Below are 69,812 nucleotides of genomic sequence, written 5' to 3'. Positions count from 1 at the left end.
GGATTTTTTTTCTCATTCTCTCTCTTCCTTGCTGACTTTTAAAGTGTTCCTCTGCTTTTTTCCTATTCTCCCTGAGGAAACATGACCAACAAAGCCTGGCATTATAGAGAGCAAGGCCAATGATCTTGGTGTGCATTTAGTGAGCCATCATGGTCGTAGACTTTTGGTCCATTTACATGGGATCTAGGTTGTAACTGTGCAGAAGTACAATGTTAGATCACTTAATGCTCTGAATGCCACTGTTTACAGGGGCGCTGTTTACGACCTCCACACTATGAATAAACAATAAAACATTCAATAAGGAATCAGAACATACAAATTAAAAAGCACAGATTCTCTACCAAGGACAAGTCGGGTAATCCATTCTCCTCTGGAATAAATTGAATTGAACAGCATTGGCTATTACTGTAACCTCAGTGATTTTTATTTCAATAGTAAACATTTTTAATCTAATCAGCTTGGTCTTTTTCCCCCATTTCAAAATAAAACCTAGATTATTTCTTTCAATGAAAAAGCTAAATTTACACATTTCCCTTGGAAAGTGACCTACTTTTGTAACTAAACAGCTGATCTTTGCTGACAGTTTTACAAAAATACCATCTGGCACTAACGTGTATGTTCAAACAAATAGCAATATAACTACATGCACTGATCAGGCATAACAGTGTGGCCTCTTACACACCCACCTATCCATTAACTTATGCTTTTCTGGGGTCGGTTTGGGGAGGCAACAGTCTAAGTAGAGGTGCCCAGACTTCCCTTGACCCAACCACTTGGGCCTACTCTAGGGCGGTCCCAGGCCTGCCAAGAAATATAGTCCCTAAAGCTTCCTTTGGATTTTCTCCCGGTGATGACGAGATACCCGAGCCACCTAAACTGACTCTTCTCAAAGGAAGAGCAGCAGCGGCTCTAGTCTGAGCCCCTCATGAATGACCAATCTTCTCACCCTATCTCTTAGAGAGAACCCAGAAATCCCCCGGACAAAACTCATTTCGGTCGCTTGTATCCACAATCTTTATTATTCACTACCCAGAGTTCATGATCATTGATGGGGATAGGAACATAGCTCCTCTTCATAAATCCCTCTTCACCAAAGCAGAACCTCATCCCTGACCCCAAAAAGGCACTCTACCCTTTCCTGGCTCATGACTACCGTCTCATATTTGATCCTCATCCACTTCACACTCAACTGTGATCTGCTCCCCCCAGAGATCATGATCTCATGAAGCTAGTAGGACCTCATCATCTGCAAAAACGTAAAGACCTGATCCGAAGACACTAAAATGGATTCCCTCAACACTGAGGCTGCTTCTAGAAATTCTGTTCTTAAAGGGTATGTACGGAGTTTATGACAAAGGGTAACCTTTGAAATCCAAGTCTTACCAGAAAAGAGCTTAAGTCATATGAGAGTAACTTGTAACTTATTGCCAGCAATATGGATCAAGCTCTGGTCTGGCACTGGACCTACAGTGACCTTACTGTATGGGGTATAGTAAGGACCTGTACTCCATACTCCTGAAGTACCCTCAACAACACTACTTGAGAGGCACGGTCAAATGCCTTTTTCAAGTCCACATGACACATATAGACTGCTTGGGCACACCCCACTGCACCCTCCAGGACCCCGCTGAGGGTGCAGAGCTTGTCCAGTGTTCCACCAGGATGTGGTCATGGTTGGACAAATAAGTCCAATCCGTGGAGGTCCCACTCAAGTTTTGCTGTCATCTTAGTGCAAGATACAACAGCACACTTTCATTCATCTTGCAGAGTCCATGCCTCGATGGGCCAGAGTTATTATGGCAGCAAAATTGGAACCAGAACACCGTTAGGAAGTTCATAATGTTATGTATGATTGGTTGAATCCAAATAAGGATTAATTCTGGATAAGAGAACATGTAAACATCAATTTGACAAGGACAATGTTCAAATAGTTACACTTTTGTACAAAAAAGAAGTTTGGTAAAAACTTATCCTTTGTTGTCAAATGCTAGGTTCCAGTTCTTTTCTAGGCAGAGCACAAATGGACTTACATTTGTGTACCTAATAGCAATATTGCATGCACTATTTCTCAGCATTGCATAAGGAATAGAAGTAAAATGGTCTTGAGCTACAACAGAATGAAGCACAACATCTAATGCCTCAGGGACACAACCACTTAAATGCATTTTATTTCACCTCCACCTACAAAAGCTAAAAGAATGAAGGTTGAAGGGAGGGAAAGATGAAACAGTTATGACTGAACACTGTAAAGATAAGCTAAGAGCACTCCCTCAAAGAACAGATAAGAGAGACAATGCCAAGTGGAGTGCTGAGAATAGCCTAAAATGTTTATTGCATGTACTGACATTTATATTGAATGACATCTCAACTCGAGCATTTGACTTTGTCACCCCAATTTAACATCAGTGAATCAGACATATTTAAAACTATCTTGAGTGAAGCTTTTGACTGTCCAACCATGAGTAAATCAGAGATGCCTGTAAGGATTCAAAATAAATAATCCCATTTGCTTGGTAAATGACTAAATAAATTTATCTTGACTTTTTTTTTCCCCACAAATGCATCATTTGACAATTATTTGTTTTCTTCCGCTATTAGTTTTGCTCATTTCTATTTTTAACTGCAATGAGAAGTACCAGAATAATGCTTTTTATTGGGTTGTATTTACAGTATGTAGTGAAATTGCTAAGGCATTTTTTTCATAATGCAGATTTAATTGGACCCAAATGCAGACAATATGAGGCATCAGTGAATCAGATTTTTTCTATGAAAAAATTTGATTTAATTAAGAAAACCAAGACAAACTTAAAAAGATTCAAATGTGTGACTTGCAGGGAGGCAATCATGGGTGGAGTGTAACAGAATGAACCAGTGGAGAGCAAAGGAACCACAGAGGACACAACACCTGCATATGCCTGACAATCAGTCGCTTTAAACTGCTTGGCAAGAAACAACAAGCTATTTTGTATGTGACACCAAACTGATAAGACAGAGCCAGCGCAATCACTCACAAGGACATGTACCGTGACTGCCACTCTCAGTTCCACACTGACAGGTGTGTGGGGGCTGGCCTGGTGGAGAAGAAGCATGGCTAGATGCCCAACTAGCTCATCAAACTTGCTAGTATCCATGTGGATTGTGGGAAATTAGTGAGTTTCTCACCAAAAACGTAGGCAATCAATGCGCTTGACAATGAAATCTCAACTGACCGTGGACAGTGTGAGCGGAGTCTGCGTGATTCACAGAATACACATAGTAAGCATGAGTACGTGGGAGCAGTTTTAAGTTTCGTCACTGTGCCACATGACATAAAATAAAAAAGAACGGGGTGGAATGTAATGAAAGGAGAAAATTACGACGGAAATGTGGATAAAAGAGGAAAGGTCACAACACCAGTTTGACAGTGTTTGATATTGAAAACAAAAAGATAATCAAAAATTATTGATATAAACTGATATCAAAACCTTATACTGTTGCAGGTTTTAGAGCCATATTGCCCAGCCCTAGTTCTCAGTAATACCTCAGCCATTCATTCCTGAGTCGTTTCAGACCAAAGATAAATTAGATTACATAATTCCACGACTGGACCCAATGTTTGTCTTCTTTTACTTATGCACGTGGTTAGCCTATTGCAAAACCTAAAAAGCAGAGACAATCTGACTAATAAAACTATCATGAACTTTTAGTTTAAGGCCTATTTAAAAGTATCAGGTTCTAAACTGGCACACCAGTTTTTCCTGTAAACGAATATCTCTACAAGGTGTAGCTATCTGTCTGTGAGAAGCTGCCGACATAAGTTGCCCTAGGAAATCAGCATAATCGCACACAAATGGTGCAGAGCTGTGTCAAATTTCACACGTATTGATGGTGCTTACGGCTACTCCGTCCCAGCCTCTGACCCCTCGGAAACCAGACACTGCCTGTTGTGGTACAACTATATGGCAACAATGGCACTCTTACCAAATCAAAAGCAGATTCTGCCTTTAGAAATCATGAGCAATATTAAAAAGAGATTATCACAAATACATGAGTACAGCATGGGAAGCTCAAATCCTAATTAGCTAGCTAAAAAGCCATTTTTCTTTCTTTTAAATTGGTCCTACATGTCTTGTAGAATTATTAGATCAAAATTATGTGAAAGAAAAAAAAAGTATGCCATCTACAGTATTTGTTGGCAAAAGACTAGCCAGGAATAGTATCAGGCAAAGGGAAGAGCTCAGGAACTTTTTCAAAACATCCTAATCTCTTTTTACAAGAGATTAGAATGATGTTCTTCATTCTGCGCTTCAGAATGAAGAACATTGCAGCAAATAAAGGGAAGGAGAGGAGATAAACAAACTCAGCACTGATGAAACTGGCACTTGTTAAAAGAGCGAAGCTGGCAAATTAGTTTTGGGGTCAGACCATGGCTCTGTTCCATTGTCTACCTCGACACCAGTTCGTCATGCTCCTGTGGGAAAAATCAAATAAAACAATAGCAGCGTAACAGGAAAGATCAGTCGGTGTTTCAGTTAATCCTTGTGATGGCCATTGTAGGAGTCATGGATGGGTAGCCATGAGGATGTTTAGTAAAGGAAGTGACTCAGAGACTTTAGGAAGAAATTGGCCACATTAGTTTCAAAGCTTTGTTGGTATTTGAATTAGTGCTGATGAAACATATTCCTTTATTTTTGCTTGTCTGGATTTAATCCGCCAATTTAATTCTGACATTTCACGACTCTGTTGTCAACAAGCTGGAAAATCCAAAAGGCAAATGCTGCAGCTGTTTGAAGGATAAACTACTAAAGGTCTCACTGTTGACATCTTACAGCAAAATACGAATGTATGTAAAAAAAAGTTTAATTTCCCTTGAAAGCACGTCTGTATTTGCTCTTTCTAGTGTACTTAAACACGTCTTTCAGTTTCTCATGCACCCTGTAACCTGTCTCCCCCTCATGCACATACACAAAGTCTACTGTTTCTCTGCCTTTACGCACATCCAGGGTAGAGCCTGAGTCTGTAATTGCTGCCACTGTGGTGTGGACAGACAGGTCGACTAGGGATTGGAGATGACGTGCACCCATTATTACTGGACCAAGTGCTGTTTTTGCAATTACGGCGGGGTTTGGCTGAGCGTGCTGAAGCAGACTTTGGGATTCTCTATTCAGGAGCCATTTCAACTCCAACTGGCTGAGCAGCTTCTGATGGCCCTGGACAAAACAACACTGGGCTGGGCCTCTAAATGTACCAGAAGATTTGTACTGCTGGATTTGAAAAAAAAAACAAACAAAAAAAAAACAATGGCGATAGGATATAAACACTGGCACGTTCTAGGTTTTTGAAAGGGCTTTGAAGTCTTCACCATCTGTCACACCAAGTCTAGAAATTTCCTCAAGCTAGAGGCAAAAACTGCTATTTTCTGTTTGACTTTTAAGAGAACTGACTAGTCTAATCTTTGTAATGCCCCACTCAGACTTGACAGTACTGTCTGCCCTGACCAAAAGACCACAGGTGTGAATGCACTTAAGGACAGATTGAGCAGAACTTCACTCAAGTCATTTTCATTGATCATTTGTGGCGCCACTGTCTTCACTATGAAAGCAAATCATGCCAGTTCACACTGAAAGAATACTACTGATCTGAATTGTTTTTGCACCCTTGTTAAAATTAGGTGCTGTTCCTTTACATACAAAAGAAGATAACTATCCTTTTGTTCTATTGCGAACCATTTCTTTCAAGAATACCTGCGTTTCCACTGACCATATAATTGTGCAAACTGGAATTCCAAAAATAAATTTGTTTAATAGAAACGCATACATTTTTTAAAAAAGTCACATTTTTTTGTTAAATAATTTTGCCGCGGTGTTTTTTCGGCTGTATAAAAATTAATGTATTTAGCAAAACTGCAATGTAAACACTTTTTTTGAATCACAGACATGTGATCAACAACCAGATGTTACTACAGGCAGAAAAGAAGAAATAGACAGCAAGTGGTAGGAGGATGATGGCCTGGCATATTCTATAATTACTTACTGCGTATACAAACTTATTCACGCGATTTTTAAGTGCATTTTTCATTGAATGGAAACACCCCAACTGCAAAATTGTGTTTTTTCAACATTAGCAGAATGTCAAAAGAGTTTTGTCATTATTTGTATTGAAAACACAGCTACTGTTTTTTTTCCACTTGCCCCCTGCTTCACAGCAGAACCCATTTTGATGTAGTTCTATTGTGAAGTACAATTGCTGCTGAAGAAACAGCCCATGGATGAAGTCTGCTGATCTGATCTGTCTTTGTGCGGTTTACCATGGGTGCTATGTCACACTCTTGGGCAACAACACCAGCTTGCCTTTTTATAAATCAACTTACAGGGATGTCCCTTACTGTTTGGCAGCTCAGACACATCAGAGCAGGTAGACTTCAAGATCATGTTCTCCCTCAGGCTTTCCAGAAAACAAGTCCCCGCTTAAAGTGTTATGTGAAAAGGGACTTAGGTTTTGTGATACTTTGCTTGTCTCATTTTGGCTTTTGTTAAATAATTAGGCTGATAACTTTTCTGATTACGTAAATGTGTATCATGTTATTAATGTAGACAAGATTTATTCGTGATCTCACCGAAGCGTCTCTAGATGTCCTGATGGACCATTTGTTACTTGTTTGACGTCCCCTGTGGGACATGGCAATGTGTCCATTTGCATCCTGAGCAGGTAGCTGAGGTCTAATTGCTCTTGATGGTTTTTAATGTCAGGTGTAAACCCTCAGGTTTAAATCTGTCCATTTATATCTGGACCAGCTAGGATTTGTGTTAATAAATAGGCCTGAACAGGCCTAATGTCAAAACAAATAGGGGTGATGAAGAGCTGATGATTCTTAGTGTAATATGCTGAAATTTGTTGATAACCTTTTTTTTTAACAGACTGTTAACATACTTGTCCCTTGTTGAAGACATCAACTTTCTTCAGTCACTGCCCAATTAACAGTAATTACAGACGTCACTGCTTCAGGTCAATAAATAGTCTAAAATCTATTTTACATGCTATCAAACATAACCCCCAATGTTTTTGGTACCTATGCAAAGTACTTGCAATCCAGTTGATCATAGTACTCCATGATCAACGTTATACTCCTTGATTCCCATTATTCCCATTCTTTACAGTGCCTTTTGTATGTATTGGAAAACTATAAAAACATACAAAGACCTAAATCCACTCTTATCTACACTATCATGACAGGCTGAGTGAAATATGTACATACTGTCCTTGTGCATATGATCACAAAGCCGAGTTTTCCAAAGTCTAGGCATGTATTAGTTCTGCCCAGCAGGTCAGTAAGAGAAGGAGGCAGACTAGGAGCCAGCCGACCACTCAGGCATGAGAAGAGTTTGAATCTAGCTGAGCCTATACAATCTTTTGCTCAGGCTAAGGTTGTGGCTGTTGTGCCGGGAGCCAGTGGCTGCAGCGTACCTGCAATGTCACTGATGATAATGCAACATGGCAGCCCCGAGGGCAGAGCCCATACAACTTTCTCAGCCCTCTTAGAGTAATTGGTGACCCCTGAACCTGCCCTTCGTATAAAAGGAGGGAGGGAGGGCAAAGGAGAGGCAAAAAGAGGAGGGGTGAGACGGGACAAGGAGTTGTCAAACCAGACACTCCAAATGCGGAGACAAGGCTAAACAGCAGAAAGAAGACCAGAGGTAGGAGAAAGGGAAAAATCAAGAAGACATGAGTCAGGAGGAAAAGGTTAATCTCTTTAACTGAGGATAGTTTGAAAGTTCATAGACAAAGGTCTGCAGTGTAGTTGTGTATTTCTGTTCTATAAAACAAACAGAAAGAACTAATCACATCAAGTCTGTTTATGAAGCTTCCTTTAAAAATGCAAAAGGTTAGAAACATTGGAGAAAACATTTTCTCAGTAATTTTTGAGTACAATTATAAGCATATAGATGGCCATGTACTGTTTGAGGACACAATGTGTACCCAAATCTAGATAAATAAATTCTGTTGTGGATATCTACAAAAGCCATAATAACATCACTGTACACAACTGCTTTGTTTGGCAGAAGTTTCTGTGGTTTAGCTACTTAGCAGAGCAAAATATATGGCAGAATGTAGCCGATAAAGAAAATCTATAGAAGAATATCAGAATGACTTTACGAACTGGGTTGTAGAATACTGTCTCAAAGATTTGACCGTGGCAAAATTTGGAAGCAAGATGAAATTTGTACAAAAAAGTTCTAATTTCACAGTTTACTTTGCAACAAAACTCAAACCCAAACAGAGCAGTTGTGAAAATGTATAGAATAGGTAACATTTTGTGTATGTTTTTGTTCATGCAGTTGCTGGAATCAGATGCTATTTATTTTATTCCTTTCTCTAAAGCTTGTAATTAGACTTCCTGATTGAAAGAAGTTAGTGCTCAGATTGTTGATAATAGCGATTGATATTGATGAAACTATGACTAACTTTGTAATAAATAATATATTTTTGTAGTTTTAACAAAGTATTGTAACTGGTCAACATTTTATGAGTTTTTTTTTTTTACCATACCTGTATTGTTTTACTTTTAGGAAGTGGTAACATTAATTTCTGCCAAAACAAAACAACAATAAAACAATGACCTACAGTTTGAACAGTATTGTTAATCTGCAAAGGAATGACACCACTAATAGATAACAACAACCTAGATACAATTAGTCACACATCTACATATGAAGTTTGTCTTGTTTGCAAACTACGTATATCACTGTGATTATCCTGTACCTATATTCATAAAGCAATTCATGAATTGCTTTATGAATTCTTTTGATGCATTATTGCATCAAAAGGCTCTACTTTGTCTTATGGGGAGTGGACATCAGTTGGTTTCAAGTGCATTCATCACTCTGGCCTTGTCTATGTGGGTTTTCTATGCAGTATGAATCCATTTGTCTCCACTGATGGAAAATAATTGCAAAGCAAACAAATCATCTCTGCCACATTGAGCAGCCGTCTACTGCTGGGGCATAGCAGCTAGATAGCTGCAGGAAAGAAAGACAGACTGACACAGAGATGAACGTGAAAAAAGAAACCAAAGTAAAGGAGGGGAATAGAAGAGGTTCAGAGCAAAGTGGTGTGGTATTTGCATTATATATGCAGAGTGTTAAAAAGTGTTGTGTTAGAGAAACCAATGCAGTTAGATTGAAAGTGACTACAGAGTGTACTGGGGAGACCAGAGAGAAAGGGAAAGTCTGTGGCCTTGGTGGAAGTGTGCCAGATGGAAACTCACTTCAGAAACATAAGGAGGAGACATCTGGGAGCATGTTGCTTTGGAACAGAGATAATTATAGCATGATGCAAAAAAATAAAAATCACTTTTCAAAGAAAACCTACAAATGCAATATGCATCTATATGTTTTCCCGGCTCTAATATTGAAAGCAGATTTTGTTGATAATGCAAAAAACTAAAAAGGAACAGTAAATGAAATGCTGCTTACATACCAATAAACACTAAAGACATGTATTTTTTTAAAGCAACCTGAAAGAAAGAAGAAAGAAGTCCTCTCCATTCATACCAACTACCTACCCTATGGAGCACAGTTTATCTATAGTGAATAGGGTAGCATGTCAGGCACATATTAAAATATTAATGCTACCGCAATATGAATGAAGTAAACAAAGCCTTGACATAATTAAAAAGTTAGCTAATGGGAGTGCCAAGAAAGTCACTGAATGCATAGATCATGTGTTCGCCAAAAATTGCTAAAACAAAGAAAATGTATTATTTCCAAGACATGCAGTACAGTTATATCCTCAAGAAGGCAGCTAGAAGCTAGCATTCAGCACTAACAGAAACAGAAGGCTCAATGCTAACAAACCAGTGGTTAAGATGTCATTATCAAAACACAAAATCCATGTCTAAAATAGGTTTTGCTGTCATTTTAGCATTTTTAGCAGGTTCCAGCTTTGCTGTGTTCCTCATTTCCATAAACAGAAGAAACTGACACCTTAATCAGACGAAGTATTTCAGAAAATGCCTCTGGATACTGGCTGTGGTTGCTGAAGCAGTGGTCGATAAGTGCTCCAAAAACAAACTTCCCCCACTGACTTTTCCCAAGAAATATTAAATTTAACCAAACACTTCGAAGAGACTCTTATACCAGGGGATAATGTAAGTAATCACGTCTGTTAATACACGCTATTGCGGAATATTTTGACTTGTTACAACTTCGGCATGACTGAACTCGGACTACAAAACCGTAGCAAGGAAAAAAAAGTGGCAGATTCACAAAACTGATTAGCCAGAAGTCATGACCTTGTTTAGCAGTTACACAGCAAATGTGGTGATGTCATAATAAAGAAAACATTAAAGGCAATAGAGAAAATTTAACAGAATGAAAAATATAACCAGAAAAGAATATAAAAGATATCTACTCAGAAAAGGGAGAAAATAGATTCAAATTTTTTTGGTTACTAAAATTTTTACTGTTGTGAGATGTGTTCTTCCTTGATGGTTTTCCTTCGTGGCACAAACAAAAAAACTGTTTTATAGGCAGTTTCTGGATGTTTTATTTATAGGAGAATATGAGTTTAGGTGGAATATAAATTTACTGTGCTGCATAAAATGTGGCTTACGTAGTTCTCATGTGATGTCATGTCACATTTCCGAACTTTGTAACTGACAGCCATCTTGGCAGGTGTTATAGATCAACTGGTGGCTAAATTAACTAGTTGAAACCTATGGGCACCGCAGATGTTTCTAAATTGTAGGTGGCTGTGTCGATGCCTGTTGAAAAATGCTACTTGTGTGACAAAACCATCATCAAAACTTTACTATAAATCCCATTTGAAGCAAATATGTTTAATGTTGCACGTGAAAATTATGTTTCAAAACAAGTTTCTACAGAGCAGCGTTCAGTGCGCTTCCAAAACACCGCATTTGAGCATAACCAGATCAATGAGTAACACGACAATCCCATTCACATTCAGGTTCACCAGAATAAATTAATTTCATCTCATGAAATTAACATGAGACAGCCACAATGTAAACCTAAGTGGAAGGTTTCTGCTTTCTGTAACCAGCACTGATTAGAAAAACATTGGAATTGACTCAAGTACCTGTAATGTGAGTTGCTTAACACTTCTAGCTTAGTGTGTGTTTTTGGCTAAGATCCTGCAACATGTTAGAAAATGTCTCTTTCTCTATGATCTCCTCAAAACAATAATAATTCTTTGTATGTGAAGAAATATTCAAGAATATATTTAAATATCACCAAAATATACCACACTACAAGAGGAGACTGTGCTTAACTGTAAGAATTTCTACCATCAGCCAGCATTGTTAGAGTACTGACGTTTATTTTACATCTTCTCGGTCTTATATTGACTGACATGTTCTGCAAACATGTCAATAAATGTAAACAGTTCTGATATCATGCAAACTAATTCCTTGCTCATTTAATAGAAGCCACATTATTTTGTTTGCACCTTAACTGGGCCGCAGACGCAAAGCTGTGCAATTTAGTAATTTCACAATATCCTTACAGTTAAAAGTTTGCCTGGCAAACCTGTTAAACGATTTTACCTCCAAAACGTTGGCAGCAAGTGAATTTTATTTTTTTAGACAATGAAATAAACTGGTCCAAAAAGTGAATCAGACGTACCAGCGGTCGCTGAGCTCCGAGAGCGCTGTTTTATCCAGTAAACTATATCCGCCGACGGAAGTCCAATAATCCTAGCTGTTATTGATTCTGATTTAACGGACACCTCGCGCTTTAAGAAGCAAACCTGGATTACCTGGTGACATTTTCAGAATCTCAGTTTGAGTGAAGATTTTAATCTGTTTCTGATGTAAAAGTATATAAGACAATTGTTTTTTTCAGCGTTGTCTCTTATAGTTGAGTATTAGGATCACTTGATGAAAAGAATAAAGATGTTTAGTTAAATTACAAGAAAATATATCAACAATAAAGAAGAAAACACTGCCACATAGATCTGCGGTAGCCATGTCTTTTGTAAGTGAACTATAACATGTTACAAAAACAGTGTTTAAAAAGATTTCGCTATTGTTTTTGTGGATATCTAATTGAAATATTATACAATATGAGGGAGATGTAAAAAGCAATATAGACAATCTTTTTAAACATTTTATTTTTAATCCCATGGCTCGTCAACACTTGTATCAGCTTTCAGGCATTAATCTTTGCTTTGAGATCTGTTTATGGCATCTTTCGATCTTCTTTGATGAGTTTCAACCTCTGAAGCAACACATAAATCAGGACAAGTTCTGCGTAATTGACCTGTTTTGGTGATTTTGCAGATAATGTAAAAAAAAAAAAAAAGGCAACATACCATGTTAGACCAAAAAAAGTGTTTCTAATTAGTTATTCCCGAGATGTTAATTGGCGTCTTACTGAATCGGATAGAATTTTTGCAATTTTTTTTTTGTTTTTTAAGCTTATCGCATTATTTACTTCCTGGTTCGGTAAAGGGGTCCTAAAAAGCCACGCCCACAGAAACACCTGTCTCTCCCAGATGCCGCCACCAAGTTAATTTAGCCAACAGTTAATCTATAACACCGGCAGTTGTCATGGATTAGCTGCGACAACAATAAACAAGCCACAAGTTTAGAACTAGCTCTGGCCTTCTTTCATATCTTAACAATTTAAGTACATTACTCGATTATATTTTTTGAACATTATGCTCACCTCTGTGTAATACTACGACAAATATCTGTGATATTTACTGTACTTACTTCCGAAGACGTCGAACTACCAAAATTAGCATAGCTAATATAGCTTCCATCTGCTAGCTACGACGGACATGTAGCCTACGTGTATGTCACGACTACAGGTACTTACTCTGCCAGTCACCAGAATCTTGTAGGAAAAGTTGTTCCTACGTCCTTTACAAAGCCGTTTGCATGCGTCCACGGATTTCAGGCCGCGTAGTTCGTGCAGGAGGTCGGAGACAGCTTGCTCACATCTTCTGACATGTCACTGTCTCGTAGGCGTCGTTTCCCACAGCAGAGGTTTTGTTGTTATATATTTTTCTTGCACATTGGTCAATTGTGTTAATATACTTTCTTTTTGTTGGCGTCGAAGTCATGGTTCATCTATGCTTTGCGCAGCGCTTGTCTACGGCAATGGCGTGGATCACTTCCGGTTCAGACTTGTTACACAAGATGACCTTTGGGTAGATATTTTTATAATGCAAGTGTGATATGTGTGTTAGTTTAGCATGGCCATTTATACAGACTCTAACATTTGATAGGTAAAGTTAGTGGGTAGTGAGTCAATGTGCACTTTTATTAAGACTGATCCACCTTTTGCGTATTTTAATTACAGGTAATATTTTCTAAACACTTAAAGTTCCCTCATACAGTTAAAATGCAAGTGAAGCTTTTCAAATTATTTCTATGATCATGAAAGCTTCGAAATGAAACAACCTCTTATATCTGAATATATCTGGTCAAATGATTTATAAGTTTGATTACCTCACCTAGTGTGAGGATGGGTAGATTTGTTTTTACTGCTTTATTGGAATATCTTACATTGTATTTTACTTTCCAGGACAGGACAAATATAGAGTCACATGTTATTATTACAAATCACTTCTGTTCAAAATTGAATTGACTGAAGTCAGTATGTGTAAAGTAGTGAGAATTCAGTGGTTGATTTGTTCCACGTCATTATCACAGGATCTTTGAAACATGAACAAAAATCTAAAATTTTAAGAAAAAGCGTTTCTGAGGCCTCACTCAACAATAACTGGATTCTGGAGCCAATAGGCCAATCTCAATGTGAAATGGTCCTAAGGAAAACTTACAGGATAGAAATTCACATCATGGACAAAACCATATTCTTGGTCCTCACTTTAGCTCAGGAAATACGCTATTTCGCCTGTGTTTTTTACCCAGAGGATCAGTGTGGGTAAGTCACAGCAAAGGATAAAGCTTTTTTTACGCTCTTCTGCATCTTCAGTTTGCCAGACACTCAATAATAAGGACAATGAACAGTGAGATTTTAAATTCACATTGACGCGCTAAACTTTAAACCTTTTGATTCTCCAATAACTGCGCTTATACCTGGGGTCATCACTTATTCTTTCTCGCCCTCTGCTGACCAAAGTGAGGTAATTCAAGAATCTTTAGACTTTTTAATAAAATAACTCGGAATAAAATATGTGACAGAATTTTATATGTATAGACTTTTATTTACTTTTTTATGACCTGGAACAAGACTCAAAGCATACCATTTTACTGTTCACACAGTGATGGCGCAGAACTGCTTTTATCAAAAGCAGAAGTAGTGCAGAAGCTTTATAGTGGTTTAAATGGTTTTAAATGTGCCACTGTTGCCTTTTAGCTACAGAACAACAGACAAAAGCGGAAGAAAATTTAGCATTTCTGATATGATATTAGAAATATTGCCCAACCTGAATTTAAAATCTGGAATATTTCAATCTGCTGCTCAATGGAAATGAAAATACTATCTTAGCAGGTGCCTGTTTTTACTCGTGTCTCTACTATGCATATCCTTTCTATTTTATATAACTTTTTCAACCCAAGTTAAATGCAGCTACAGAAAAATATTTGCTAAAAAGCTTAAGTATGTCATTTCAAATCTTCTGAAAATGCACTCATGAAGTTTTTGGTGACTGATGTCATCAGTGTTACAGCTCCTGGTGCGTAGATGCCCCTGGAAGTACAGATGAGACTGGACATAGGTCCATTCACTCTTATGTGTCAGCACATCTGGATGTTCATATTTCCAACATCTGTCTATACATTTTTCAGCAGCCAGTTTGGAGATGACATGCCAGACTGGGAGAAGTAGTTCCACCACCACGGCTTCTCCTGCCGCTCTATTCCTTCCTCGGTGACAACTGGCTCGCCATGGCGCTCAAACTGGTTATAGGGGTCAAATCGGTCCCAGCTGTCTGCCATGGGGAACAGGTGGTCATCTATGTCTGGCTCCACGGGAAGCTGTTTGTGTGAAAAATGGAGAGGTCAAGTGATCAAATAGGCATCAAACAACTTCACTCAGCAAATGACATGCATAGAAGATGGAAATGCCCTCTATGCATTGAATAGCTAAATCAAAATATAACTATTTTGATAGTTATATTTTGTTATATATAGTTATATCAAAATATAACTATTTTGATTTTGCAGCGAATATTTACATAGAAAAAAAGCACATCTCTAAGCTACTGAAATGAATGAATTAAAACTAAAGAAAATGCTAAATTATTCTTAATCTTGTAGAATGAAGACAAAAGAGTATTTATTATTATTATTATTATTATTATTATTAGTAGTAGTAGTAGTAGTAGTAGTAGTAGTAGTAGTACTTTTAGTTCACCCCAAACAATTAGAGTTTGGAAACCTTTGAATGAAACTGTAAACTTTAAAATACAAAGTAAGAAGTCAGGAATACAAACCTTCTCTAAGACAAAGTTGACCTGTCCAGCCTTGTTCAAGTTGTGAGGCAGATAAACCCTCTTGCTGACCTTTGAATAACCTTTGGCAGTAGCTGTCAGGATGTGAGTTCCTGGATTCACCAGCCTCCAGTAATCTCCATCCTCAGCTGCAAGTGAGTTAAGGTGAAATGAACAGAAATGGTGAAATTGTAAATTTCAACAAAATGTTGTTTTTTTTCTGCACAAACAGAAACGCGGGCATGTTATTGTAACTTTGGATTTGTGTTTTTACCTGTAGTGACATCTTTTCTAATCCCCCTGACAGAGACAGTTGCACCTTTTATACCGTTTCCATTTGTATCCCTCACAACACCCTTGACTCCTCTGTGGACCTGTCCAGAGAGTAAGAGCACAATCACAACAAAAATTCCCTCACAACCGAGTATATTTGTTCTGGACTGAGCAAATGTAGCACCTCCTAACAGGCTAATTTTATTCTTTGGACACTTACAGACTCAAGAAAACTGAGCAGAGCTTCTTTATTCCTTTTCCATTCTGGGTAGAGCTCAGCCTCTGAGGGGAATTTGTCACAGCCAAGCTCCACTGTGATCTCCATACAGTTAGTGTGTAAGTAATTGAAATCAGACATACCTGCAGATAGACAAGAGGTGTTCAGGTAATGTTGGGAACGTGTGTTGGGGTTAGGGTTAGTAAATGTGCCGCACTTTGAAGGTATCTCACCCCCAGCAAAACTGTACCACAGAGCGCCGTTGATGATGCCTCTGTTGCGATAAAAAGAGGCCCCACACCGGTCCGTGTCATTGTTTGACATGGTGGCGTGAGCATCCGCGTAAGTGCGAGCGAGCTGCTTGAAGATCTGAGCGTTGGAAGATTATTGGTAGTGGAAAAGACAAACAGCATTGTGACAATCTGCCCGCCCTGCTGTGTTAGTAAAGTGTTTTTTTTTTTTCGTTAATCCCCACCTGTTCATCTGGAGTGGGTGAAAACATCTTCTCCTCATGCGAGTCTCTAGAGAAGTCGAAGGGGTAGGAGACCACCAGCTCACCTCCATGGAGGCTGGCAGACTGAACAAATGGCAGTGACCTGATCCACTTCATTACTGCATAGGTCTCTGGTGCCACCTGCAGTTCAAAAGTTGGAACTACATGATTTAGGTCGGGTGTTCAGGCAGTTGCGCAACACAAAAGCTGTTTCATTTTCTTCTACCTTCCCAAACCAGTAGGAGTCAGGGATTGGGACGTGATCTATGCGGTAGTGCCTGCTGCGACGGTTCCGGTAGAAGATGGAGGTGAGATCGGGAAAATTGCGGTTCAGGTCGAGGTTCTGGGCATTAGCCCGTCCGCTCGTCCATCCATTTAGCAAATGACCCTAAAAGATTTGCGGCATTAAAATGTGTTAAGTCTTGCATGGGGAGGAAGATAACTGTGGGGCTAAGGCAAGATAAGTAGCAACGGTGGTTATGTGAAGAAAAGTAAACTGTATTAGTCAGAATTTCAACAAGATGAATTTTAGACCTCTATGTTAGTTCTATTGTTAACATGAAGACAAGACCATGTATCCATAATGACGAAAAGGAAACATGAAGCTATTACTTAAGGCCTTTTCCTCAAGAAGAAAAAATAATTTATGTGCATGATTACATATTTGTAGAGTTCAGCCACTGCTAATTTCTTTATATTTTAATTTTTTTTACATTTATATTTTCCTTTTAAAGAACCAGATTTCTCTGCAGTCATTTAAAGTTGCCTTGATCTACTGTATGTGTCCCCAGGTTTTCTGAATGTATTTTAAAGCTTGTGCTTCCCCCCATTTCTGGAGCATTATCTGATAGCTTTATTTAATAAGGAATCTTACCTCAAAAAGCAAGTTTCTACATACAGAGCACTTAGCAAATACTTTATTAGAAATTATTATAAGGTGTATTGTTAGTAGCAGTCTGATGCAGAAACACATGATTAGTTTAAGTTGTTCTTAGCTAAATCAATGAAATATGCCAAAATTACCATCAGTTTGATTACCTGTAAAATAATATTTTGCTGAAATGAGATGATTATCAGGAAGCTGCCAGAAAAGCATAATTATGTTGGTTCCAATCAAGGACACGCCGAAGATGCTACTGAGTACAAGATGTTGACTTTAACCAATACAACAACATGAAAGCAGAGACATGTTTGTTTTGTTCAGGTTGGCAGAGTACAATCTTCTGGATAACTTATTATTGACTTAGATGTTTTGCTTACAAACATTTAATGATTCAGATTGTGTATAAAGGGCTAAGCTTCTATTTTATTATTTATGTTATGGAGCCAACCTAATAACTAGACTTTATGTGGTGAGGTGAAAAAAAAGTTTAAAAATCTATAGATAAATGTTGTAATACTGGAGGACTATTGATCAAGGCCACTTTAAAAGATGATAAAAACTCTGGCTCGTTGAAAACAAAAATATAAACGAATGAGGGGTCATGTTGGACAGCCCTGCATGTTGCCATATACATGCAAAAATATAGAAACAGTTTCCTCTTCTATATTTCAGATGTTGACTAGAAAGCAAAACTTTGCCATTTAAGACACTCTTTGGGAATTACTAGCACACATGCAATGCATGTCAAAAGACAAATTTCAAGTAGCTGCTCTTAATGAATTAAAAATTTGATCACAGCCCGTCAACCAGGAAAGATAAATCAAATTAATATTTTAACCATGCAATATGAGACTCAGTTCTGACCCAAACTGGCTGAAACACCTTATTTCCAAACAGTAGCTTCCATCTGACCTGATTGGAGGTGTAAATACACACACTGTGGCATGCACATGACCAGTTAATATAATAATGTCCATGCAGATATTGGAGGCAAATGATTAGGTCTGATGTATGAGTGAATGTGCAGAACATCAGAAAAACACAAAAGGCGTTGGTGCCCATTTTGGAAACATGCAATTTCCAGAGTCAGCTGAAGTGTTCAACCTGTTGGAAGACATTTCTGAAAATGAAAACAGAAGTCATCTGTGAATTTTATTTGTCCTTATCCTGACCACATTGGTTTATCATTTGAGGCTTGGATCATTCCCAGACTAGTGGGATGATCAGATTGTCAGAAAAAATAGTTGATAGAAGTTTGCATTCTCCAACGTTAAAAGCACGAGCAAAAGAAGCACAGCAGCCAAAGAGGATTGAGAGCGGATAATGGTGGTTTGTCCTTCGTTTTGTTAACAATATTTACTTCCTGGTTGGAGAGCTCCGGGTCATTGCTTTCCTCTACCTCTGAGGCCGCCACCTCGTAACCGTCAGGGTTCATGGAGGCCAGAATGTGAATGCGAGTGTTGTTAATGATGGACTGAATTCGTTGGTTTCCCAGGGTGTACTCCGAGCACAGGTACTGCGCTAAGTAGATGAGCAGCTGACGTCCTAGCACCTCATTTCCATGCATGTTGCCAATCAACTTAATCTCTGGCTCCACTGCAGAAAACGAAAATGGAAATGAGCACAATAAAAAACACTTAAATCTTGGCCATATGGGTTGGGATTTTTTCTCTCTCTTAGCAATAAACACCTTCATTTAAAACTTGCATTTTGTATTTACTTGCATTGTCTTTGACTAATATTTAAATCTGTTTGATGTTCTGAAATACATTCCCTTCTTGAAGACATGAACAACTTGCTGCTAGTGATGGGACCTTGAACTCTGCTCTCAACCAAAAAGTCCTGAAGGAAAATATCCAACAATCTGTAACCTTGAGCTCAGTCAAAATTGGGTTATAAAGCAGTAATACGGCTCAGAACTCGGTAGAAAATCTAACTCTAACTTAGCAAAAAACAAAAAAATAAAGGTTTTGGACTGGCCTCATCAAAGTTGGAATATTAAATCCAAATGTGTCATTTTGGCATGACATTAAACAGATCATTTGGGCTCAAAAACTACAAAGTGTTGCTGAATTAAAACAATTCTGCAAAGAAGAGTGGGTCAAAATTCATTTACAGCATGTAGAAGACTCATTGCCAAATATCGCAGATCCTCTATGATAATTATTACTACAAAATATAGCTTAATTAAGTTTAGGAAGTAGTTACATCAAACCCGGCTGGTCTGAATGGCTTTTTTTCCCCTCCAATAAAAAAATTATTATTTGAAAACTGCATTTCGTATTTACTTTGGTTATCTATGATACTAAAAAGAAATTTAGTCGATGATTTGACTGATAATCGGAAACATTTGCATGTGACTAAAATGCGGAAACAGAAGAATATCTTTTTTGCGGAATTGTTGTAAAAGTCAGACCAGTGTGATGCTGTTCACTCACGCAGCTCATGATGTCCTGGGTTGTCAGTGAATTCGATAACCAACAAATCTCTGCCTTCGGTGCTTCGTCCGATGCTGTAGACATGAGAGATGTGGGAGCACTTGGCTGCCGTCCTCTTCAGTAAGCTGTACATCTGGGCGTTAGAGGCATAGATGAACTGGATGATGGTGCTCGGTTCTTCGGGAGAGAGACTGGACAATGTCACCTCCTGTCTGGCTGGAGGGGTGAATGACGGGAATATGTGGGAGAGGACAGATGGCTGGTTGTGTTGGTTTCAAACATTACCTCAGCATAAAGGGTCCAAGTGGCACAAGACTCTGATCTTTACCTTTCAGTACAGATAGCGGGTCAAAACACCCCTCCTCATTTGCAGCAAAGAAGCGATCACAATCCAGGAAGTAGGGCCAGGCCATCTCTATGGCCTCAAAGGCGTGCATGCAGTCTTTTCTCAATGCTTCGCATGTGCTGCGACACGGTTTGATCATCTTGTTGTCCCGACACGGCGAGGCCAGCACAGAACATCCTACCAGACGGATCTCGGGGGAGCACTCACCATTGAGGAGACCATGGATGACACTCAGGAGGAGGTACTCTGCTCCTGACTCAGCTTCAAAACGACTCCGGTGACCAAGAATGTTGGGGAATATGGTTCTGTAGAAATGGGGGGATAAGAATGCTCTTATGGAAATATTTACAAAGACCCTATGCATCAATAGTTTGTGGAGCCATGGTTAGAAGCAATAACTTGATAAAGTCTCTAAATCTTTATCAAGAGCCATAAATTTCTCATGTTATTGTTGGTGAAATCTTGGCCAGCTGTTTCAGTTCTTTGAATTTTCCAGACATTTATCTCTGCACAGCTCTCTTGAGACTCAGCAAAGTGCTTCAGTCAGAATAAAATCTGAAATTCGACTAAGTCATTGCAACTCTTGTTCATATATTATTATTTTCTTCTTGTTGAAGAATGTGATGGTGGGTTTGAGATAATTGTCTAACTCTGAGCTAAGCCATTGCATCATCACAGATGAGATGTTTTTGATAAGATGCTGTTTAGTTTTTGCCTTACATAGTAACATAGTGCTGCAAATTATAGCCAAACATCTCTACTCTGTTATTATGTGCAAAAGACACTGGAAGTAGTTTATTTAGATACAACTTAGGAAACCTTAGTTGTGTCCTGGCTGCAAAACATATTTAAAACAATACATATTTTGTATTATTATAACTGTGCTGGGAAACTTTAGCCTTTTAGACGTGGCTCTTGGGCTTTTTGCAGTTTCTCTGAGTATTGTAAAGTCTAACCTTGGAGTGGACCTCCAGTCCTAGGAAGATTTCCAATTCATTCCATCTTCTGAATATTTATTCCTGAGGTAAATAATTGACTACAATCAGTTTGAAAAAGACATTATAAACCCTAATTGACAAATAAAGTATTTTACAGATAGGGTCAATGTTGCCCCATATTGAGTCTTAAAGAACTTGAGTTCATTTTGTTGGCAGCACCCATCTGCTACTTAATGTATTAAACATAGAGGCAGAAAAATTGTACCTAAAGTAATTCTTCCCCATGTCTGTACTGACAGGTATAAAAGTGTTCATTTTGCATAATCCCCGAGAAGAGCTGATGTGAATTTAAACATTAATGTGGTTCAAAAAACAAATTGGGGGTAATGTCTTTGTTCTGTTGTGATTTGCTTGGCTTTCTAAGCAGTGTGACTCACGCTGAGTACCCCAGATCATTGCAGTAGCCCAGGTTCAGCTCTGTGCAGGTAACTGCTGGAACACAGTAAAGGTAAAGACATTTTATTACAAGAATAGTACTGATGGAGCAAAAACATGTTAAATTGTTTGTGTTTTTGTTTTTTGGACAAAAACATTGTATTTCTCATCAAGGCCACACATACACATTGATGGGAAAATAATTAATAATAATAATTTTACATTTTAGTGCAGTACTTTGTAGCTCTGCAAATACTTTGTTCCTCAAAACAATAACAAGAAACTCACTTTAATGTGGCTATTTTCTTCAGATTTTTTTTAGACTATCAAAAATCTGTTATTTAAAAAAAAGTTCAGCACGAGCGATTATCATGCATTTTGTATTTGACGCAGCTTATTCTTCCACAAAGGACAACTACGGCTTGAAAACAGCATACTTCAAAGATCCTTCACGTGTAAGATTTATTTTACTTTGCGCTTCTGTATTTTATGAACTCAGCTCCGTGTAGAAAGAAAAGCTAAACAGACACATACGTCTTTCATCGTGTGCGCTGCGGCTGCTGCTGCGGCTGCGGCTGCTGCTGCTGCTGCTGCATCTTCCTGTGAGGAAAACCGAGAATGACACACACACACACGCACACACACACGCACACACACGCACACACACACGCACACGCACACACACACACACACACGCACACACACAAAGCAATGAATCCCAAACTCAACGCCAGGGGGCGACATCTTCAAAAGCACGACGAACTGAACTTGAAAGAGTGTACTGTGAGTTAACAATTAAGAGAGTTGTGGGTAAAAACAATAGAAACCCGTGAGAGGTTCCAACTTTATACGTCCCGAAATTAGGCTGAGAAACACTGCAAAACAATGAGAGAAAACGACGAGTACAGCAATCAGTTAGTTCAACTCAACTTTTTGGTTTTTTTAGCACATAGTAAATGATTTCTTAACACAGGTTTAAATGCTGGTAACAATATAGAACTGACAGAATCATCCACTGAAAAAGCGAGCCTATTGTCTCCTATTTTCGCCCCAGGAGAACTTTGCATTTCGGCCTCTGATTGCGATGTGACCAAACATGAGCGCGGCCATTGTTTTTCCTCTTACCTAAAAATTCGTCTCCTGGATGACACGGCTGCTGCGGGGCGCAAAGGCAACTCCACGCCAAGAAAAACAGCAGCGCCAAAACTTCCAAATGCATGCTGCGCTTCAAGGAAGCCGCTTGTGTGATGTGGCAGTAAGTTTGGTTGAAGCTACTGCCTTTCCGTTTCCTTCCTCTTCTGAGCTCCCTGATAATTACCACCCACAGCACAGAGCTCCGTCCTTTGTCTGCTGCGCAGAGAGCATCCCTGACCCGAACATGGGACTGCGGCTCTTTGCTGCGCCGATCATATTTCACTCCGTGTGTGTGTGTGGGTGTGTGTGTGTGTGTGTGTAGGGGTGAGAGGGGGTTGACGTGTGTGTGCGCGCGCGCTAGAGATAGAGCGAGTAGAAGAACGTGGCTTGAGTGGTCACGAAAGTTAAGATGACTGTTTGTTTCTTACACGCATAATAAAAGCTTGAGGCATCCAACGAGCCTTTACCCTCTCCCCGCCTTCCTCCATCTTTCCTCTGCGCGTACTTTCCACTCTTTTACATCCTCAAAACAATGCACCATTATGTGGAGCTATTACCTACCTGACGGGGGTTCTAGAGGCTTCCAATAAGCTACATGTAGCATTTAGAGGAGAACTTTAGGGCTCTGGATTTTCTTTTTCTTTTAGGAAAATAAACATGTGTACAGTTATAAAGTCTACTTCTACTCAGCAGCCTCATCTTTAGGTCTCTCGACATAATTTCTGTCAGACACAAGTCAAGATTCTGTTTGGGCCACTCCAAAATGTCAATGTCGCCTTTCAGTCTTTAGATCAATGCTGGTAAACTTAAAATTTAACTTAATTACATCTGACAGTGTAATGAATAATTTTGGGCTTCACTATATCTCTTCCTGTAAAGTACAGAATAGGCACAAGCGTAAAGATTTGAAAAGGCTTTGATAAGCGTCAAACTGTGATGGCTTGGTGACTTTGTCTGAACACCTTCAAAACTGCATCTCTATTTGGAAGTTCCAGGTGAACAGTGGTCAGTATCAAAAGCGATGAACCAGCGAGAGCATCATGGGACTGGCGCCTGTTGTCCTGCGCAACGCTAATGTTGTCGCTAAAAGTGTTCAAGAGGTCAATCCGGGCTCTGACAGAAGGGTGTTTGTTCAAACATTGAGCTGCAGACCAGTCCGGATGGAAATGCTGACCCCATGACCACAACTAAAACCGGCAACATGGGCAGTGGAAGGAGATAGCCTGGTCTGATAAATCGCATCTTCTTCCACCAGCTTCGGATGTTATCATCCCATACAATGGCGATTGGATGATTGCCTGCAGTGTTGAGCCACCACAGACAGGGTAATACTTTGGCCATTATCGTGAGTAGAAAACTCAAATCTCCCCAGTTATGTGGATATTACTCTGACTTACCAAGCATAAAAAAAAAATTAAAAAAACATGCACGTCCTTTTACACAAACAGTATTCTCTTTTGGCTGTGGGCTTGTTCAACAACATAATGTACCTTATTACAAAGCAAAAATGATTCAAGAATGGCTTGGGATTTTAAAGAAAATCATCTACTGTAGACCTCAAAATTTGATCCACTCGTTGTATATGTGAGATGTGCTGAACAAGGTGGACACAATGTTAGGCTTTATCAGTGTAAAGTACCCCCCTTCAAAAACTGGCCATCCAGTGACTCCATTTTTAAGTCTGTGTCTAGTTAAACAGTCTTTGTCCTGCACAGAAAAAAGAACGAGATGCTGAAAGACAGGATTGGCTGGCCCATTTCATCAACCTTTCACTGTTCATGCAGTTTAGATGATTGCAGATGTCACATTTTCTGGCTTTTTCATTAAAATTCTGCGTTGGGATCACTTTTACATGAGGTGACAACTGGAGCATAATGAGCCACATAATGCCTGTGTCTGATGAGCTCATGCTTGACTCAGCATGTCTCTGGCTGTGGGGGCGGGGGTGTTTAAATCGCCTTCTTGCTGTGATTTAATAGCTTCACACATTTATTTTTTATTTTGTGCACAACAATAACACTTCATTAACACAAGAAATAATATCAGCTGTAACATTTTTCCAACAGTCTCTTGCAAAGATCACTATTACATCACTCCAGAGACACATCAAGATGGTGATGAACAGGATGCTTTAGTTTTCAGCGCACCAACATAGCAGCCATGCAGACAGCGGTAGAGTCTGGGACACTTCGAGATTTACTTGGTCTTTGTACCAGAGCGGTGTGTTCAAGTGACCTCCCTGGGCTAGGCCTGGACCTCTTCTCCAAACACTAACGTTTGCCCTCTCCCTTGACAAGACACAGAAGAATCAACTAACTCAAACCAGGTGATTTCAAGTTATCCTCTCAGGAAAGTTTTCATCCGAGGTGTCCCACACGCTGCTGGTGCTGTGCGCAGACAGGAAGTAGTGGTCCTTTCTCACTAAGCGGCAGATGACGTTCACCAGGACCTTCCTGTACTGGTGTCGCAGAAGACAGTAAACGAATGGATCGCTGGATGCCTTGGCATAGACCAGGCATTTGGTAGCAATGCCCCAATGTCGGGGCACATCCACCGAGGGCAACAATTCTACAAGCCTGCAGGAAGAGGAAAGGAGGAGTAAGACACTTATACTGGCTATACTATATATTATTTATAGTCAAAACAAACTGACAGAGACCCTCTCAGGGCTCATTTTCCTGCCAGAAAAGTGGAGGATTCAGGGAGCTTTTATAAAATATTAAAGATTGTAATTCTTTTTAAGATGCCAGTGCTAGCCAGGGCTTAGAGAAACTGTTTTGAATTGTTAAAGAAGATTTTTGGATGACTTCAGAAAGAAAACGACCAGGGGTTAGGGATAGATTTTTATAATGCATGTTTTATCTATAAATTATAGCAGAACAGAGTAAAACCTTTACTTTTCCCTGGGGTGGAAAAATATATTTCTGTATAACTAAATACAATTTATTTTGTTTGTTATCTCCACCACTCTTTGGGGATTCTAAATCATTTTACCAAACAAAGCAGATTTTCTATGAGTGAAAATCGTGTTCTTTTACAGTGTCATAAAGTCGTAAGAGAGAGAGGCGTTTAGGCGTTGCAGATTTAAAAGTTGCTTGAACAAGACTGAGAACACTATGGTCACACCTTTGTAGGTTGCTGCCAGTGAAACAAAGCAATTAAGTATCTCCTTAGTCCAGCAGATGCTCAGGAGTAATGTCACTTTTTCTACTATACATATGTTTATTTTTATCCTATGTATAAATAGATTTAATGCACCTGTTTATGTATGGTTTTTTTTATGTCCTGTGATTTGCATAATCTATTTCTTGTCTTTCATAGCCCTTTGTGACTGTCTGTGAAAGTAACTAATTAAGTCATTCACTTCTAAACAAATATAACATAGTTATAATATTTTCAAAGCAAAGTCCATTCTTAACAGCACTGATCACAAAATCCAATCCGGCCTGACACGAATAATTTCATTTTCAAGATCTATAAAGCGGCATTAGTGTCGAGGTGTTGACCTCGGATGCTTTCCTGGGTCCCAGCGTGACACTTCTGCTGTACCACAGCAACAGAATAGAAACACGTGTCGCTAAACACATTTTGAAGACACACGTCAGCACCACAGTAGGCTGTTACCTCGTTACGACATACGGTGAAAAGCAGATGATGAAGGAACCAATGAAGATGCAGATCTTTTTAGCGGCTCGCCGCCTTCTCTTCCTTTGTTGGGCCAGACACCTCTCCTTTACACTGACAGACAGACGGACACAGGACAACATTATTACATGACTGACATCAGTAGGCGCAAAAGTTACTTAGATTAGCAAATGCATATTTTATGTGCCCCCCACCCCCCACCCCTTGACACCATTCTCCACCTGGGGTGAATATCCACCAGCAGAAGCAGAGTTTGCACTGTGATGACATCTATCCTCTTGCAGTGCGACCTGGCGACTCTCAGAACCTTCAGGTAGGCGAAGCAGAGGACGAAGAGGCAGAGCGCGAAGCTGCTGCAGTGGAACAGCGCCGTGAAGGTGACATAGGCACTCCGATGCGACGCCGCCTCAGCGTCCAGGTGCAGCGTGCACGAGGCGTACGTGTGGCTGTACGCCCCCCAGCCCATCATCAGCTGGATCAGGGAGAAAGTGAAGGAGTGGAGCCAGGAGTAGGACACGATCACAAGCGCGTCCCGGTAGCGCATCTTGCTGGAGTACCTGAGAGGAAACACCACCGCCACCCACCTGTCCACGCTGAGCGCGGCCATGCTCAGCATGGCGTTGCAGGTGACGAAAGTCTCGGTGAAACTCACGGCGCGACACAGCGGGTCCCTGAGGGGCTTCGCGCTGCTGGCCACGCCGAGAAAAGTGGCCGGCATGTTGATGAGAGCGAGGATGACGTTGGAGATGGAGAGATTTAGGGTGAAGATCCCCGGAACGTGGGATCGTAACTCTGCGCTCTGGGTGAAGCATAGCAGCACCGAAAAGTTCGTCAAGAGCGCGACAACTGCCGAAACCACGACGGAGCCCTTCAGGAGGAACTGCGGGATGCTCATTTCCTGCAGTCCCGTGTTTGCTGCCTCGGTGGGGGGGATGCTGTGGAGGGTCCTCCACGCGCTCAGCTCCTGCCCACCTACAGCTGTCACAAACCAGCCCTGCCACATGCCGTACGCCCTCGCGCGCGGACCGCTGTCCAGTGCTGAAATGTCCAAACAAGGATTTCCTGTCGGTTAAAAATGCATCACAGACAAAGTGTGCTAGCTGTGCTTTTTCACGGAACTGCTGACAAAAGTCTCCTTAATCCCAACGGTAACAACTTCTGTTTAACCCGGAGTGAAAAGCTACTGCAGATGAGATTACAAACGGAGCTTTCTGTGCTTTTTCCCGCTCATGCGCACTGGCCGGCCGGCGCCTCCTTCCTCTCCAGAAATACCGTGCGCGAGACACGTGTAGCCGGTGGTTGGCTCATGTGAATTTGAACAATATTCACACAGGAGCTAAAGTTAAGAAGACAGACGCGGATGTCACGAGGAAGTTCTGCCCAAGAAGATGGACTGATGTGTGGCAGCAAAGGTGGCAAGACGTTTACATATTCACAAAATAAATGTGTGTATGTATGGATGAATGTTACAAACATTCCTATTACAAACAATACCCTGCTACATAATACTTTGCCTATTAACCCATCAGTGTTCATAATGTTCTGCCTTATTGGTGAAAATGGCTTATTCAGCATGAACACAAAGCTACACTCACTATCACACACTTCGACTCAAAACAGTATGAAAATGAGCACTGAGGAACTCCTTTACTACTGTTTTTTTAATAGCACTGGTTTGTTTTTAATAAGTGATTTGAACAGTTTATCTGTTTGTAGTTTTTTTAGATCTACTTCACATGTAAGGATTTTTTTGTATATAGCTTGAAAATAACTGTGTTATTTTCTTATTACCTCTAGTAAAGTATCATTGTGAGTACTTCCCTCGCGGCTTAAAAACCACGTTCCTCTGGAATTATTGACATAAATGTTGTTGCTCAAAATTTCTGGTGTTTCTGGTTCATGATGTCTTGGACTCCAACGGAGTCCCCAGAGCAACTGGCAAAGAAACAGGCCCACACCATCAACACCCTCTGCTGCTTATGGGGTCCAAATCTGGGCCCCATCAGTAGAAATGTTGTTTTGAGGTTAGGACTGTTAGCATTAGGCAATAGAAATGGATTAACAATGAACGGGAGTCAATGCAAACTCCTTGTGAAGACAGACAGACCTACAATATACGTGTGTACATGTGTGTATGAAAGGAAGGAGGGGGAGTGCAGTGATAGCGTGCGGCGCTGCATTTAATCTTTCCAGCTCCCCTCATGTTTTTAGTTCTTTCTGTCTCCAGTCATTTAATCTTCACCAGTTTCCAGAAGATTGCGTTCAGCCTGTTTCTCTTTAATTTAATACCTCTTTTTCCCTTTTTGTCCTCCCGCTCTGCCCAGTAGGTCTGCTGCCACTGAGCATGTTTACGAAGGAAACCCAACCTGTTGTTTCAGAGACAGAAATGGGAGGGGAAGAGAGAGGGATGACTCCCCCTTTTTCATGGAGAACCCCGCTGAGTGATCGCGTGTTGCTGCTCTGGGTTCTCCAGGCTGCAAAGTAAGTGACTGATGGCACGGATGATGGAGAACTCCTGCTTCCAGACAGAAAGTCCACGGTGCTCCCCTCTGAGCCACCATACCTCGGGCTGTATGAATACTGAACGCTATGAGTGTGAGTGCTATTACATAACTCAGTCTCCACAGCTGGCAGCAGCTAAATCATGTTTTTTTTTAACTTTCTCTTTGAACTGTACCACAGTTTCAGTCCGTGGGGGATAAATCAGCAGTTTTCTCATCTGATGAAAGTTTCCTGGTGATAAATTCAGACTTTGTCCCGTCTGCGGCTGCTTGTGACACGAGGAGGAAAGCTGACCCTGTTCTGTCTGCATTATTAGGATCAGAGGTTTTTTTTTCTCAAATAGCTGAGAGGAGGAGATGTGGTGTTGATATCATGCCTTTGCATAAAAAAAACATACTCCACTGATAGTTACCAGAGGAGATGTGTAAATATTTTTCAAAGTGGAATGAAACGTCATGTGTGTTTTTTTTTTTTCTTACGGTGTTGGAGTTCTTTATCCTTGAAGCAAATTCCTGAAATAAAAGCTAACTTGTCCATGTTTTCACACTTTCATCTATGCACTGAAGATGAAAGTGCTTTAGTCTACTCTGAATCACTAGTAAGCCTTTTGGCTTCCTGTTTGGTGAAACCAATTATTATTTAAATTTAGAAAATATGGAAAACATACTCCTCAGTACATTGTTTCAAATGAAAAATGTTTAATTTCTTTTGGACTGTACTATGTGGTGCTCCAAGTCTAAACATTTAAAATAAAGCACCCTGATAAAAAACAAACAAATAAAAAAACAAACTACTAGTAGTTTAAAAAAAATGTACATATACATATATATATTTTTTTTCCGTTCAGCCATAGCTGAGGAATCCAGCATTCAAATCATACTCTTTTTGGGGTTGCTGCTGTCCTAGAAGCCCAAAGAAGAGCTTGGTGTTGACGTTGTTTACTTGCTCTAGGTTTTGCTTGGACTCCCAGAGCGGTAGAGAACATGTGGTTCCCTTCTTTTCAATTATTGAAGATTACAGTTCCAGTGTTTTTTTTGGCTAAGCTTCTTTTTTAATTTCAAATGTGTCTTCCAGATGTTCCTATTAGTCCTGTCAAAGACAGTAGTACTTTGTCTAGCGCTTTAATCATTTGGCTGAAAAATGCTAAACTGACATTATCCTGTTATATTACCGGTACTTAAAAACAATTAATTAGGCTGGTTTATGTCCTGTCAGCTCCTAATAAAGATAAACACCCTACTGCAGGGGTGTCCAAACTTTTTGCAAAGAGGGCCAGATTTGATAAAGTCAAGATGCCTGGGGGCCAATAGTTTGTTCGGACATTTTTTAACTACAAAAGTGTCATGCAAATACACACCGTTATAAAACAATTTTCATTGTCACAATTATCTTTATTTTTCAAATGACAAAATAACCAAATATAAGCCACTCAGGCAACTCTAAAAGCAGAAATTCTGCTTTTCTTTCATATCTGGAGAGTCAGATAACATTGAACAAACTGTATAAAATACCTTAAATTTACATGAGTTTAAAAATATCTTTGCCTCAAGAACATTTTAAACAGGAGTTATAAGTAATGCAAAATTGTCTGTTATTATTAAATTTTAAAACAAGTGAATTTTGCTCTTGTCATTTACAATATCTTTCAGAAAGTAATAGTTTGTATCACATCTACAGGTTCATAACCAAATCTTACTCAAGAGTTTAATAAAAATAAGTGCCATAAATCCAGGTGCATAAATGTTCTTTTGGCTCTTCTCTGCTGATAGTGACAGATGTTACCGTTCAAAATACTCAGTTTCATGTCCTCAACTCTCGTCCATTGTGATCATGGCCGTCTACATACCACCGAGGGCTAATGCTAAGCTAGCATTAGAGGAGCTGTACTGCCTGATCAGCGTGCAGATGAACTCCAACCCGGAGGCGGCCGTGATTGTGGCGGGGGACTTCAATCACGTGGAACTGAAGGCTGTGTTTCCCAAATTCCACAAATCCATAAACTTTCCCACCAGAGACAATAACATTTTGGACCAGGTCTACTGCAATATCCCCGGAGCCTACAAGGCTGTAGCAGCTCCACATCTGGGCATGTCTGACCACATCTCAGTGGAGCTGATTCCTGTCTACAAGCCTCTGGCCTGCAGAACTAAGCCGACCACCAGAATAGTTCAGGTCTGGACTGAGGAGGCCTCAGCAGTCCTGAAGTGCTTTGAGCACTTCAGGACTGCTTTGAGCATACAGACTGGAGTGTGTTCAGGGACGGCGCAGACTTGGAGGAATACTCATCGTCCGTTCTGTCCTATGTTCAGTTCTGCACCGACGCTGTGCTCCCTGTTAAGACCATAAAAGTGTTTCCAAACCAGAAACCATGGCTGGACAGCACAGTACGGGCCCTGCTGAAAGCCCGGGATGCTGCCTACAGGTCTGGAGACAGGTTGACTTATAGCAGGGCCCGGTCGGAACTGAAAAAAGGTATTAAGCAGGCCAAGCTCCAGTACAAACAGCAGATTGAGGAACATTTCATCAACAACAACCCCCGAAGCATGTGGAGAGGCATTAGAACCATGACGGACTACAAACACAGCACTCAGCTGACCAGCCGCAACCCCACCCTGCCTGACACCTTAAACAGTTTCTTTGCCAACTTTGACACGGCGGGCAGCAGAGAAGCCGTACATCTACCCCAACTGGAAGAGCAGCACCAGCCCCTCGTCCTACAGAAGCATCAGGTGACGTCCACCTTGAGGAGGATCAACACCCACAAAGCTCCAGGACCGGACAAGGTGTCAGGCCAGACACTGAAAACCTGCGCCGACCAGCTGGCAGGAGTGTTTCTGGACATTTTCAATCTGTCCCTGCAGCTCGCCACGGTTCCTGAGTGTCTCAAGTCTTCCACCATCATCCCTGTACCGAAGAAGAGGTCCATCACCAGCCTGAACGATTACCGGCCTGTCGCTCTGACCCCGGTGATCATGAAGTGCTTTGAGAGGATTCTTCTGAAGTACATCAGAGACTTCATCCCCGCAAACCTGGACAGCCTTCAGTTCGCCTACAGAGCGAACCGGTCAACAGAGGATGCTGTCTCCATCACTCTGCACACAGCCCTGACCCATCTGCAGCATCCCAACACCTACGTCAGGATGCTATTTGTAGACTTCAGCTCAGCATTTAACACCGTCATCCCAGACAAGCTGGTGCTGAAGCTACTCGAGGTGGGGCTGCCCGCTTCACTGTGCCACTGGATCAGAGACTTCCTCACCAACAGGCCTCAGGTGGTGAGAATAAGTGGCTCAACATCGTCCCCACTGGTCCTCAACACAGGCACGCCGCAGGGCTGTGTGCTCAGCCCAGCTCTCTTCACCCTGTTTACACACGACTGCGTGGCCATCCACCCCACCAACACAGTCGTGAAGTACGCGGACGACACAACAGTAGTGGGTCTCATTTCAGACAACAACGAGACCCACTACAGAGAGGAGATTCTGCAGCTCACTCAGTGGTGTTCAGCCAACAACTTGGTGCTGAACACAGGGAAGACCAAGGAGGTCATTGTGGACTACAGAAGGTCCAGGAGGACGGATCACACTCCCCTTCTCATAGGTGGAGAAGTGGTGGAACGTGTGGACAACATCAAGTTCCTGGGCCTCCACATCACGTCTGACCTCTCCTGGAACACAAACACCTCCCACCTGGTGAAGAAAGCACAACAAAGGCTCTTCTTCCTCAGGAAACTGAGACGGGCTGGACTTTCCTCACAGCTGCTCGTGAACTTTTACAGGGCGATGATCGAGAGCATCCTCTGCCTCAACATGACTGTGTGGTATGGTAGCTGCACAGCACTGGAGAGGAAACAACTGACACGGGTGGTGAGAACAGCACAAGGCATTGTGGGATGCCCCCTCCCAGACCTGGACTCCATTTACACAGACCGGGTCAAGAAGAGAGCTGGATCCATAGCCATGGATTCCAGCCACCCAGGCCACAGACTGTTTGTGCCGCTGCCATCAGGCAAGCGGTACAGGAATATACGGACTACAACAAATAGACTGAGAAACAGTTTCTTCCCCACAGCCGCCAGAGCCATTACTCCCTGCCGCCCCCCCCTCCCACACATATCATAACCTCGCAGTCACACATACATATCCCCCACCCCCACACAGCCACACTGTTCTGCACTTTGCACTGTCACATTATCTGTACTTTGCCATAATTGGACCTGCTGCTACTTCTTTGGTGTGGTTGAGTGCCTTTAGTTAATTTAGTTGTATATATTGTTATTATTATTATTGTGTGTTTGCTTATTTATACTGTATATATTTGACCTTTTGCACGGGAGCTGCAATGGAAATTTCGTTGAATTCTGTTCAATGACAATAAATGCTATCTATCTATCTATCTATCTATCTATCTATCTATCTATCTATCTATCTATCTATCTATCTATCTATCTATCTATCTATCTATCTATCTATCTATCTATCTATCTATCTATCTATCTATCTATCTATCTATCTATCTATCTATCTATCTATCTATCTATCTATCTATCTATCTATCTATCTATCTATCTATCTATCTATCTATCTATCTATCTATCTATCTATCTATCTATCTAATATTAATGACATCATGAGGAAAGCGCATTATGTGGAAATGCTAAAGAGCACAAATGTATTTAAAAAAATGAACTTAGGATTAGCTAAAGAGAGGCTGAAGGACAACAAAGTCAATGTTTTGGAGTGACCATCACAAAGTCCCGATTTCAGTCCCTTGGAAAATTTGTGTGCAGATCTGAAATGTAAAACTAGCTAACAAACCATGACTCAGTGACACCTGTAGGAATTTCAGCAAATTTTACAGATAAACTAAGAAGGTTGTGAAAAATGTTTTACCCAAGTCATTCGGTTTGAAGGCAATTTTAAGAAACACAACGTAAACCTCTACATTAGCAGAAAACGACTCAATATCTTTCAAGACGTTTGCCCCTCCTCATTGAAGCAGCTAGCAAAAAGAAATGATTAGAGTTTTATCGTATTTGATCAGTTTGGTCTGAATTGATGTCAAAACAGATAGAAAAATATGGTTGTGTGTATTTTTATGCAGCATATGCTACCGTTCAAAACCTAATAGTGTATCACTCCTTGAAGGTGTGTATGTGTCCTCAGTCCGCAAAAATCTGGACCTCTAGTTTGGTCACAGCGGCCGTTATCCTCATTAAAAGATTGAGTCAACTTTATAGCTGCAACACAAGCCAATTAGCCTGTTCCTTCAAGCACTAAGGCTGAGAAACACACATAACAACACACCCACATGAAATTCATCAGCACATGCACTGGCTGTCATATTGCCAATGTGAGCACACACTCCGCCCACACAGAGGTCACAAGATGTGAAAAATGTAGCTGTATTATTCAAGATCCACAAATGCAACGGTTGTGTAAGAAAGAGGAGGACATGAGGGGAAATGTGGCAGGCTGGGGCAGAAAAAGACAAAAGGGAGGGAGTGAGCTGGCTGCCTGCCAGAAGAAACAAACGTTTTCTGGTTTTAGTCTCTGTCACACAGACTGTGGCTGTATTTGGACATTCATTAGATTGACAAAAGATTGTTTACTATCTCCCAGCATGTAGAAAACTCCCAATTCAAATCCAAAAGTAATTTTCCTAAATTAAGAGTTTTGTTGGATCATGTGAAGATTCGGCAAGCAGGAGTCTTGACGGGGTTCATTATTGATGGAATGTGAGACACTCCAAATGACCTCAGCTTTGTGTTGTTGTCTGACTCACTGTCTTTTTTTCTAATAAACCTGCTCAGCATCTCCTTTGTTTCCAGCCTCATGATCCACCAACATGAAAATGAGTATCTCAGCGTGGCCACCGCCACTCTAGCCCTGCAATTCTAGCCAAATGTAGCAGGATTGTGTCTTTTTCAATTTTCTCAGTTAAACATATAGGTTGTGATTATGTAATTGTACGGGTTAAAATATCATTTTCACTCTCTCTGCAACAAGTGATGTGCATTTCTCCAGACTCCACCAGCTTTGAACATGTGGACACTGAAATCACGGTGCATTGTTGGTAAAATAACTTCAGCTAGCCTCTGTGAACATCAATCAAGTCTTTCCACAGATTCTTGTTAGGGTTAAGGCCTTGACACATGAATATACTTTGATTTAAATCCCTCCATTGTAACTCTGGGTCTATGTTTTCATCAGATCTTAAGACTTTCACTTTTCAAAACTTATGTTTTCATACTGGTAGGATCTCTATAGAGCTCTATGGGATCATATAGAGATCTATCAGAATCTCTATAGTTCCATGTTCCATTGTGACCACAGTCTGCGTTGGGTGATGTACAATGTGAGCTTTTCAGGGATCAACATCGAGGTCAAAAAAAAGCTCAACTTTGGTCTCGTCTCACCGTTGTTCTACATCAAGGGTCTCAAACTCCAGTCCTCAAGGGTCGCTGTCCTGCAGTTTTCAGATGTGCCACAGGTACAAAACACTGGAATGAAATGGCTTAATTACCTCCTCCTTGTGTAGATCAGTTCTCCAGAGCCTTAATGACCCAATTATTCTATTCAGGTAGTGCAGCAGAGGCACATCTAAAAGTTGCAGGACTGCGGCCCTCGAGGACTGGAGTTTGAGACCCCTGATCTACATCAATGGTCTCAAACTTGGTCTTCAGTCGCTGGTGTTCTTCAGCTTTTATGTTCCTCATGTTGTACAACTGGATTTTGCTCATCTGTGAGAACATTTTCATACTACTTATGTTTTCCTTGGAAAATGTGATTCAAGTCCATTATGAGTCCCATCTGACTTTCTTTCCTGTCCCACGTTTTTTTTTTCTTTTGCTAAAGTTTGATTTAGGAAATAAACCATAAGTTTTGAATGTTAAACCACTTGGTTAGTTTGAGTGAAACCCCAAGTCAGAGTAAACCTTTCAGAATATTGAACCTCTACGGCAGAAACATTGTAGCAACGTCCATGAAGTCCAGACAAAGAGGCTGCCTACAAACCCTAAATGGCAAATTATTTATGTGAACCTTGACTAATCGGGAACAATAAAAACAACAATTAAATTTTACAATAGCAGTAATAGCTAACAGATGTGGGTTTTTTTTCCGTATGGTATTCTGTTCCACAAAACTTGATGAGTGTAAATCAAATACTCAAGCTTTTGAAGCCCGAGTTGTTGACCAAATCCTGACAGATAAATGTACCTTTTGCATTTGCAATGAGGCTGATGTGAGCACCGATAAAACTGGAAGCTGAGGAAACACAGAAACAAAATGAGTTTGTTAATACTCTTCATCTTTGAACTATTTGTTTCGATCCCTCTTTCACTACAGTCAAATGCTGGACATATAAACATGCCATGTGCTCTATCGATCTCACAAAGCTGCTCGTTTTTTTTAGTCATTTAAAATTATTATCTTCTTTCACACCAACCCCGTCTCTGTCTTAGAAGCAGATTTGTCCACACAGTGATAGTCGTCTGTTTCTGTAACACTTTTATAAATGGACCATTGTGCCTGATGATTTTAAGTCTCAGTCTGTCTGAGCTCCAGAAGATCAAACTTTCTAAAATAAATTTTTTACATGTTTTATAAATACAGTTCAGCCCCAAATTATTCAAACCTCTGGCCAATTTCAATATAAAACTCTTTGCTTATGAAATCTGTTACTGGTAGAAAACTGGAAATGGGTCTCCCAAAAGACAATACGAAACTGTTAAAAAGAATTATGTTTTTATTTAAATGCTACAACCATAAATACAATTTGCAATATTTATTACCACATCTCTTTTTGGTGTTTAAACAATCAACTTTATTGATGAACTTCAAGTCTTTTATGTTGGATGAACTCCTTCCCATCGCCCTAATCTTTAGCTCCATCCACTGACTGCCACTCAGATTCAAGTCAAAACCCCAAAACATTAATATTACTTCCAGTCAGAACAAACAACTTGGAGTCAGTAAAAGACTACAGTACTCTAACCTAAATCTGTCAGGAATACGAATAATTTTCAGCTTAACATATAAAACCACGACTTACTGGAGAGTAGAAACACACATTTGGGTGTAAATTCAATCAATTTAAGAAATTGTGTGATAAGTTTATAACGTTCCAGCTATAAACAATGTTATTAGGTGTGATAAAAACATATTCCAGAAATATTCAAACATGGAGGTATCTGCTGGGCTGTGGATAGCAATGATAGCTGAACGGCCCCCAATCAAAACCAGTCTGTGGCCCATACAACGCTGGGCTAGCTCTGCTCTTATACACACTGAAGTTAGAGTGTTGTCTCAAGGATGTAAAAACAATAACTTGTAATTTCCTTTTCATAAGTTCAGGTTAAACAGAAGGCATCTATAAAGAACCCCAGAGTCATGCTTGACAAAGATTTTTGCTTCACCTCGCACGAAAACCAAGTCATAAAAATAATTTGATATAAAAGTTATGTTTAAAATAGGAACCATGCTCTGACGATTCAATACAAAACAATAGCAGACAGGATTGCTGCAATTCTATTTTAGTTGGATGCCTGCACAAGTCATTAAAAACAGTTAGAGTTCAACCAGAAGCCGGGATGCTGACAGGTAAACCAGCCACGTGTTAGTCTAAGAGTCCATTGTTCTGATTAACACAGAGTTCTCGGTAGCTCCATCTGAAAACAGCTCATTATTCTGCGTAGTCCCACAGTAACACTGCCGCTCTGCTTTTCATTCCAACATTTTTCAGATCCAGAACAGGGGGCAGCGCTTTACGTCTCCTGGCTCCCGTTCTCTGGCTGGGTAACAAACCTTAATTCCCCCCGCGCCTTCAAATCCGAGACAAAAACCAAACTGTTAAGAGGGCTTATAGTTAATTACCTTCAGTCTTTTTACACAGCCATCTATCTTACTGACTGCCTGTGCCTGTCTTTTAATGTACTACGTATCTTTTTTCCCAGTTTTGTTGATGGTAAAAGGACAGAATGCCACTTTTTGTAGTCATACTGATCAGTCAAGGAGCTTCACACTAGAGGCACATTCACCCACTGGCACTCACAAACCAACACATTTACATGTTGATGCGAGCAGATTGGTAGGTTTTTGGGGTGAAGTGCCTGACCTATGGGTACATTGACATTGATATTACTTTAGATTCATAATATTTTTTATAATATTTCATCTTTGTAGCCATGTCTGAAGAACAGGCCTCCATGTGGAGGGTAGATTCTGGGGAAAGTAGTTAAGAGTAAAGCTGGTTCAGATGCAGCCATGCTAAATAAAAGTGCTACGAATGTTACAAATGTTACAAATGTTACTTTTACGAGCTCGTAAAAGTCATAGCTGTGTCTTAAACATGTTATATAAATAAAAATGAGTTGAACTGAATGAAATTAAAGAGAATAAAAGGAGTTTGCTGACTGAGAAAAATATTTCAAGAGTTAATCAGCCAGTGAAGTGGCAGTAAGTCACTCAGGCTGCTGCACCATTAAAGTCACAGACTACTCATCGGACATATGCTACTGCTGCAGCGCCTCAGACAGCTTGGACTAAAAAAAAACAAGAATTCGATTTAGTGAAGGCGTTACAGTTACACAGGCCCTAACTACTTCCATCTGTCTGGAATAATACTCTCCTCAAATGACTCACCGCTTTGCTGATCAGAGCTACTGTGTGCAGCACATGGTGAAAGGAGGAGATGAAATGCAAACCAGCCAAAGTTTCTAGATCTCTATCTACACACCGCCTCAGCCCACACTATCCTGCTGCATAATATCATCATCACACCTCTCACCGCCTTGACTATTGGACAAAGCTTGGCACAGCCATTTGTCCTCACAATCACTGTTTTTGCGCAAATCTCTACCTTCTGTCTTCATTTTCAAATTTGATTCTATCTCACATTAAGGGGCAAAGCTGGACTTGCAACACAAGACTGTCAGTGACAGCTACTTCAGGGAATCTTGCAATAATATATGCTTTCCCCGGGCTACGTAGTCTTTTTCCTTTTTCTTCTTTGAGATTTAACGAGGTCTGAAATTCCATGAATTCCACTGAAAGCACGAATTTGTTTTTTACTGAGATTCGGTCTGGAACTTCTCCGTCTTTCAGAGAAATGAGACACTGCAGCAAGACTCCCCTCTGCATGCCGCTCTCTGTGTCCTACACCTCATTTATAGTTCAAGTTAGTTTTTTTTTTTCATTAAACAACTGTGGCATTTCACCAGTCAAATAACTGAGCAACCAAACAGATCTTGGATTATCGGTGAAATTGCCCTTTGGTGCATTGCAAAAGTTGTCTGATCCTTGAACATCGATTCAGTTTCCTGGATCACTAGTCAGTTTGTACAGCTAGCATCATCTTGCTAGGTCAAAGGTCATGACGGATGGTGGTGTTGCATAAACTTTGTTCCGCTCTGTTGTTACTATAGCAAGGAGAAATAATAAAATGATTGGAATCATAAACATTCTCCATGATGTTAGTTTCACTGACACGATTTAGCTTAAAAAACTATTTGGCACCATGTAAGTAAGAAATATGCACAGGAGGAACTATCTTCAGATGTCGGCTGACCACATCTTGAAATTTGGATCCTGTCCGGCATAACCTCTGGAGTTATTTTTGTGTTTTCTCTTTCATGCATTGCAATTTAGAGGAGAATGGGGAAAAAAAGAAAGGTTAAGGTCATTTTAAGGTATAATCTGACTAAACACCCGTGGGATTGTGTGCACCGCTTAATTTAGAAAATCGTAATAACAAAAATTCATTTGACAAAATATTATTGGTCGTTTTTTATGGTCACTTTTAGGACTTTGTTGTGTTAAGAAAACTTGCAGTGGCGATGTTATTGGTAAACTGTGCAATGACATCAATCATTATGTGTCTAAATGATTCTTTCCTCTCTGATCTGTGCTCCATAACTGTGAGGCTCTGTGAAGCATTCTTCCTCTCGTTTACGGTGCGGTTTGCTACAGATGGAAATTAGCTTCAGCTAAATCTGGTGTAAAGCATCTGCTATTAATGCTTTATGCACATCGTCCCTGTTCATTAAACTAATACTGAACTAGTAAACTTTATAAACGCTTACTCTCTCGTCGCCTCTCCTCCATAAACACAGATTTATGGAGTCCATGACTACAAGTTGTCCTGTAAAATAATAAGTAGAAAGAAATGAATGAATAGAAAATCTTCATAAAAATAAACAAAACAACCATTAAAAGTGCAGCCAGAAGTCACTTATTCATGACATGGCATCCACCTAGGTGCAATTTATTCTGAGTACTAATGCAGCTGTTATGCGAAGGCTCCAGAGGTTTATTAGAGTGAACTAGCAACATCAATACTGCTTCTCGTTAGAATAAACTTGTCAAAATTAAAAGATGTCTTTAAACCTAAATCTGTGAGGGGTATCAATATTTTTCCCTCACCGTTGAAGTTTCTTTTCTACTAATTAAAGCATTTAGACCCTCTCATGAACTATATTTTACTTCAACTGCTGATACTGTCCAGTCCAACATCTGATCAATTGCTGCTTCTATTGCCACGTCAGGAGCTCATCTTTGTTCCTAACGCGCCATCTAGTGGCCAATTTGGAAAACAAGCAACTAAAAAACGTATTTGTCTCGCAAGTGGCCTGTAGATGGCACTACGTTAAATGTTTATCTTTTGGCAAAGTCTGGCCTCATCCGCGGTATAAACAGAACACATACCTGTAATTTTTTTTTATATCATGGACACTGGTACTTCGCCGCAGTTAAGTGAGTGTGTTATATATATAATGTGAGCTCAGGGACACGGCTTGGACGGGCAGTTTTGTCTTTATATGGATAAAGAGCTGCGTCCACTCCCTAACCCAAGGATGTAGGATTGCTCTTTTCCCCCCTCAACACAAACTCACCCACAAATATGGTGTCCAAGGACTGCATCTACGGAGCAGTAACAAATGACCTTTTCTTTTTCTTTCCCCTTTTGCTGGCATAGCTGCAGCCACCACTGTTACGTGACCCAGTTTTGTTCAAATGGGCCAGAAAGATTATCTTTCCTTCAGTGAACTGTGCAGGTGCCAGTACACTTTAAGTAAGATCCCAATCTCATTCAGCTCATTGTGGAGAAAAACTGTTACCATCTATGAACATGTCTTCTTGGGTTGTATTTTAAACCAGATTTAACTGGGTATATCAAGATGAATAAGTTTGATTTCTTTAATATTCTAAACCAAACAACCCTGATACAATTTCAGCTTCTGTGGGTTTAAGGACTTAAGATGTTCTGCCAGATCATTTCCTCCACATGACATAATAAAAATGACTTTGCCAGGACTTTTCCTTTTATGTGTATAAGTACTGTTTTTATAATATGGTAGCTAAGATTTGTTTAAATTAACAGAGTGCCTTTCCAAACCAGGGAGGAAGGAGGAGGACTGAGAAGACATAAACAGTGGAACCGAGTTTGCAGCTGGTGTCCGGCACACCAGACAGAAAAACACACACGGCTGCCCTGGCACAGATTAAAAAGCTTCTTTTTTTTCCTAAAGCATCCTCATTATAAAGTGTAGCACATTTCACTCAGCAGCAGCACCATGAGTATTGAACCATACAGTATTTGTCAAAATGAAAACGGCCTTGCGAAAGTATTCACACCTCCTGAATTTTCACATACTAAATAACTTCAGTGCATTTTATTTTAGTGATAGATCAACATGCTGGTTTTTAAATTGCGAAGTGGAAAGAAAATTAAACATAGCCTTCAGTTTTTCATTTTTCTGCTAATGCTAATACCTCTAAGTATTAGGGCAACCAGTTGCCTCCATAGATCACTGACTAGTAAACAGAATACAGCTTTGTATAATTTTAGGGATAAAGTTGCTAATATGTTAAAATCAAAATGGTGTTATCAAGCAACAGAGGTGTGTGTGTGTGTGTGGGGGGGGGGGGGGGGCTTAAATTTGGCCTTTATAGTAAGAAAGAAAACATTGTTGTAAGAAAGCCATAAAAGTCCTAATTGCAGTTTGTTACAAGCCTGGTCAGATGAGACTGAAACTTTTTAATTAACAAGAAAAAAAATACTGCGCGCAGAAGAAAAGTAAAGTCACACTGAGTGCGACATTATCATGCTGAAGCAAGATGGTGGCAAGATTATGCTTTGGGACGACTATTCTTGAGCAGGGACAGGAAACCTGGTGAGAAAATATCTTAAATAAAGGCAATGTCGGTATACAATTGGGTTATGGTTGCAAAAGATGAGACTGAACAACAATAAATTAAAATCTGTTGCTGTAACGTGACAAAATATGAGAAAGTCCAAGGAGTATGAATACTTTTACATGACACTGCATATAAATCAAAACAAACATTTTGAAAGTAAAAATCAAAAACAATAGACATCAATGCATCTGGAAAAGTTGCTCGCTTGCAGTTGTATTTCCTGAAAATGCTGCACACCGATTGAAATCCTCACTCTTCTCACTGGACTGCTCTAACTGAAAAATAAAGTCCCGTCCCATTTTTCAATGCCCCAGCAGCTGAGGGCGCACGTTGAACAGTAAGTCGTTGTTTCCTCTGCGAATCTCAAGCAGGAGAGGCAGATCGCTCTGCAGAGCTTGGTGGATGTCTTCAGTGGTGCGAACTGGGTGTCCGTCTAGCTTCACTATAACGTCACCTGCCTGAATGCCTCCACTGTTCAAAACAAAAGGAAATAACTCTTGTTATTACTTTCTACCAAGATATGTGCCACTTATGTTGCCTTTCAAAAGTAAAAACCCTTAAACTTAAACTTCACAGACCAGCTGGATTTTTATAAATATTACAAAACAACCATTTAAGTAATTAATTTCTGGAAGTATTTATGGGTATTAGAGAAAAAGTGGCTGAACACACATGTCGTTACACTTTTCCTAATTTTGTTTGTAGAAAAAAACAAGTACAACTGTGTATCATTCTACTTCAAGTGATATATATTATGTTATACATGTCCTCACCATCCTAAAATAATGGCCAAAGTCATTTTTTTTGCTAAAATTGTTTTTTTTGTTTTGTTTTTCTCTTGCCTAAAACAGTTTTGGACATAAAGGGGTGGTGATTCTTTTGCCAAAATCTGTTTTGGAGAAACATAACTTTGGCCATTATGCTATGAAGGTGATGATATTATCCCAATAAAGTATATTAAAGTTTATAGATGTAATGTGACAATAGGTGAAAAAGCTCAAAGGGTGAAATTACCCTATATTTACTATGCGAAACATAGTAATCCTTAACCTGATAGATTTACAGTTCTTCGTTTCAAAATATCCCGAGATAGTTTAATCTCAAAGGTCTAAATATTTTATAGCAAGTAATATAAAGAGCTATAAGGAACTGTGTATATTAGAGGGTGTGTGTTCATACCTCTCAGCAGGACTTTTAGGGATGACCTGCTGCACTAAAATGCCACTGCTGACTTCAGGGAAGTCCGGATCTTGAAGTTTCAGCTCTGCCATTAAACTGAGGCACAAAAAAAGCCCATCAACACGAAACAAAACAAGTCTATTCTTACCCAACCTTCAGTGTGTTTTTCTTCTTAACTCACACTTTGGTGATTGTTATCATCCTGATGCCTAAAAAGTACTTCTTTGTTTCTGAAACAAACAGAAAAGTGCTACATTTATTATTTAAAAAGAAAACGATTTTATATCATCATGTTTTCATCATTAGCAGTTTTCACCTGTGTCAGATTGAGGCTCCTCCATGCGTCTTCTCTGCAGTCGGGTCTTCTCTGTCACATAAGCAACAGCCGGTGTGAGATTAACTACTTCAATCGACAAGTAGTGGATACTTGTTGATTGAACAACTTTTGTCTTATAAAGAAATTCATCGTTATCAACTTAAGACTCTCACCTTTGATATATTTGGTCTGTGACTCTGTGAGGAAGTGACTGATCCTATCTGAGGGGATGGCAAAGGAGATTCCTGCAGTCACTTTCAGAGTATTAATGCCTATGACCTCGCCATCCTGCAAGACAATGCATCTAAAGTACTGTGCACATGTTGCTGAATCAACCCCCATCTCTTTAAGATATACATTGTCTTAAAATCCAGTGATGTGATCCTGGTCAAAATCTCTTTTGCCCAGGATCACAAAATCCTACAGTAAGTCCAATGCAGTATTAGACTTGCTTCCGAAAGTATTTATGGTATTGGACAGTAAGTCCAATCTACTAGATTGAGTTTGCTAATCCACTAAAAGTTGGCCCATAAATTAGTCAGGCATAAGAAATGTTCAAAACTCAGGAGAGGAGGGAGTTTTGTGTTAAAAAACCAACCTAGCTCGGCCTTTGCCGTCCCACCAATTCTGCTCGATTCTTAACTCCCTACAGTGCTTCATCTGGGCTTTCTCCTATTCACTTGGATTTCTTGAGAAGGATTTTGTCCGGATGAATCAGCGAACAGAAGGAGAAGTTGTGAATGATGACATTGATTTTCTGCAATGTTTTAGAATTGTAGTCTGCCAGTCGTTTTAGGAATGGCAGCGGAGGAAGTGATCGAACTGTTCAGTCCATGTTGGCCACGCCTCCAAATATTGAATTAACATTGACAGCCATCTTGTTTGGATCGGCACTTCTCTCTTTGAAGTGGAGGATGGTTGTTTATGTCGCAGACAATTTCTGGTAAGTTTCTTGGCGTCGGGCTGGCGCATCACATATGTCATGGGTAAACGTTAGCGATTGTGTAACCTTTCAAACTTTAACAGAGTCCACGCCTTCGACAAGCAATCATTTCTCAATAGCAAAGGGTCCCGATAGCAGTCAGGTCATATTTAAAATATATGTAAAAGAAAACACACTGTGATATTTTGCTATGGCAAAAAAAAAAATCACCACTGTCATATGATTTTTACTAAAACCCCATAAAATAGAGATCACAAAAATATAACTTACCAAGTTCACAAGAGGTCCTCCAGAGTTGCCATACTTGTCGCATGTAGATGCAAAGTAGAACAAAAAAAATGCAAACATAAAAAGCCTGGTCTTAATCATTATTTCTTTGTCATACATTCAAGCCCAAAATGGCTGCTGTCCCTGGCAGAGTTATGTTTAAGGAAATCTGAAAATTTGACCAACATGTTTCTTCCAATTAGAGGTATATGAGTCTGTTAATGTTCTCACATTGATAATGGCATCAGTCTGGATGTAGTCCATGTCTGAATCCTTGATGCCCAGCTCTTTGCCGTCTCTCTGAGCCGTGCTGACGATGCCTGTTGTCACTGTGTTCTGCAGGGCGAAGGGGCTGCCGATGGCAACCACAAACTCCCCTGGTCTCAGATCAGCCGAACTGCCCAAAGACAGGACAGGAAGCTTCTTCTGCTCCCACAGGAACGTTCACATATAAATGCAAACACAACAGAGTGGAAAATAGATGTCAGGAAAACACATGTGGAGCTGAAAAACAAAGTAAGAAAAATGAATAAATCGTACTATAGAGGAGTAAAGAAAGAGGAACACTTTCAAGCTAACAAAGCAGCCCAAGAATTTGGGATGCGGGTGTGAGAATACGCACATCAGCGTTGTATCTGTGAGTCACAGAGTTAGTGTTTATCAAAGTATTTCCGCTGGCTTTCTGAATGTCTAGCAGGAAGACTCTACAAATTGTCACACAGGTGTGTCAGGATGTTTCACGTTGGCTCATTTAATAACCAGAAAGAAAAGACCAGAAGAATCCATAGAGTCGCTCTGACCTGTGGATTGATCTTGATGGTCGCTATGTCTGCCTTCCTGTCTACATCCCTGACCGCAGCCTCATATGCGTCTCCATCGTGGAGCTGGACCCGCAGCTGCGGCCTCCCGGTCACCGTGCCGGTGGTGGTTACCACATGAGCGTTGGTCACAATCACACCTGAGTGAGTCACAATGAAACCGGACCCGCTGGACAGACGCACGTGGCGACCAAACAGAGGATGTCTGGAGAGAAACGGAAGAACAGAATTGAACTGGTTTTCTCAATTCGTCCTCTGAGTGCACGTTGATGCAGCTTGTGAAGTGGGCTACACTTGAAGAGCTAAAGTAAGTTCAAACTACACCACAGCAAAAGAATGGGGCAAGTTGGATGGATCTGTAGGGAACATTTGGTTCAACATCCAGCTCTGTACTTCACACACACACACACACACATTTCACACCTGACAAACAGTTCGATGTGGACAACAGCAGGAGCTATTTTCTCCACGACATCGGCGATGAAGTTGAACTTGTATCGAGGGCTGCTGGGACGGGTGAGAGAACGACCTGCGCCGACATGAGCAAACCAGCTGCATTAATACAGAGAAAGGACAGCAAACACAAGTCCCATCATCCCCATCCATACACCTCCTTGTAAAAATACTCACAACCCTTTTTATATTTTGACGTGTCACAGCCACCTCATTTGCTTTTTCTGTTCTTCTGTAAATCTCTGCCTAGCTGTACGGTTAGAAAGCCGGGCAGAGAGGAGTTGGAGTTGAGAATATGATCCTTCCTCACTATGACTGATGGAAGAAATGGTTTGAATTTCTCTTTGCTCTGTGGTCCTGCTCTGCCTCTTTGAAGCCTATTTCCAATATTAACAAGTTATTATTGAACAACTGAATAAAATCCAAAAAGGGAGGCATTGGAGTTTCTGGTTGTAGTACGACACGTTATGGACGAATTCAGGGAGTATGAATGCCGCCAGATATGAATACCATCCTGTAACCATTCAGGAAAACATAAGAAAACATATTTGCACATTAGCAAAATCGGCAAAAAAAAAGATAAACTTGCCTTATGGTATGTTTAATTTAATATATCAAACCTCTACAAAGAAAAACTTTTGTGGTTTTGAATATATTTTCTTATCTTAAACTGTGAAGAAACATAAGCAGACATCTCAAAAACATAAGATTAAAAACATGAGATTAGTGGTGAGAGTTGCATTTCATTAGACACGGGTTTTATGGCAAATCTAGTGACATTTCTGAAAACAATTTAAACCAGTTAACACTTTTACAGTATTCATGAATGTCAATTAAAATTCTACTATGACATTTAATGTAAAGAAAACAAATCCAAATATCCAGCTGCTTTCCATCCTCATGTAGAGCAGCAATACTGCACACTTTGTGGCCCAAAGAGTGAAACTGTGAAATTCTTCTAAAAACTAGATCTATGAGGCTAAGGAAGAGGAGTCCTCAGCTTGTTGTTACTAAGGATACTAGAGGCAGACATTACTTAGCCACATTCAGCACCTATGACAACAGAATGACTCCTCAGTGAAAAAGTCAGGTGTTAAACTGACCCTCCAGCTCTCCCCCACTGGAAACATCTGAATTACACCAGAAGAGGAGTAAAACAGGCAGAAACAGTAAATTCAAGTACAAGTCCATGTTCTCCTGGAATCAGAACGTGACCATGAAAAAAAAAAACATATAAACTTTCTTTTCCTTGTTCTCTGGTACTTTTTTTTTTTTGCATAGCTACAATAGCGTTTAAATTTATTTTTATTAATGTTTGTTCTACGTCGCTGTTTTTTTTGCATCTGATACATTTTTTTTTGTTGAAACCGTCTTAAAATTGGTAATTTTTCGGTATTTTCAGGATAAATCAATAACAATGTTGCAGTAGTGTTATGAGACCGTATATTAAAAAAAAAAATTATAACTTAAAAGTTTTTAAAGGTTGCATATTTATCTCTGCGGTCCTACTTGGGTCCGGAGTCGAACACGGTCCTTTGTGCGCTTGGCTCACTGCTGCTCTCCCTTTCTGCACGGCTCTCCGACTGGCAGCTTTCAGCTTGCAAACGTTTCCGTACGTCCTCCCGTCGGTGCCGCACACTTCGTGGTCCTGCTTACACCGGCAAACCCCTCTGGACGAGCCCCGCCGCTTCCCCGCATCGGAAGCGGAGAGCGTCTTGCACTCTAGGCCGTCCCCGCACGGGAGGTCGTTCTTGCGGCCGCAAAGGTCCCCCTCCCGCGGCGAACACACCAGGCAGCAGCCGCACTTGTCCGGGACGTACCCGCCGGGACAGCTGGGGCTCGGACAGGAGCTCACGTCGCACCGGGAGCCGCATTTTTCCGGGCGCGCAGCTTCGGACAGGCCGTATGTAAAGAAGAAAAGCACGGCGAAAGCTGGGAAGAAACGCATTTTAGCAGGCACATGAAGTTCGGACGGAAAACCTTTCGTCCTCATAAAGTCAAGAGTAATTTATTTTATGAAAAAAAAAAATCTGCATCGAGTTCCCTTTAAGTAGCTAAGGTAGCCCAAGAAGTTGAGGTTTGACTGCTAAGAGTCATGTCTACGTCTATATGAAGCTCCTAAAAACTCATGGTCAGTCATGCGTGTCAGCATAGTCTATATTTTCACTCCTGCGGTTTAGTTTTTCAGAAAAAAGAAAAGAAAAAACAGTCCTTTCCACCGACAGGGAGCACATTAGGAACCTGGCCGGACCCCAAGCGCCATCTAGTGGACACAAAAACACACAACAGCAATAGTTTCACATAGAAATCCCTCTATCGGCCCAGGAAGCTGTGGTGCGTTCAATTAGAAACCTTTAAACCTAATGCCGCAGTCTCAAAACAAGGATATATGAACACTGACTTTTGGATGGATCTTGGCTAAACTCCCCAAAAACACAGATGAAAATGGCTTCAGCGCGCCTGAATGACAGCAAACCTTTCATATTCCATAGAGAATGTGTGGAGTGTTTTAAGATGAGACATAAAATCCAACAGCACAGCTTCTGTCCTAAAAATAGTGTTTTAGTGATCTTATGTAAAATGTTAATTTTATTGTATTTTTTTTTAAATATGTACGCTTTTTATCTTTGAAATACAGTGTTATGAATGCAGGAGTTCTGCTTTTTAAATTGAGGTAATAAATTAACCTTGATGATATTCTAATTTATGGAGATTCACCTCAGATGGGACTATATGTGTAGTAATTGGATCTGAATATAAATTAATGACTGATCAGTTTGAATTAAGTATGCAGCAGCTCGGGACGTGAATTGAACCTTCAGATGATGATCTGTTATTTTGCAGTTGAACATTTCTTGGTATTTGTCGCCGTTTCAATGTTATGTATGTAGATTTAAACATCAAACACTTATATTATAGAGTCCAGTAAAACACATAAAGGCTACCTTCTTGCAGTTTGAGGATCCTCAGGCCTTTCACTAAAAGGTATGACAGACACCTGACACTAAACGATTCAAATTTCCCAAATTTTATTACTTTTTGTTTGTTAAATATACAACTCTCATACAATCATCAAGTTGGAATAAAAACTTCAAGATTCATACATAAGAAAACTCAACGGCATCGAGCAAAAAAGAGAAATATTGTCCTAAATGTTTTTCAAAGAACATTTTACAAAGAGGAATTGTCATCCCCTAACGCACGCGGTTCAAGAGAAAGCTGCCAGCAATTAAAACACATGCCAAACAACAAATACATTCATTGTTATGAGAAGTCCCATTTGTGACAGCATTCTCTTGTACTGAAATGTTTCGGAGATAAAATCCGTGTGCAAACCGTAAACAGAATACATTCGAGCGCCCTCCCTACGCAGGCCGGTCCTCTAGATTCAAGTTTCATCACGGTTCTTAGCTTGAGGCTTCGTAATTCTTCAAAAGAAAGAAAAAGAACATTTGGCAGTATGTAGACTTAAAGACACTGTCAACATTGCAGTTTTGAAATATGAATAACAATGGGTACAGAGTGGCGTGACCCATGTGAGTGCAGGTCCACATGTATATTACACAAAGTATTCCTATAAGGCAAAACAAGAATTTGGGGGTTTTATTCCAGGTGAGGACAAATTCCAAACTGCAGAATAAATCCCGTAATGGGGAGCCCTACAGACCAGTCCCTTAGATTAACCCAACACTACTTAACTTCTAAAGTGGTGTGTTGTGGTGCATAAGTGCTACTTTTTGGCAATTACCCCATCAACAGACCTAATGTGAAACTTCAGCAGATGCAGTTGAGTGGATTTTTGTAAAACAACAACAACAAAAGGAAGGTTGCTTTCCAAACAATGAACAAAGCCCCCTCTGTGGAAAAGCTGATTATTCAACCGCACCAAAATGGCATAAAGGGTCTCACTGACAAGAAATCGAGGTATGTTAATCTCTCCAGCTTCCACGTTTTGCTGCACTCTCTTAAAAATTAAAACTAAATCGCCTCAACTTAGCTTGTACAATTCAACACATGTTCTGTTATCTATGCTTGCCTTCTCTCTCTCGTCACTCCAAAGACAGATTTGCACTGTTCCCAGTCTCACAATCTCTGCCCTCATTTAATCCTCCCTTATTACAGACTGATGTTGGTACAGAACAACAGGCTGTTCAACAAGTCTGTCCTTAGGTTCTCGCTTTACCAAGAGGAAAAAAATGGCCGTTTGCAGTGGAAGGTTTGTGTGAAGGCATTGCCCAGAGTGACCACCCGTCCTTGGCCACCTGAGCGGCTGCGCTCCACCACAACACGGGGCATCTGCACCAGCTGGATGGGACTCTTTCCATCCTTAAGCGCCTGAGTCAGATTCAACACCTGCGGGGACACAGAGTTAAAGCATGAACGGCAGAAGCAGCTCACTGGAGGCCTACAACAGAAAAGGTTAATCAAATCTGCCGTTACACAGCGCTTCCTATTTGCATGCACGTTATTTTAAAAAATGAAATGTTTCAAAGGGCGGCATAATTAACAAAACAAACAAAAAAAAGTTCAAACTGTACATAACATGAAAAACAGTAATGTGTATCATATATCAGGGGGCGTCTGGCCTGCTCCCGTGCAAACCCAATAATTTGCAGCACTTTAGCGCTTTTTGCTGCTGGCCTGTAGAATCAGCCTGAGTCAAACATTAAGCAGCCATTACAGATTTCATTATCCGTTTTAAACTGGAGCCGAAATATGTACTTATTTTCTATTTCCTAATGCTATTCTTTAACAAATAGAAATAAATGTTAGCTGCATTTTTATCATTTCCAGGCAATACAAAAATTTATCACAGCAATATTCCACCTGTCGTTTGCATTCCATGTAGATTTTAATCGCAGAGCTTTGTAATTATTCTTTTGTTTCTGTGATCTCAGTTCAATACCCCCCCCCCCCCCCCCCGACATTCTCCTATCTTTTGTTATCGCCTCATTAAAGGACTGATTATTTGATTGATACCTAAAGAAATGACTAACCTCGCTGTGTGTTTTGATTCTCTCCAGCTCATTAGCCTTATTTTGATATATATCTGTGTGTTAAAGTAAAGGAGCCTGTTTCAAGCAGCTGTCAACTCACCTGTCCTCTCATGACAGACATCTGTCTCTCAAACATGGTTTTATCAAAGCCTTTATCTGCCTGAAACCAGAAAAAAAATCACCAATCTTAGCACAAACACTGCCAAATAAAAAAAAAACTACAACAGCTGTGTTTGGAAACATGTTAATTTGCACCTTGAACATCTCATAGAGGTCCTCACAGAGGTCCTGGACAAAGTTCATATCGGAGATGCGGGACAGCACCAGCTCTCTGGTCTCCTGGGAGAAAGGCACCTTGGCCTGAGGGAGCCACGCCCAGTGGAAGGGGTCTAAAAGATGGACACAACCACAATCAACTTTAACTTCATTCGTCACAAATAATTTGTGTTTTAGAGAAGAAATTACCATTAAAACTATTTTATTATTTGATAAATGAAGTGAATAACTAGCAGTGAAGATTATAAACTCTTTACGTGCATCTCTATTGATTTAGAACTACAGGAAGTAGAAAGTATCGTTTGAAGTATCGTAGTGTAATAAAGTGATTTAAGTGAAGCTTGGAAAAAAAGAGCACAATAGATATTTTTCATTCAAAACTTAAGTCAAAGTAGAAAAACCTAAGGATTCTTGCTGAGCGCATCACAGGCAGCAAGTGTGACCATGACTGTATATACGTAATATAAATGGAGAGTCTTATCCAGTGTATGTGCTATACACACTTTGGATATACATTACAGTATATATATATTTTTTTCCTTCAGCAAAATAACTGAAACTACAAGGTTCAGAACAGACATAAATTTGTTTCTTGAATACCTCATTAGCATAAAACTTTGAACGGCAGCCAACATTAGACAGCAACCAAACCAGGAGCCATTCTCCTTCACAGCTGTCCTAAGTATCAATATATCTTGCACACTTTGCAGTGAGACATAGCACAACAGTGTTTCGTATTGTGAATTTTACAGGTAGAGCATAGACATGTTTGTCGCCAAAACACACACACAAAAACACAAAACAAGTAAAATTGTAAGATGTATATGAAGGCATGAAATTCAGAAGAAGAATGTTAATGCAACCATTCATCAAGACAAAAAGTGTAATACTCTACTTGATTTAACAATCATTGATTAAACTTTGCTTTGTTAAGCAGGGCAATAAAAATAAAACACTAAAAAAAAGGGCGAATTTGAACAAGTTAAATATCAGCTTTAGAGGAAGGAAGATGGATAATTTCCTCCTTTGTCTAGAGCTGAAGCTAAGCTAATTATCTGCTGTCTGTTTCTGATTACAAGCAGAAACAGACAGCAAGGGTAAGTGAGACATTTGACAAAATGTCAAGCAGCTTCGCTGACAGTTTGGCTAAATTGTCTTTAAATTTCTTTAACATAAAACGCAATGAGTAATCCCCGCAAGATACGTTCTGTTTAATTAGTTTTTTTTGGCATTGTAATTATGATAATTGTCAGACTTTCAAACAGTTAATGTAGAGATAGACTTAGTAAGCACAAGTCACAGAAGTTTCCAGACATACATGCTCTCCACTCATCTGGGTGTTTAAAGGGGAAGGCCAGGCCGTTGTCGATGGCTGCTATCTTGATGCAGGAATCTGTGCTGTTATCCGACCACTCAGCGTCCTGAAACAACCATCGAGAACAGCCTCATCACACGACTGATTTATTGAGAGTTTAACTAAGTTAATTAATTACACTTATTGGTCAACATATGTCTGATGATGACCGATGATCGCTTTTATTTGGGCTGTAACATAACTGCGTCCAGGATGAAGCATTACTACTAACGTGGCATACCTTGTCACTTTCGTCTCCCTCTCCTGGCTTCTCATACTTGATCAGCCAGTTGTCGTTTCCTCGATCTGAAGAGGGAGAAAACAGAATATTACATGTGCCTGGATGACGCAAGTGCTTAAGGCACATAAGGAGACAACAATTTAAAGATCCAAGTTTAAAGAACTCTGACAATTGAAGCAACAGTTATCCTCCAGGGTCAGCAGATTTTTCAAAACAATTAAATTAAGAGAAGTAAAAATAGGAAATATAACAAAACGCTCTCCACTGCATCAAGGCAAACACCCTCACCTGTGTTTCTGATAACATAATCCAACACCACCAGTCTCTCAAACTGGGACTGCAGCTGCTTCCTGATGTTCTCCGGCAGAGGTTCGGCCTCGAAGCGCCGCAGCCAGTAGTCGGCTTCGCGGTAACCCTCCACAAACAGCTGAAACGAGCCCACCTGCAAACAAACGGGCAGAACATGACGTCCTCACGCAAAACAAATAAACTGAATGCTTGAGTGTGCGGCAGCAGTTCAGCTTATAAAAACAGGAAGTTGACTGATGATGTGATAAACTGTGGAAAAGCAGCAACAAAGACTTGAAAGAAGTTGGGTGTTTTTCTTTTGAGAAAACCGTGAACTTGGCCTGTTGACATGAACAAGCCCACCTTACAGGTGGCTCTCTGCTGCGCTACAGCTCCTCCCCCAAAGCAGAGCCTGCCGTGAACACAAGAAACTGATAGTTTTCCTGTAACATTAACATCAACAATATTATAAGATTCTGTTAACAAGCTGAATTGGAAAACACATTTATGGGTTTCATACAACACGGCAACTGTAAGCAGTGCATTTATTTACTTTATCTCCATGAGGGGAAGGTCAAAATAAACAATGGAAAGAAGAGACACATGGAGGCCATGTTATTTTGAGCTCCTTAATCTAATATTTCAAATCATGCTAAAGCTCTATTTTTTTTAGTTTTTGTGTGTGAATTTATGCAGATAAAAAAAACAAACAACTAAACTTGTGTTTAAACACATTGATTTTAACATTTTGATTTGTTATTGGCGTCCATAAGTCGTGCCTCCGGCTCCTGAGAAAATTGCCCAGCAAAGAGTTGACGCTGAGACGGCACCACTTTTTAGCGGCAACGTCAGTGCCTGAGGTGGTGAAAACAAGAACTGGCGCTAAACAAGCATGTAAACATCAGGAAAGTAAAATGTTTTGAAGAGTTGTAGTTGTTCGTTACCTTAGGAGGAAGGCCCACTCTGTGAAAGCGTCGTCCCACCTTCGGGACTTTCTCTAAGGCGTACTTCTTCCCTCTGGACTTCGCTCTGTCTATAGCGCTGTAGTGGAATGTCTCACTAGCCAAATAAACCACCTGAATGCAAGAAATATATTTAGCCTGGACCACCAGCAGAAAGCATGTCTTAAAACAAAAATAAAACACAAATCCATTTACTTTGAAAAACAGATTGAAAAAGTTAAAACACAAGGCTTTGACAAAAAAAAGTCAAAAAAATTAACATTTCTTAATTACTTCGTATTTAATTGAAACATTCATTTATTTAATCATCTGAAAGTTACATTTATTTGTTATATCAAATTATTTATACCCCTTGGCGGATTTCTATTTAGAGCCTCTTTCTAGTTTTTTTTTATTTGATAAATATGTTCCCTGTGATTAGAAGCGACTCAGTCAGAGTTCGAACTTGAACGCAGCTCGGTCTGCAAGCTCATCTGACCAAAACTACACAGGTTGTGTTGCAGGGTATTGTCAGAAGGAAGGGGAATGTCAAAGTGTTTTTTTGTTGTGTAATAATACAACTTTCTGAGAAACTAAAATTAGAGTTTTCACCAAGCCATAATGATCACAATCAGATCAGAGGTAAATTACCGAAATAAGTCTCCATGTCTAAAGGCTTTATATAACTTTTTTTGTATTGAATTACTGATATATTAAACTTTTCAATGCTACTCTATCATTCTGAGATGCACCCATATTTTCAGGCACATGATGCCGAGATATTGAGCGTACTGAGAGAGGTACCTTTGTTTTGGGCACCACTCCAAGGCCGAGCTTCGTATCAACCAGGGAGGCTGCGGCCTCTGACAGATAACCCTGATTAGGCAACAAGCAGCCTCGGCCAAAACAGCACGGACAGCAGAGCTAATGACAAAAACAGGACACAGAAAGAAGTTTGCAGGGGGTTAAAAATGCCTCATATGTGACTGTAGTCATTGATACATCATGATCTATCAAAAGAACGAAACTAAACCCGATAAATTAAAGCAATACTACTTTATATAAAAATTTGCAAATTAAATCCACAAGTGCATCAGTTTCCTCTTCAAAATCAATAATAGCCTATGCCATTAGGTACACAGTTTACCTTGTGAAAGTATTTGGTCCATTTTGGGTTCAGGTGACCGTAAGGTTCTTCTGACTTTGGTTTAAAAACTCCAATGATTTTCTGCAGAGATAAAAGTACGGTGAACATTAACCAAGTTTATGCTCAAAAGGATCAGCTGAGACTCATTTGTTACATGTCAAGTAAGAAAAATCACAACTTCAAAGACAAAATCTATATTTCAGTTTCATGATTTTTCAAAAGGAAAAAGGGGGGAAAAAAGTGTGAAGTGACTATGACAAAAGTGACAGTTGAGTCAATTAAAAATAATTAACTCATAGATCAATACCCTAGAATTTTGTGCAGTAAATGTTCCTGTGTTTTTGGTGTTCTGAGAAAAATGATTGTAACCTTACCCCTTTTGGGTCTTTGACAAAATAGCTCCCGCTGGACCCTTGGGAAATCCTTTCAGGAAAAACACCACTTTCAATTGCCTGTTCTGCCCTCAGGATGAAATCTGCAAACTCTGGATCATCTGGAAAATGGTTGAAGTCCCCACTGTTTGCACCTGGTTGGGAAATAACAACAAAAAGTTGTTGAATGAGCAGCAAACACAGAACATGTTACATTTTCCTTCAATAACTTCAAACAAATGAAGGAGTTTTCGTAGAACTTGTTATCCATGTCCTAAAAGGGCCAAATGTTATGTTTCAGAGCTGCACAACTTTAAAATATAGAATGTATAAATCGGACAAATAAAAAAATCCACTTATTATCCGAGGAAAATAACTGAAACCTAGAGTTTAGCAGCAAGAAAAACAAAAATGACACAACAAGATTCATGCTTTGGCAACAACAAAAAGGTCAAGCAGGATAGCAAGCCAACAAGACCCACTAGGCAACAACAGGTGTTGTTTTTGAGCATAAAGTTTATCAGATAACACAAAATCCTTGTACCATTGACTTAATTTATTTTTAATGCATCCTCTGTACAAAATGTACCGTGTTATCCACGGGTCGTCTTGTCACACAAATTTATAACACCTCTCTTAAAGCATTCCACCAGTATGTTTAACTTTTATTATTAATTGTAATTGTTAAGCATTTTATCTTCTTTCCAACCCAGTCATGTGTTGAAAAACCTTGAATTCACTTATTATGACCAAAGAACACATTTTTGTGGGGAAACTCATTGCAACCGATAGAGTATGACTAGCTGTTACAGACACTGTCCTGGGCACCTACATTAATTACTGTGGTGACGTTTTAAACCCAAGAGTAAACAAGGGCTGATAATGTGGGACTTGCACAACTACTGCATTGCTCAATTTAAAGTATAAGGGAGTGTTAAGTCAGTAACTGGTAGAAATTATGGTAGAAGTTTGTTGTTAATATATTTTTATGCAGTTTTTCTCACCAGTTTAGTTGCCACTATAGTTAACTACAGTCTGATTGGGTTTACCTCAGAGTACTCTTAAATCCCTGATGAAGTTGTCAATTTATTAGATCTACAAGCTAATACCAGAGAATATTTCCTCTGCTATCTTCCCAATAAGTAAAATAAATCATTTAAGTTTTCATTTAGCTCAAACTTGACAGAGACACTTGATTGTGACTAGTTTCATCGGTATTTGAAAGTCACAATTACTGTAAACTTACAGCACACTTTGCGGCACAAGTCACAGAAAGTAATATGCACGTTGATTTTAGTGGATGTGAACTACAGACATTTCTCCATCTAAGCAACAAAACTAGATGAATCATTTCATCACTTGGCAAAATAGTTCAGCTGCTTTGCAGATCTGTTTGCGAAGTCTCTCTGGTTAATATGCCCTGCTAATTAAAGGCCCCTTTCACATGACATGACACATTCCTACCTCCTCAGCTTGCGAGAAGCAGAACAGTCAGCTGACAGGGAGGCTGTGTGTGCTCTGCGTCAGTCACACTGTGTTACAACATGATGCAGGGAGAAAAGAAAGGAACAGATGCCGGACAGAGAGGAGCAGATGCAGGGTCTAGGCGAACACTTAACCAGTCATTTGTTAGAGAAATGTAGAAAGAAAACAACAACTTTGAAGCTAGTTTACTTGAAGAAAGAAAACAGGTGGCAATTAAAAAAAGGATAACTAAGAGAAAAGATCTGTTAATATTTGTGTAATACAATTTCACCATTAAAATCAAAGAAAGACTGATTTATCCACAGGTCAAAGTAGAAAGTGTTTGTAGCTGGTGCACAGCCACGTGGCATTTGCTTGGTCATGTGACAACTATAAAAGGAATTTAAATCTCATTCTTGTTTTAAAACTACTGTAGAAAGATGTTCAGTCCATATATTTAGCTGCCATCTTTCAAGGATGAAAGCGTCCTGCTCTGCATTTGCGTTGAAAGTCTAAAATTATATCATCCCGGAGTCTGACAGCAGAAAGAAGTAAAGCTTTTCTCTCGTTTAATCTCTTTCTACTGACTTCAATTGACAGAAAGCCTGAGTGAACGTGAAACAGCTGAAGTACTTCCTCTCTCACCTATCCTTACGTTTTCAGCACAGAGCACCAACACTGCACTACAGACTATTTGTGAGTCGACCTGCAAAGTGGCCTGATGCATATTTGATAACAGCCTCTCAGACGTCCGGCTCAGTTTTTAGGGAATGGAAAGCTCCTTTGTTTGCAGCAGGTTTGTAGGGAGTGCAGGAGACCCGGAGTGAAGAGTGACACATCAAAATAAAACAAAGAAAAAAAAAAAAAGAATTTAAAAATAAGATTTTTAGTGAAATTGAGTCAGTACAGGACATCAGAATAAAAAATAAATAAAAGTACAATTAAAACACCGTTTTCTGCTTTTAGTGCTTTGCTGTAACTAGAGCTGAACCGCATGCAGAAATCACCAATGAGAGCGAGCAAGTAAATGTTACAGGTAGTAACTTTATAGAGCGATGTTGTAATTTTACACCGTATTTGTGTTAAAAGGACTCAGAAATTGGGACGCAGAGACCTGCCATTTGAGGCTCAATCTCTCTCTACCTGTGGCCTAGATTTCAGAAACTGATTAAAAAGGGTCCAAGAATAGATTCCAACAATCGGAGATAACAAGCACTAAAAAAAATAAAAATGACACAAAGAAACAAGGTGGGCAGCATCATGCGAGTTAAAAATTGAATGTGCCGCTTCCATGGTGACTACATCATGTTTTATTATTTGTTTCCTCCTGTGCCAGACTCTGTTCAAATCATTTTGGACTGGTTTGATCTATAAATGCTGGGTATAAAAAGCAGGTACCGTGAATGCACACTATATTAGTCCTCAACACAGTTGTCAAGGGTTTGATTCCCGACCCTGGGATTTTTGCTGCATGCCTGCTTCTTCCTCTGCCCGTTTCCTGTCTAAACACTGCCACTACAGACCCCTAGAGCCAAAACAAAAACTTTAAAGAAATGACTGAGCTGAAGGAACCCGCTTTCAATGCAATCTTTTGAGTAAAAACAAAAAAAGACGAAAGTTAAGGACATATGCTAGGATGGATAAACAAATCCTTTCATGTCGAGGAGTCCTCAAAAATGTTACCTTTCTCAAAACACTGCATCACATTTTTACTATTGTATGAGCAACAGACCTTGAAACAAAATTGAATTCAACAGGTGAAGAAAGCTGGACACTTGAATTGGCCAAAACAAGCTATAATCTATTTGAAACATGGCACTGTTAAACTAATTCAATTAAGTAGAAATAAAGATATGTTTCTCTAAAATAGAAGTAGTTGTTTATAAAATCTCTAATTAGTGCATCTGTAGTTCTAACTTTGTAATTTTGCTTTCCACATAAAGACCTCAGCAAAAATACAGAATAGACCCCAAGTAGAGCCGCACCGGGCTTCAGGTTGCAGTCGTCTTTGAAACATTGTATTTGCAAAGAACTGCCTGGATGAACTGTTTGGTAGACGATTATTCTTGAAGTATTTCATTCATATTCTGCTCAGCAAAATTATATTTGGACAGTTTGAGGGACTCGTCTAAATTGTCCACACCTGATGAATATCTATGCATACTAGCTAACATGCTAAAGCTAACAGAGAGGTGGGGGCCAGAACGCTGAATAAATTTAGCATTTGTATGTGTTTATTTTGCAAAATATTATGTTTTACCATTCCATTTCACAAGCATAGTGTTTCCTAGACAGGGGGGATGTTCCTTCACTTTCCACATCCTGACTGTTCATGTTTTTGACATAGAAACAGCTTTATGTGTAGAGAAGGGAACACATGTTTCCTTCAGCAATACGTGGGAGAGGGGCACAGTTTGTTAACTCTATGCACCAATCAGCCAGATAAATCTATGGTCACTCCAGCAATTTTTTTGACAACTCATCAAAATGGTTTTTTTTAAACCATGAGAACAACATGAATTTCTTTTTGGCCATGTAATATTTTGATTTTGTAGAATTGCAGATTTTTTTTTTTTTTTTTTTTTTTACAACCAATTTACTCACACAATGTGTTCTGGTATAAATATAAAGCTCCCACAAAACGTTACACAAGTAAGCAAATATAATCTTTAGGGTGACATCATTTACAGGTTAATAACACAGTTATAATGCATGACGGAAAAGATCAGTTCAAAGGTGCAAAGTGCTAGCAACGTAATTATAATCAGCTCCCAAAGGATTTACAATGAGCCAAATAGTCCGTGAAGTCAAGAGGACAGTTTTAATAAAGTTTAGTAACTTTATTAAAACAATGTCTTGACTACACGTAACAACAATGGAAATGCATAAAACAGCATTACATGTGGCGTAAAGTTTACATTTCCTCTCCTGGGCCTTTAAAATCCCGTGGAAGGGCTCGGCAGGATACTGGATCAATATTCCCGAGCGACTGCATAACATTACATCGATTTGCCCACGTTGCATTCACTGTTAACTCTTTTTTTTTTTAAAGTGGCACTTTCCTATGGGTAAAAAGAACAACCATACGACACGGAGTGAGGACGACATTTCTAGCTCTCCATAACGTGTGGGAACTACACGTTTAAGTCCGTTAATCTAAATAATTACCTGGGGAAGCCAACGTGTCTTTATCCGACGACGAGCTGTGTCTGTTCCGTCTGCCCCTCTTGTCTCGGCCGCCCTTCGGAGACGTCGAGCTTCCTGCTAAGCAGGGTAACAACAGAGCCTCTTCGCCGGAGCCGTCCGTCTCGAGCTCGGTCAACACGCTCTCACGGGAGTCCGAGATACGGACCGCGACTCCGGGATTGGCCGCAAATCCCAGTCCTATCCGGCTGCTGTCAAATGATACCTTCAAGGGTCCCGTGGAGTGAAAGTTAGAGTCCAGTTCGGGCACTGCTGCTACCGCCCCGGCGTCCAGCACAGGCAAGCCGCTTTCTGTCTCTGTAAGATCGCACTCTGACATCATTTTTCGCTCCTTCTTTTGTAGAATGTTACAGTTAATTGAATGATTGGTCACAGTTTCTTCTCTTCGAATTATTAATCGTTCATTTTACAACGAATTACATGTTTGGACGAGGACGTTACCCTAAACGTTATCACTTGATAACAGCTGCTTTCGCTCACCAGTGTGCCAACATAATCCGTCGTCAAGCCTTTTCCTTTCCTTCCTTGTTACCTCTTTGCGCATGTGCAGTATGGCCGTAGGTTGGAGATGCCTTCAGGTGCTATTTAGAACATCAGAACTCGAGGTATCTATTGACACGATGAATCTGTTTATTATCTTTTCACTTTATAAGAATCCCAAGTGTAAAAATAGCTTAACTCAATTCTGAAGTTTCTCGAGATTATAGCAAGTTGTTTGTAAAATTATTCCACTAGTTTTTACAAATTTTACGTTTGTTCGGTCTAATTCAATACTGTGCAACATGGGAAAGACATGTACTAGTTAATCTTTTTGACAAAGTAGTTCTTCTTTTCTAGTAGAAACTCCGCTACTAAGCTAAATGCCCATAACACTGGCACAGTTATCCTTGATTATCACATGCTTGTGTTAAAAATCCCTGCATGTGAACGAAACAATTTGATCAAAACGACGGCAATTGTCAGGATACGAAATATGGGCACAAATGGCTTACCATATTTGTGTCATTGACAAAGCAAGCTCACTGAAAGCGAGTTACATTGTTGACCAGTAGATGTCGACGTTGATACACAAGTCAAACCATACATAAAACCCTACGGTTTGTTTGTAGGTTTTTTGTTTTCATTATCTAGGCAATCATGTTTTTCAGTGTTTTTCAATGTTTGGCTAGCATCAGCTTCAAGAACATATGGACACTGCGACTGATTCTACCAATAGGTCTTTCTCACTAGCTCCATAATAAAACAGGGTTTTTAATTTAAATCCATTCTCTGACTATTTTTAGATACCTTATTGATGGACACGCCACCTAGCTGTAATCCATGAATCATATAAGCATAAACACCAACAAAACTTGAATATGTGCAGCACTTTGCAAAAGTATTTATACCACTTGAACTTTTTGTCATTTGTAGTTTCACACCCCTTCAGGTCTGATGCTCCTCTCAAAGTTCCATTTGTCTAATTTCCTAAATGCTTCCATGGATATATTGTATTGTAAAGCAAAATATTGGCTTATCTGATCTGATTTTTATGATTAGCCATATTGTTTTAAGCTGTCATATTTTGACATTTCAAGAACTAAAACGGGTGGCCACTTGTGTTGGTGTGGGACAAACTCTTATAACGAGTTGACTTTAGGTGAAAATTAAAACTAAATAGGTATTTTTTGGTACTGATATCTCTTTTGTGCATACTTACAGAACTTGCTCATCCCTTATGGGCCATTTGAAACCAAAAGGTTTCATAGACCACGTAAACTTTTGAAAGCATAGACAAAAGTCTGGAGAACTACTGTTCCGGAGTATTTTAAAAGTCTAGAAGATGTCCTGGCTTCTTTAAACCAAACTAATGTGTGGGTCAGGACTGAAACTCAGCCTTTTCACCAAGTGCTTGTCTTTTTTTAATGAGGCAGGCTAGCTGAAACTCATGCAAATAAGCAACCAGCCAGCTGGTAACACAGCAGCCAAATGATCAAGGTAGGGGGCTTGGAGGTGAAGGAGACAAGGGGGGAGAGAAGACAGGGATAAAAGAGGGAGATGGACAGTAATAAAACATGACTGGTAGCTTTTTTTTATTGTTTCTGAAGGTCTAATCTTATTACTTTATTCACATTCAATCGTTTATGCCTTCTTCAGTAAAATATCCCTTTCTCCTGCATGGATGAGTAATGGAAATATGTCCCCTGACAGGAGAGGACACCAGCACACCTTTCCCTTTCTCGAGAAGGGATAGTGTTTCAAAGCTATATGCACCTCAGCCACCACTGGGTGACAAGCCCCCGCAGCAGTGAGAACACGACTGCCCCGATGCATGTGTGCGTGAGAGCGTGAGAGACCTGTCTTTCCCTCCCCTGTAGCGCTCATTCCAGCAGATTCTGCTGGCAAAAGATGTGGTTTACCCTGCCAACAGCAACCACCCGTATCCATCCCATGCTTCTATCCTCCTCTCTCTTTCCCCCTTGGCTGCCTGATGAGGGAGAGAGGAAGAGCCCTACAGCTCCACTCATTTTTCATCTGCATGGGTTTTATCTGTGATTAGAGTGTGCCTGAGTGAATCTAGCTGTACCGCATGTCCAAATAGGTGCCAGCATGTATGTTGGCTTGCAAAAGTATTGACACCCCTTGAAGATTTTTTATTTTTTTTTATTTAATTTTGTATTGCTACAACTACAAACATCAATGTTTAGAATTGTGTGTGTGCCTCTTCCAGTTTTGGATTGGAGGGAGAGTGAATATCAATCTTGCCACAGATTCTCGGTTGACTTTAGTAAGGCGTGAGACTAAATTGCTCCAATTTAGTCTTACACCTGAAATCACTTGAAATCCATATCATGTGGATTTCAAGTGATATGAAACACTTTTTATTGTTGCTCAGGATGTATGTTTAGAGTCGAATGTGAACCTCCGCCCCACTCACTTATGAGCCTACATCTATGCATCTAGCTTCTCATCGTTTCTGGTTTCTCTGCTGAAGAAAAGCACCCTTACATGAATAATCATGCGTTTCATTGTAGCGATGGCATGGTTTCAGTTCTTTCTTGTACATGTTTTTTTTTTTCATGTAGTCCAAAAAGTTCAAATTTGTTCCCCTTCAAACAGAGCATCATTTGGCAAACAGAAAACTGAACTTCATTTTGTTTTCTTAGCATGGGGCCTCTTGGTTGCTTTTCCAATCAATGCTTAGTAATCAATTAAACATTTTCCCAACATGTATAGTCTTAGTTTTGTACTTGTTTTTTTCACTTTGCAGATAATGGATTGGATAATCCTTTTTGTAAACTTGTGCATTTTTTTTTACCCCACTTTAAAATTCTCTTCAACTTTCTCATTGACCTGTCTGATGTTTTCCTCCAAAGTCTACCCAGAACACCTGAATCAAATTACACACAAGTGGGCTCTGTATTGTTAATTGTTAAGGAGACAGATAATTGTGAAGGCAATGTGTTGCATATAGGACTTTATATCCACATTTTTATTTTAGAGAGTTCAAAAACAATGTGTAATTTATATTGACCTTTTACCATTATGCACTACTTTGTGTTGGTATCTCTCATTAAAACTAAATAAAACACATTAAGGTTTGTGGATGTATGGATACTTTGAATAGCATTATTGCTTTGTGATTGCAAAACCAAAAATATCATTGCAGATACAGCAAAAAACCCCTAAAAAATACAGTCATAAAATTCTGAAAATGTAAGGCAAAATAACCTGTTCAAATTTACAATCAGTATGATAAAACTCAAGTAAACACCCCTTATTCATAGATATTCAATTTCTAACAAGAACAACGGTTAGATGTATGCTCGTCATTGTTTATCATTAAAGCCTCTACATTTTGTGGCTTTTCAGCTGCCTCGTCTTAGATGTCAGTATTTACTAGTTGTGCTTCCGTCTGGTTTGGGCGATGAAGACCACGCGCCTGTCCTGTGGAGACATCCTTCACCTGTTGCCTGTGAGGAACGATCCAAACATGGGAGAAAGAGTCAGAAATCATGTGTGCGCGACTATGTGCATGTGTGTTCTTAGTGTGACCTGAAAGTGTACATCTCGGGCCAAACATCTTCATGTAGCAGTGTGTGCAGTACGGCTTATCATCGTACTGCAATGCAATCATTGGCACATGGTTACTGTGTTATCATTTTCACTTAGTCAGATTGTGTTCTTCATTTTTTAGTCTTATATTGTCTCATTTATCTCCCTTATGTACCTCAGCATGCTGGCCAGCTGTCAGCTGTCTGTTGCACCTCTGGCACTTCAGGCATAGAGGATGGTAGTCCCTCCCTAAGGACCTCTTCTTCTCCCCTGCACCAAAGACAAACAGCAGCAAAATGAGGAGCAGTTTATGTGTTTTTACTATTAAAGTGGAACATATTTTGTTACTGTACACATGTAATATGTCTTTACTTGCTTTAAATACAGAACAGTTTTAGCTGCGCTTTAATGACGAGACAATTTGCAATTCTTGATATGCATGTTTGTTAGACATCTACCTTTTAAACCAAAAACTTGACTCATTGTCTTTTAACATGTTGGTAAAATATCTACATCCAAGATTGCTGCATGCAACTTCTACAAAGCAGAGATTTGGAGTGTTTCATCTTGTTTTAAAATGTCTACAGGGCATAAAATATTTTAAAAAAACTGATTATAAATAAGAAAAAGTTAGTCATTGACAGTCACAAAAAAACAATTAACAATATTACTAAGTATTAAAACTAAACATTTTGGTGAAAATGTGTTTTAAGTGTGATATCTTAGTCAGTGTGTTCAGTGAACTTACATTATAAGTTTGTTTTGTTTTGTTTTTTACATACAGTTTATATCCTTGGGTTGGGAAAAAATGTGTTAAATACAAGGTCTTAGAAACTATTTCCATCCTTTACAAATATAATCTGTTCTTGCTTTTCAGTCATGTGTAACCTTATGCGAAAATACAGTTGCATTTTTTGTTCGGTCATGAAATAAGTGCGATCAACTACAATTTTCTGGTTTGGTTTCCCAAGCCACATCCACAGCATTTAATGTCTCCCTGCACTGTACAATAAAGAAATCACTGAAACAGAAGTTGTCTGACAACATGAAGAACACTAAAAGATATCAAAAAGAAAAAAATCATTAGGATTTTTAAAGAAATTCAAGAACAGATGAGAACAAAGTAAATATGAATCAGAGGTGAACTATTGCAGGAGTTGCCGGACTACCAAAGTTTCTCCAAAGAACGCAGAACGACATTTACAGCTAAAGTCACTGCTTCATATAGAGCTAAAAACCAAGAGATGGCATCCATGGACCAAAACTACAGCTGACAAAAAAAAAAAGACAAAAGCCCATCCCCCATTCCTCCGGCAACATTTTAATCATCCCCAAGACTTTCAAGAAAACATTTTGTGGAGTGACAAGACAAAAGTGGAACTTTCTGGAAGGAGTGTGTCCTTTTACAGCTGTTCTAAAACGTTTCAGGAAAAAAACCTCATATGAAACACACCAGCAAGTCCACATATGAAGGATTGAGAAAAAAAACGACTTAAATTAGATGCTGTTGCATGACTGGAGGGATGTTCATTCTCAAAATGCCTCCAGTATCACTAAAGTCCAACAAAGCAGATTGGGTCAGAATTCCTCTAAAGTGATGTAAAAGGCTAATTATCAGACCGCCGCTGGCCCAAGCATTTTGATTAGTTTTAGGGGATAGCTGCTATGGACAGGCTGGTTTGGACAGCTTTTCCTGGCATTTTGTTTTCATACGGGTCATCTTGGTCAGAAATTTAGCTTCGTGATTATCTAAAGCATTTAAGTATGCCATGGATTGTCCATAACGAACACCATGTTCAAGCATAAGGGTGTCCATATGTGCACTTGGCACCAGGACACCCTAGGCCGCAGTTCGATGATCGACTTTGTCATCGTTTCATCGGATCTGCGGCCGTATGTCTTGGACACTCGGGTGAAGAGAGGTGCGGAGCTGTCCACTGACCACTACCTGGTGGTGAGTTGGCTCCGGTGGTGGGGGCGAAAGCCGGTCAGACCTGGCAGGCCCAAACGTGTTGTGAGGGTCTGCTGGGAACGTCTGGCGGAATCCCCTGTGAGACGGAGCTTTAACTCCCATCTCCGGCAAAACTTCGAACACGTCCCGGGGGAGGTGGGGGACATGGAGTCCGAGTGGACCGTGTTCCGTGCCTCCATCGTCGAGGCGGCCGATCGGAGCTGTGGCCGCAAGGTTGTCGGTGCCTGTCGCGGCGGCAACCCTCGAACCCGCTGGTGGACACCTTCGGTGAGGGATGCCGTCAGGCTGAAGAAGGAGTCCTATCGGGCCTTTTTGGCCTGTGGGACTCCAGAAGCAGCTGATGGGTACCGGCGGGCGAAGCGGCATGCGGCTCGGGCGGTTGCTGAGGCAAAAACTCGGGCGTGGGAGGAGTTTGGAGAGGCCATGGAGAAAGACTTCCATACGGCTTCGAGGCGATTCTGGTCCACCATCCGGCGTCTCAGGGGGGGGAAGCGGTGCAGCACCAACACTGTTTATAGTGGGGATGGTGTGCTGCTGACCTCTACTCGGGACGTTGTGGGCCGGTGGGCGGAGTACTTCGAAGACCTCCTCAATCCCACCAACATGCCTTCCACTGAGGAAGCGGAGCCTGGGGACTCTGGGTTGGGCTCTCCAATCTCTGGGGACGAGGTCACCGAGGTGGTTAAAAAGCTCCTCGGTGGCAAGGCCCCGGGGGTGGATGAGATCCGCCCGGAGTTCCTTAAGGCTCTGGATGTTGTGGGGTTGTGTTGGTTGACGCGACTCTGCAATGTCGCATGGACATCGGGGGCAGTTCCCCTGGATTGGCAGACTGGGGTGGTGGTCCCCCTGTTCAAAAAGGGGGACCGGAGGGTGTGCTCCAATTATAGAGGGGTCACACTCTTAAGCCTCCCTGGCAAGGTCTATTCAGGGGTCCTGGAGAGGAGGGTCCGTCGGATAGTCGAACCTCGGATCCAGGAAGAGCAGTGTGGTTTTCGTCCTGGTCGTGGAACACTGGACCAGCTCTACACCCTCGGCAGGGTCCTGGAGGGTGCATGGGAGTTCGCCCAACCAGTCTACATGTGTTTTGTGGACTTGGAGAAGGCGTTCGACCGTGTCCCTCGGGGAGCCCTGTGGGGGGTTCTCCGGGAGTATGGGGTACCGGGCCCTTTGATACGGGCTGTCAGGTCCCTGTATGACCGGTGTCAGAGTCTGGTCCGCATTGCCGGCAGTAAGTCGGGCTCGTTTCCGGTGAGAGTTGGACTCCGCCAGGGCTGCCCTTTGTCACCGATTCTGTTCATCACTTTCATGGACAGAATTTCTAGGCGCAGCCAAGGTGTTGAGGGGGTCCGATTTGGTGGCCTTAGGATCTCATCTCTGCTTTTCGCAGACGATGTGGTCCTTTTGGCTTCATCAGATCGTGATCTGCAGCTCTCGCTGGAGCGGTTCGCAGCCGAGTGTGAAGCGGCCGGGATGGGGATCAGTGCCTCCAAATCCGAGGCCATGGTCTTGAGCCGGAAAAGGGTAGAGTGCCTTCTCCGGGTCAGGGGGGGTGTCCTGCCCCAAGTGGAGGAGTTTAAGTATCTCGGGATCTTGTTCACGAATGGGGGAAGAAGGGAGCGGGAGATCGACAGGCGGATTGGCGCAGCGTCTGCTGTCAAGCGGGCGCTGTACCGGTCCGTCGTGGTGAAGAGAGAGCTGAGCCAAAAAGCGAAGCTCTCGATTTACCGGTCGATCTACGTTCCCACCCTCATCTATGGTCATGAGCTTTGGGTCATGACCGAAAGAACGAGATCGCGGATACAAGCGGCCGAAATGGGTTTTCTCCGTAGGGTGGCTGGGCTCTCCCTTAGAGATAGGGTGAGAAGCTCAGTCATCCGGGAGGGACTCAGAGTAGAGCCGCTGCTCCTTCACATCGAGAGGAGCCAGTTGAGGTGGCTCGGGCATCTGGTCAGGATGCCTCCTGGACGCCTCCCTGGTGAGGTGTTCCGGGCACGTCCCACCGGGAGGAGGCCCCGGGGAAGACCCAGGACACGCTGGAGGGACTATGTCTCTCGGCTGGCCTGGGAACGCCTCGGGATTCCCCCGGAGGAGCTAGAAGAAGTGGCTGGGGAGAGGGAAGTCTGGGCCTCCCTTCTGAAGCTGCTACCCCCGCGACCCGACCTCGGATAAGCGGAAGAAGATGGATGGATGGATGGATGGATGGATTTAAGTGTGACAAAAAAGCAAAAACAGATAAATCAATAGGCAAATACTTTTAAACCACACTGTACACGAAAAGTGTAATGCCTCAGTCATAAAACAAACTTCCGCAAATCCAAGTGATATTTGAAAAAATAAATAAATAAATTCACTGAATGAATCAAATGATTAGTTATAAATCTTTTAAAAAGAGAATTAATTCAGATGAAATGAAGGGACTTCTCCGCCTTTCCCGTCCCCCAACACAAATAGGCCAGACTTTGCAGCATTGAGGGGAAAAGAGATAAGTAGGCCGGGTCACATTAGAAAATTTGAACTTTCCTAGGCAAATGGATGGGCAAGCAAAAACTGTTTTGAAAAAGAACAAAGCAGACTTGCAGCCGTTGCTGTGCAGCTACGTGTAGCGAGGGCTCTGCGTGCGGCAAACTAAAAGAGACTGAAGGTGAGGAGGAAACCCTGAGAGCAGCGTGCAAGCTCGTTTGGGCAGACCCACATCCTGTTGTTATTATGGATACGGGCGTTTGAATCTGTGTGTGTGTGTGTGTGTGTGTGTGAGCGGTTCAAAGAGAAGCAGAAAAATCTGATAGAAATAAAATGAGAAATATTTAGGTTTTCCATCAGAACACAAAATAAGAAAGCATTAATTGTAGCCCTAAATAAACACAAGAAAAAAGAAGACACATGACAATGGTCATGGCCCATTTACATTTGCTTGTGTGCATGATATCAATTTCACCTCTACAGGCACATGATTATAACCTGGAAATGGTGGCATGAGCTTAAAATGTCCACAAACTTCTACGTTTAACACATTTTTTCCACAGTATTAGGCTCAAATATTAGTAGGGACAAAACCACTACGCAACCCGAAAAAAAAAAAAAAACCTGAAAGAAATAGACATCTATGCTGGCCAAGGCATAGGGAGACAGAGTGTAAAATTTTAAAGAGGTCAGACTCACCAAAGTAGACAGGCTTTCCACAAATTGGACAGTAGCCTACCATGGTCTGTAATTATTTATCGTGCAGGTACAAAGATCATGCGTGTGCGTGCAAGTGTGAACTGAAAATTTGACAGGAAAACGGTTTAACTGCAAGTATGTCAGCATCTTGTGAAGTCAGATCCGGATGCGGTGGGCCAGACGTCACAGGAAGAGAGTAAAGTTTGAGATTTCAGATTTGAGAAACTGGTGCATGTGAAAAAAAAAGAAAAAGAGTCAGGTGGTGTCTCTGATCACATCCTGCACTCATTCTGAAAGACATCAAAGGGTCTAAAAAGCTGATATTTTACTCAATGGCTTCTTACAATACACAGCGATGATGTAAAGAGGGAATGAAAGAGGGGTGAAGAAAGGAGGAACAAAAACCAGCTGTCAGCAGCTCAGATTCCCACCTATCTTCTCCTCTTTCCTGCTCCTTTCTCCCTTTTTTCTAGATTCCAAACAACGAA

General features: G+C 40.5%; 5 protein-coding genes and 1 long non-coding RNA gene across 9 annotated transcripts; 1 reads left to right on the top strand and 5 right to left on the bottom strand.

The window, feature by feature from the left end:
- Positions 1-14,153: 14,153 nt before the first annotated feature.
- LOC102231668 (carboxypeptidase Z-like) lies at positions 14,154-22,856 on the bottom strand. Of its 3 annotated transcripts, none has more exons than XM_014476040.2 (13): positions 22,545-22,856; positions 21,954-22,019; positions 21,422-21,476; positions 20,029-20,351; positions 19,701-19,916; positions 18,623-18,858; positions 16,606-16,767; positions 16,362-16,520; positions 16,120-16,255; positions 15,890-16,029; positions 15,671-15,770; positions 15,400-15,545; positions 14,154-14,941 (listed from the first exon to the last, which is right to left on the bottom strand). In XM_014476040.2, the coding sequence occupies exons 1-13, from the start codon at positions 22,636-22,638 to the stop codon at positions 14,738-14,740; spliced, it is 2,037 nt and encodes a 678-aa protein (XP_014331526.2). In that variant the 5' UTR covers positions 22,639-22,856; the 3' UTR covers positions 14,154-14,737. The 3 variants fall into 3 exon arrangements, with proteins under 3 accessions (XP_014331526.2, XP_023190306.1, XP_023190305.1); XM_023334538.1 differs by having other exon boundaries at positions 18,662-18,858; XM_023334537.1 differs by having other exon boundaries at positions 21,422-21,473.
- A 1,653-nt stretch (positions 22,857-24,509) lies between these two features.
- On the bottom strand, positions 24,510-27,438 carry LOC102231923 (G-protein coupled receptor 26-like). The gene is made up of 3 exons (XM_014476052.2): positions 26,420-27,438; positions 26,178-26,291; positions 24,510-25,129 (listed from the first exon to the last, which is right to left on the bottom strand). Exons 1-3 carry the CDS (start codon positions 27,199-27,201, stop codon positions 24,886-24,888), a joined length of 1,140 nt encoding a protein of 379 aa, XP_014331538.1. The 5' UTR covers positions 27,202-27,438; the 3' UTR covers positions 24,510-24,885.
- A 13,583-nt stretch (positions 27,439-41,021) lies between these two features.
- htra3 (HtrA serine peptidase 3) lies at positions 41,022-48,125 on the bottom strand. The gene is made up of 10 exons (XM_014476037.2): positions 47,385-48,125; positions 45,846-45,951; positions 45,405-45,627; positions 44,836-45,030; positions 44,608-44,640; positions 43,568-43,682; positions 43,395-43,445; positions 43,260-43,308; positions 43,079-43,174; positions 41,022-42,370 (listed from the first exon to the last, which is right to left on the bottom strand). The coding sequence occupies exons 1-10, from the start codon at positions 47,866-47,868 to the stop codon at positions 42,202-42,204; spliced, it is 1,521 nt and encodes a 506-aa protein (XP_014331523.1). The 5' UTR covers positions 47,869-48,125; the 3' UTR covers positions 41,022-42,201.
- Positions 48,126-48,887: 762 nt separating this feature from the next.
- Positions 48,888-60,699, bottom strand: pi4k2b (phosphatidylinositol 4-kinase type 2 beta). Its single transcript, XM_005797242.3, has 11 exons — positions 60,123-60,699; positions 55,494-55,645; positions 55,120-55,200; positions 54,777-54,896; positions 53,976-54,107; positions 53,032-53,185; positions 52,744-52,808; positions 52,467-52,569; positions 51,128-51,261; positions 50,973-51,032; positions 48,888-50,228 (listed from the first exon to the last, which is right to left on the bottom strand). Exons 1-11 carry the CDS (start codon positions 60,478-60,480, stop codon positions 50,055-50,057), a joined length of 1,533 nt encoding a protein of 510 aa, XP_005797299.1. The 5' UTR covers positions 60,481-60,699; the 3' UTR covers positions 48,888-50,054.
- LOC111608622 lies at positions 60,370-63,820 on the top strand. Its single transcript, XR_002752773.1, has 2 exons — positions 60,370-60,457; positions 62,349-63,820. It is a non-coding gene; the product is annotated as an uncharacterized LOC111608622 (long non-coding RNA).
- LOC106700475 (cysteine-rich protein 1-like) lies at positions 63,601-69,592 on the bottom strand. 2 transcript variants are annotated; one of them, XM_023333814.1, is made up of 4 exons: positions 69,325-69,592; positions 64,369-64,463; positions 64,194-64,260; positions 64,018-64,111 (listed from the first exon to the last, which is right to left on the bottom strand). In XM_023333814.1, exons 1-4 carry the CDS (start codon positions 69,365-69,367, stop codon positions 64,101-64,103), a joined length of 216 nt encoding a protein of 71 aa, XP_023189582.1. In that variant the 5' UTR covers positions 69,368-69,592; the 3' UTR covers positions 64,018-64,100. The 2 variants fall into 2 exon arrangements, with proteins under 2 accessions (XP_023189581.1, XP_023189582.1); XM_023333813.1 differs by having other exon boundaries at positions 63,601-64,260; positions 69,325-69,523.
- Between the last annotated feature and the right edge of the window lie 220 nt (positions 69,593-69,812).

This window comes from Xiphophorus maculatus, chromosome 5, assembly GCF_002775205.1.
Source record: "Xiphophorus maculatus strain JP 163 A chromosome 5, X_maculatus-5.0-male, whole genome shotgun sequence".
Lineage (NCBI taxonomy): Eukaryota > Metazoa > Chordata > Actinopteri > Cyprinodontiformes > Poeciliidae > Xiphophorus > Xiphophorus maculatus.
This window is presented reverse-complemented; position numbering and strand designations above follow the sequence as displayed.

What these genes read in the sequence shown, in the direction of transcription:
- LOC106700475 (XM_023333813.1), bottom strand. Translation starts at nt 69,367, where the DNA reads ATGGTAGGCTACTGTCCAATTTGTGGAAAGCCTGTCTACTTTG. An exon ending in TGGAAAGCCTGTCTACTTTG is followed by an intron (nt 64,464 to 69,324) that starts GTGAGTCTGACC and finishes TCTTTGGTGCAG; the next exon opens with GGGAGAAGAAGAGGTCCTTA. An exon ending in CAGCTGGCCAGCATGCTGAG is followed by an intron (nt 64,261 to 64,368) that starts GTACATAAGGGA and finishes ATTGCATTGCAG; the next exon opens with TACGATGATAAGCCGTACTG.
- htra3 (XM_014476037.2), bottom strand. Translation starts at nt 47,868, where the DNA reads ATGAGGACGAAAGGTTTTCCGTCCGAACTTCATGTGCCTGCTAAAATG. An exon ending in AGACTGATGCCATTATCAAT is followed by an intron (nt 44,641 to 44,835) that starts GTGAGAACATTA and finishes ACATGCGACAAG; the next exon opens with TATGGCAACTCTGGAGGACC. An exon ending in ATGATAACAATCACCAAAGT is followed by an intron (nt 43,175 to 43,259) that starts GTGAGTTAAGAA and finishes TTTGTGCCTCAG; the next exon opens with TTTAATGGCAGAGCTGAAAC.
- LOC102231668 (XM_014476040.2), bottom strand. Translation starts at nt 22,638, where the DNA reads ATGCATTTGGAAGTTTTGGCGCTGCTGTTTTTCTTGGCGTGGAGTTGC. An exon ending in CGGAGCTCTCCAACCAGGAA is followed by an intron (nt 16,768 to 18,622) that starts GTAAATATTGTT and finishes CAAATCTTTTAG; the next exon opens with GGTCATTTGCTAAATGGATG. An exon ending in GTGGTACAGTTTTGCTGGGG is followed by an intron (nt 16,030 to 16,119) that starts GTGAGATACCTT and finishes GTCTATCTGCAG; the next exon opens with GTATGTCTGATTTCAATTAC.
- pi4k2b (XM_005797242.3), bottom strand. Translation starts at nt 60,480, where the DNA reads ATGATGTCAGAGTGCGATCTTACAGAGACAGAAAGCGGCTTGCCTGTG. An exon ending in TTATGTTATCAGAAACACAG is followed by an intron (nt 52,809 to 53,031) that starts GTGAGGGTGTTT and finishes CTCCCTCTTCAG; the next exon opens with ATCGAGGAAACGACAACTGG. An exon ending in ACCTCTATGAGATGTTCAAG is followed by an intron (nt 51,033 to 51,127) that starts GTGCAAATTAAC and finishes TTCTGGTTTCAG; the next exon opens with GCAGATAAAGGCTTTGATAA.
- LOC102231923 (XM_014476052.2), bottom strand. Translation starts at nt 27,201, where the DNA reads ATGTGGCAGGGCTGGTTTGTGACAGCTGTAGGTGGGCAGGAGCTGAGC. An exon ending in CTGGTGGATATTCACCCCAG is followed by an intron (nt 26,292 to 26,419) that starts GTGGAGAATGGT and finishes TCTGTCTGTCAG; the next exon opens with TGTAAAGGAGAGGTGTCTGG. An exon ending in TCACCGTATGTCGTAACGAG is followed by an intron (nt 25,130 to 26,177) that starts GTAACAGCCTAC and finishes CTCTTCCTGCAG; the next exon opens with GCTTGTAGAATTGTTGCCCT.